This window comes from Dermacentor variabilis, chromosome 6, assembly GCF_050947875.1.
Source record: "Dermacentor variabilis isolate Ectoservices chromosome 6, ASM5094787v1, whole genome shotgun sequence".
In the NCBI taxonomy this organism is placed as follows: Eukaryota; Metazoa; Arthropoda; class Arachnida; order Ixodida; family Ixodidae; genus Dermacentor; species Dermacentor variabilis.
In genome coordinates, this window is record NC_134573.1 from 2,459,927 (window position 1) to 2,532,015 (window position 72,089).

At 43.4% G+C, this 72,089-nt stretch overlaps 1 protein-coding gene and 1 pseudogene across 1 annotated transcript; both read right to left on the minus strand.

Annotated features, from left to right (window-relative positions):
- Nucleotides 1-15,025: 15,025 nt before the first annotated feature.
- LOC142584576 (MOB kinase activator 1A pseudogene) lies at nt 15,026-17,181 on the minus strand (annotated as a pseudogene).
- A 1,154-nt stretch (nt 17,182-18,335) lies between these two features.
- Nucleotides 18,336-52,330, minus strand: Rab39 (RAS oncogene family member Rab39). Its single transcript, XM_075694683.1, has 3 exons — nt 51,774-52,330; nt 45,106-45,247; nt 18,336-18,629 (listed from the first exon to the last, which is right to left on the minus strand). Exons 1-3 carry the CDS (start codon nt 51,989-51,991, stop codon nt 18,336-18,338), a joined length of 654 nt encoding a protein of 217 aa, XP_075550798.1. The 5' UTR covers nt 51,992-52,330.
- Between the last annotated feature and the right edge of the window lie 19,759 nt (nt 52,331-72,089).

The following is a 72,089-nucleotide window of genomic DNA, read 5'->3' on the forward strand; positions in this document are numbered from 1 at the left end:
CAACACGCGTAGTGAATGACTCGGCCAACATTTTAGATCTCATATTAAAGGGACACTAAAGGTTACCAGAAACTCAAGTTAAAGTGGTAGAGCAATGTTCTAGAACGTCTAAGACGTCAATATAATAGCGAACAGAGCTTTAGTAACCGAGAAATTGAGGTAAATGCATGACACGATTTGAGACCTCACAGCGAAATTCCGGTACTAGCCCGATGACGAAAGGACTCCTCATAATTTGTGTTACTAATACTCAACTACTCGTATTAAAAATATCATTTCATTCGATTATAAGACGGAAAAAAATGCTACTTGTCTACGTCTATTCGATTCTAAGAAAAAATAACATTTTGACGTTACCCTGCAGTAATATGGGTGTTCGAAAGGTTTCGTTTTCGCTCGACTCTGCGCGCTCGACTCTGCGCCGCGCACGCTTTGGAGTTTCAGTAGTTTCGTTATCGCGTCGTGCTGTGAGGGTTCTGCTGGCTCGCGAACCTTTCATTTGGAACAAGCAGCGAGAATGCCACGTCCATGTGATGTCGTGGGAAGCCCTCGTTGCTTTCCCGCTCCGGAGAGCCGGTGTCGAGGCCGCCGTCGTAGTACGCAACGACGCCGGCAGTGCGAGCCCTCAGCAGCAGGTCGCGCTCGTCGGTGCTCAAATCGCTGAAGTTGAGCCCACCATCGCGAGCCAATCTGTCGGTGTCAGGGTCCATTGCGACGAGCGTCGAAGTTAGCGTCATAGAATGAAGTACCAGCTTATGGGCGTCTTGCGCTGGAGTTTAAGGTATAGTAGCGGCGCCTGGTGGCGGTGCGGGAAACGACATCTGGGTCGTGCCAGCTTGGGTCGTATTGAGCCCTGGCTGTGGCGAAGCACGTTTCTAGGCCGAGTTTTGCGTAGATTCGCACATTTTTATGCCCTGTTGCGAGTGCGAAAAGGCTCGTCGCTTCTCATAGACCACGCCGACCACGCTGCGAGCTCGCCGCAGCCTATAGTTTAACGAAAACGGACTCTCCGTGTGCCGTGGGACTTAATGTGGGACGTAATTCGCTTATCCTTCCGCTAGCCACCATACTCCCGCTTTCGCTCTGCTGTCGGCTCTGTCTTCGCTCTGTTTCTGGCCGCGCGTTCGCGTTTTGCGCAGAAAAGCCGTAGCGCCGTCTGCGGACGCCGTTCTACTCACCGATGGCGCAACGTCACTATGAGACCATGATGTCAGTACTCCTCGATCGGAGGGCGGGCGATTTGAACTGCGCTAGAGGTACGCGGACGCTTCAGAACGCATTTTCTCTTAAAATAAGTCTCTCCTTGGCACGAAACAAGCGTTTCGAGGTTTCTGTGATGGTATTTCAACAGTCCACGTTGACTTAATAGTAACCTTTAGTGTCCCTTTAACTAACAATCCGTCTAGCCTATCTTCGATATCTTATCTCCCGGCAATTAGTGACCATAAAGTAATCCACAGTCTTTAACTTTACCTTTCCAAAACGAGAATTATGGAATAAAATAATACGCCTATATGACAAAGGCAACTACGAAGCCATTAACAACGAACTTGTGTCCTTCTACCCCACTTTCAGTGATGAATTCCACAACCGCACACTTCAGGCAAATTGGTCGATCTTCCAACAAAAAATCACCAACCTTGCTAATAACCACATTCCAGTTGTTTCAGTACCGACTAACAGCAATAAACCTTGGTTCACAAAAAAATTATCAACATTAGAAAACGGGAAAAAAACGATTTTTTCGGTCGGCAAAGCAAACCAATTGTGCTGTGGCCTGGGACAAATATTTCCAGGCAGAGAAAGTTTATCTCTCAACTATACACCGCGAAAAACACTCCTTTTTCCATGACACGTTGCCTTGTGTACTAAGCACTAACCCCCAGAAATTCTGGCAATTTCTAAACCCCAAGCCACCGGATGCTATCACTATCGCCGACCATAACGATATAGTAATCCCCGAAGAAGAGTGTGCTGATGCATTTAACTGCCATCAGTATTCACCACTGAACCTGATGCTCTGTTACCTTTACCACTGTCACCTGTGCAATCTGTTATGTCACCCATCAAATTCACTGAACATGGCATAACGGCAATAATTGAAAAGCTAAAACTCTCATTGTCATCGGGGGCGGATGACATCAACTCTAAACTGTTAAAAAATACCAAGCTCATCTGCGTGTTGTACTTTAGATTAATCTTCTCAGTCTTTATCCTCCTGTAACATCCCCGTCACCTGGAAAAAAGGGCAGGTAGTTCCAATCTACAAATCAGGTAATAAAAATTCACCTCTTAACTACAGACCGATTTCCCTAACCAGCGTACCCTGCAAGATAATGGAGCACGTCATTTTCACTCAAATTATGCACTTCCTTGACATTAACAACTTCGTTCTCCAATCCCAACATGGTTTTCATAAGGGTCTCTCGTGCGAAACGCAACTTGCTATGTTCGTCCATGACTTACACGTTAATCTCGATGCTAACACCCAAATCGATGCCATTTTTCTGGATTATGCTAAAGCATTTGATAAGTTACCTCACCAACGCCTAATACTCAAGCTCTCCCAGCTGAACCTGCACCCTGACATCTTAAATTGGGTTATTGAATTTCTCACTAACCAATCACAGTCAGTACATGTTAACAATCGCACCTCCGCACCCCTCCCTGTAACATCTGGCGTCCCACAAGGTAGTGTTCTAGGCCCCCTACTTTTTCTTATTTATATTAACGACCTTCCCCTTAATGTTTCCTCTCAAATCCATATGTTCGCTGAAGATTGTATCATCTACCGCACAATTACTAACGACTATGACTACAGTATTTTGCAAAATGACCTTAACAAAGTCCAAGACTGGTGCAATGACTGGTTAATGACCCTTAACGCCAATAAATGTAAAGTAATGTGCTTCACTCGCCGCCATCAGCCCTTATACTCACCATATAATATTACTAATACTACCTTAGAAAAAGTGGACACATTTAAATACCTCGGCGTCACCCTTTCATACGACTTAGACTGGTCTGCTCATGTAACGCGCACTACTGCCTCCGCTAACCAAACACTGGGATTCCTAAAACGCCATCTGCGTCATGCACCGCAACACGTCAACTACTAGCATTCAAGACGCTCATACGTCTGAAAATTGACTACACATCCCCAATCTGGTCACCACATCAAACTTACCTTATCAATGCACTTGAAAGAATTCAGAATCGTGCGGCAAGATTAATTCATTCTTCGTATTCTTACAACACTAGTGTGTCCCTACTAAAAGCACAGTCCGCCTTAAACACACTATCATCCCGGCGTCGCATTGATTCGTTAATCCTCTTTTACAAGTTTTATTACAGTTCGCTCCATCATGCACCATATGTGTTGGCCCCACCCCCTCGCCATTCCCTGTGTACAGGGAATTCCTTGCAAGTAACCTGTCCACGCAGCCGAACTACAACCTTCTCTGCATCTTTCTTTTGCCGATCATCAACCGACTGGAACGGCCTGCCCAGTCACATATCCGAAATCACCTGTTCAACGATGTTTTACTGATGAGCTTAATACTAATATTCTTCATTGAACTCATGTGGCCACTAATTAAAATGAACATTTGTAAACCCCACCGCTTATGTAATACTCTCATTGAGGGGTCTTCAAGGAAATAAAAGTGAAGTGAAGGGTAGGTTGAAATCGTCCGCCATGATAATTTTCCGGTGTTTCAGCACAGTCATGTAGTCAGGGGGTGAGGACAAAAACTCGGGAGGGGATGATGGTGGCCTATAAACTGTGGATAGCACTACTACATGTCCCCAACAATTAACTTTCAAAAACAGACTCTCATGGTTTTCGATCTGAGGAAGTATTTCTGCGGAAAACGTGCTTTTTAGAATAATTTCAATACCTCCTGCCCTCGATCCATGGTCCCGACGGTAAATGTTACGTGATGGTGATACCAGTATTTCGTTGCTAACACCATCATACAGCCAGGTTTCCGTGACAATTGCAATATGGTGGTCGTATCTGAAGAGGAGGCATTCAAGCTGTTCCACCTTATTTATTATACTTCTGGCATTTAAATTTAGCACTCGCAGGGTTTTAGAAATGACGCATGTGTTCTGTCATGCATTACTATAGGTTTTGTTTTCGAGGCTCACGACAACTCGTTGAGATATACTGTCCTCCCAAGCATAAATGCAGCCATCAAATTTCAGTTTGTTATTGATAAAAAAAGCATGTTTTCCATTGTCGACATCCTGTTTGACAATTTCACAAAGAAGTTTTCATTTTCTCAGAGTTTCTTTGCTGTAATCATTCTGGATAGATATATCACTACCCTTAAGGTTACGCACGTTGCAGAAAACAGCCTCTTTTTTCGAAAAGTCCTGGAAATATACGATAACAGGTCGTTTTCCTGGCTATCTTCCAAGACGATGAATATGCGTGATAGATTTATTTATATTTATTTCACAATACTGCAGGCCATGACAAGCCCAAGCAGGAGTGGGAAATCAAAACATAATTAGTATAAATCGGGATAACAAATGGATAACGCCATTAACAATGAAACAGGGTTACATCACTACACATATAATACGTACTTGGTAACAAAGAAAAACTAGAACAACAATTTTTCCAGTGCCGTTTGAAAATCAGCGTCCTCAAAAATGGTTTTAGGAAGAGCGTTCCAGTCTGAAATTGTCTGGGGAAAGAAACTGTGTTTAAATGCATTGGTCTTGGCAAATATCGGTTTCAGTGCATGGTCATGATTGTGTCGAGTCTTTCTGGTGTCTAAGGATTTTACATATGAAGGTATGGACATGTAAAATTTACCTTTCAACAGGTTATGCAAGAACACTATCCGAGCATATTTTCAATGTACTTGTATTGTTGTAATCCATGTTCTTGCATAAGTTTAGTAGAGGAGTCACACCTTTTATATTTACCAAATATGAATCGGATTGCTTTTCTTTGCAACATCTCAAGTTTATATATATCCTGCTTAGTTTCGAGATCCCAAATTACGGAAGCGTATTCTAATTTCAACCTTATGTTAGTATTGTACACTAGTAACTTTAACTTTGCTGGAGCTTTGTTTAGTTTCCTTCTTAAGAAACACAACTTTTTAAATGCTGATGCATATATATCTGAAATGTGACCTGACCAGGATAACTTAGAAGTAAGTGTAACGCCTAAATACTTATAGCTTGTGACCCTTGCTACTTCTTGGCTACAGAGACTATAGGAATAATAACTAGGCTGTAATTTACGTGTAAGTGTTAATAAGACTGTTTTTTGCACATTAATTTCCATATCCCAAGTTCGACACCACTGCTCAATCCATAACAATTGGTCCTGCAATACAACGTGATCACTCTCACACAATATCTCCTTGTATACAGTACAGTCATCAGCGAATAATTTTATACACACTGTATCAGATAAACATTCAATGAGATCATTTACATAAGCCAAGAAAAGCAAGGGTCAGAGTACACTGCCCTGAGGCACACCAGAAGAAACAGGGAGCATATCAGACACACACTCATCCACTACAACAAATTGTTTTCTGTTGTGTAAGTATGCTTCAACCCAATTCACTAAGTAGATGGGAAGGCCAGTTAATCTCAACTTATGTATTAGTTTCGTATGCGACACCTTGTCAAACGCCTTGCTAAAGTCTATAAAGGATGCATCCATTTGCCCCGAGTGGTCCAACACCATTATAAAATCATGTACAGTGGTGACTAACTGAGTCATAGTAGATCTTCCCTTGGTAAATCCATGTTGATAAGGAGACAAAACTTTATTCTTAGACAAGACCTTATATATCGAGCTATGACATGTTCCATAAGTTTCGAACAAGTAGATATAATCGACACAGGCCTATAATTTGTTACGTTAAGCTTGTCCCCCTTCTTAAAAATTGGCACAATGTGTGCTATCTACCAGTCATCAGGAAGCTCACTAGTGGTTAAAGAAAGCTGAAAAGATTTGCCAAGTAGTCTGCAATCTGCGCTGCAAAGCGTTTCATGAACGCAGTAGGGATGCCATCCTTACCCGCGCTTTTTTTCTAGTTCATTTTTTTTTTAAATATGGGGTTTTACGTGCCAAAACCACTTTCTGATTATGAGGCACGCCGTAGTGGAGGACTCCGGAAATTTCGACCACCTGGGGTTCTTTAACGTGCACCTAAATCTAAGCACACGGGTGTTTTCGCATTTCGCCCCCATCGAAATGCGGCCGCCGTGGCCGGGATTCGATCCCGCGACCTCGTGCTCAGCGGCCCAACACCATAGCCACTGAGCAACCACGGCGGGTCAGTTCAATTTACAAAGCATAGATAGAACACCCTCGCTTGTTATCACTGGTACGTCTGTCTTCGAGAGCTCCTTATGCATGTAGTTGTCATTAGGGGAAAAAAAACTGAAAATATAGATTGAATGCGTGAGCTATATCAGCTGCGTTTTTGACAAGGTGATCATTTACTGAAATCTTTTGAATATATTCATTTGTCTTGCTGAGGTAACGCCAAAATTTTGATGGATCACTTCCAAGAAATTCTGGAAGTGAAAAAGTGAAGTAATTATGCTTTGCTTGCTGCACCTTAATTGCCAATTTATTTCCCAGTTCCATGAGGGTCTTCTTACACATATTTTGTTTCTTCCTTAATCGTTTTAGCTTACGTTTAATGTGGATGATTTCACGACTAACCCACGGATTCTTGCGATTTTTAGTAGCCTTTCTCATAGGTACAAAGTTTTTAGCACAGAATGACACTACTTGTTTAAAATGACACCATAGGTCATGAACATTCCAAGAATGAGCATCAATAACTAATGTTTTTTCTAAATAATCAGTTATTGAGGTATCATCGCTTCGTTCAAAACCTCTATGATTTGTCGCACTAGACCAACTGTATCTAGCGTCCCTGGGGCACGACCAGGTGAAAAACAATCATTTATGGTCTGAAATACCAGGCTCAATAGCAATGTACAGTTAGGGAAGGATTCACTGACAAAAAAAAGGTCCAGGAGTGCTTGCTCTCTAGTAAAATCACATACAATTTGTTCAACATTCGAAGCAAGCGTTATATCAAGAATAGTATCCATATGATTGCTGCAGTTTTTTGCATGATTGCTGCAGTTTTCTTGAAAAAAATGTCATCAATGACTGCTTTTCGTAATGTTTAATCATATTCGTCTTGCTCTTTGACACTGAAAACAACTGAGTTTGATTGGTGACTGCAGTCTTCGAGGTCAGTTAGTTTTCTTGTTTTGTTTCATAACCACTTGATCGAAAGCCCGAATTTTGTCTTCTAGTGTTTGAATTAGGAGGTTTTTTTGCTAATGTCTAGCAACAGCTTATCGATTGCATTCAATCGTGTTTTAAGAGTGGCAATGGCTTGTTCATTCAATGTAAGACACTCCCGAATACCAGTTAGCTCAGTAAATATGCTTGCTTGCCCTGACTGAAGGCTCTCAAAGATTTCTTCAGCTGTAGGGCCTGGGTTTTCTCAATGTCTCCACAGACAAGCAATGCACACATACACTCCGGTGAACGCCGCCGCAGGCATGGTATCACGTGGGAGCTGATATTTTTCAGTATGGTGGGAAACACTACCAGAGTGCTTATGATGCGATGTCCAATTTTCCAGGTGCGGACCAGCTGTGTGACCTGTCAACAACATCCACCATCGCTAAACTTAGAGCCATGTGTGCAAGATACGGCATCCCGTCACATGTATGCACCGACAGCGTCCCACAGTTTTCAAGCCAAGAATTCACCCAGTTCACTACACGGTACGACTTTGAGCACATGACGTCAAGTCCATGATCATCATCATCAGCCTGGTTACGCCCACTGCAGGGCAAAGGCCTCTCCCATACTTCTCCAACAACCCCGGTCATGTACTAATTGTGGCCATGCCGTCCCTGCAAACTTCTTAATCTCATCCGCCCACCTAACTTTCTGCCACCCCCTGCTACGCTTCCCTTCCCTTGGGATCCAGTCCGTAACCCTTAATGGCCATCGGTTATCTTCCCTCCTCATTACATGTTCTGCCCATTCCCATTTCTTTTTCGTGATTTCAACTAAGATGTCATTAACTCGCATTTGTTCCTTCACCCAATCTGCTCTTTTCTTATCCCTTAACGTTACACCTATCATTCTTCTTTCCATAGCTCGTTGTGTCGTCCTCAATTTGAGTAGAACCCTTTTCGTAAGCCTCCAGGTTTCTGCCCCGTAGGTGAGTACTGGTAAGACACAGCTATTATATACTTTTCTCTTGAGGGATAACGGCAACCTACTGTTCATGATTTGGGAATGCCTGCCAAACGCACTCCAACCCATTCTTATTCTTCTGATTATTTCCGTCTCATGATCCGGATCCGCCGTCACTACCTGCCCTAAGTAGATGTATTCCCTTACGACTTCCAGTGCCTCGCTGCCTATTGTAAATTGCTGTTCTCTCCCGAGACTGTTAAGCATTACTTTAGTTTTCTGCATATTAATTTTTAGACCCACTCTTCTGCTTTGCCTCTCCAGGTCAGTGAGCATGCATTGCAATTGGTCCCCTGAGTTACTAAGCAAGGCAATATCATCAGCGAATCGCAAGTTACTAAGGTATTCTCCATTAACTTTTATCCCCAATTCTTCCCAATCCAGGTCTCTGAATACCTCCTGTAAACACGCTGTGAATAGCATTGGAGATATCGTATCTCCCTGCCTGACGTCTTTCTTTATTGGGATTTTGTTGCTTGCTTTATGGAGGACTACGGTGGCTGTGGAGCCGCTATAGATATCTTCCAGTATTTTTACATATGGCTCATCTACACCCTGATTGCGTAATGCCTCCATGACTGCTGAGGTTTCGACTGAATCAAACGCTTTCTCGTAATCAATGAAAGTTATATACAACGGTTGCTTATATTCTGCACATTTCTCTATCACTTGATTGATAGTGTGAATATGGTCTATTGTTGAGTAGCCTTTACGGAATCCTGCCTGGTCCTTTGGTTGACAGAAGTCTAAGGTGTTCCTGATTCTATTTGCAATTACCTTAGTAAATACTTTGTAGGCAACGGACAGTAAGCTGATCGGTCTATAATTTTTCAAGTCTTTGGCGTCCCCTTTCTTATGGATTAGGATTATGTTAGCGTTCTTCCAAGATTCCGGTACGCTCGAGGTCATGAGGCATTGCGTATACAGGGTGGCCAGTTTCTCTAGAACAATCTGTCCACCATCCTTCAACAAATCTGCTGTTACCTGATCCTCCCCAGCTGCCTTCCCCCTTTGCATATCTCCTAAGGCTTTCTTTACTTCTTCCGGCGTTACCTTCGGGATTTCGAATTCCTCTAGACTATGTTCTCTTCCATTATCGTCGTGGGTGCCACTGGTACTGTATAAATCTCTATAGAACTCCTCAGCCACTTGAACTATCTCATCCATATTAGTAATGATATTGCCGGCTTTGTCTACCTGTGCTCAAACGGATTAGCTGAGGAGGGCGTGCGAATTGCAAAAAGGATCCTTAAAAAGACCACAGAAGCAAGATTTTTGGCTAGGTCTGTTGAATTATAGAGCAAGTCCTGGCGCGTTCACGCCAGTCTCCTGGCGTGTTCCATGTTCCTTTCGTCTCCTCTTTGTCCGCTTCAAGAGTCTCGCCTCTAGTTCTCGATTCCGCGTCACAACAACAGTAACAAAAATCAATTGCCTCTATAGCTACCATCTCGCATAATCATACTCCATCATAATAAGCTAATAAGGACAATAACTCATATTAACCTGTCAATGTTAAAGAAAAAACAGTATATCTACAATACGCATTGTCCAGAAACATGGTCTCTTCCCACACAACAATCATTGCTTGTAATCTATAACTCACACACTCCCCTGCTTATTTAAGAAGTTTTCGGAGAACAGTACTGACCTCATCCAACTACCACGGAAAAGATTAGATGGCATCTTCCTCTTATGGAATAAAGTTGACTGATAATTTCATTAGAGTTTTAAATGTTATAGTATTACCTTCTTCTGTTAATGTGCTTGATTTTGTCTGCATTTCATTGAGCTTAGAAAATGCCCTTTATGTAACTTTTTTTTCTTCTAGAAGTGGCCGGTTATCTTGTATCTTGATTCCTTGATGTGCCTTCTGTTGGTGCTAATACAGACACAGTCGCCTAGTCAAGTTGTTTGTAAAAGTATGTTTTAGCAGCTGCGTCATATTTTCTTTTATTTATAAACAAAAAAATTAATTATTTGGGTTTCTTTTTTGCTTTCGTGAGCAAGGCAGCTATGGAAAAGCAGCTGTCCCAAAGGAATATGTATGAACCAGCTGCACTGCATCGGGGCGCATTCTTTGTGTACACTGTTACGGATGACTCCACATGTTAAACTGAAATGCCATGTTTACCATATCACTTCTACTCACATATCAATGGTCCATAATGCCAGTGAAGGCAGAAAGTTGTGCTAATTGATAACGAGCATAATAAGACATCATTATTAACATAAGAAGACAGGGACTAAAGAAAGAACATGGGACCACGCCAGACTCTAACTGCATTACTTGCACAAGCATAAAGCATCCGCTCAACGCACGGGCACTCGAATCACGTATCACAGTACACATTAATCAAGACCATGTGCCGGTCTACTCTTTCGCAGATAACCAAGTTCCTTGTCTGAAAGTGTCAAAGAAGGACTGCTAACGCAAGCTTCTTTTACAATTATTAAAGCTTTAAAGATTTCCTTCTTGCGTTGTGAAACCATGAAGCATACTGGTCTTCGCATAGTAAGGACGACAAAGGCATCTCCTACAATGGTCCGCGAGTGCCCACTCCCCGCTATCACCTGTACCACCGCGCGATGCTGAAGCATCTTATATTTATGAACCAGCCAGTTTGGACCACATGACAAGAGAATCTTGTAAACCACTGCAGTTTTGCACTCAACAAAACACGTAGTGTGGTTCTACCTTCAATGCCAAGGTTGTACACATTCTCGCTGAACACTCGTTTAGTAACCTCTGAAGTGCAGGCATTGTACAGCCTGTGTGTCACATCATATAAATCTGCAACACGCATTATGCGGTCTATCCATATGGAACATCATCATCAAGAGCACTTCCTTCACAAGTGTCTACCAGTGCTTTCTGCTTCTTTTGTTGTCGGGAACCAGGACAGTGCGCATGTGTTTCGAGCTCTCCTGCGTGAGGCATCATCTGTGATCGAATTCCTGTGGGCGAAGCATTTTCCGACTTTGCGTCTATGGAGGAAATCCAGGAAGAAGGATTCAGCACCAACACCACAGGTAACATAAGCTGGACAGGCCATGGCGCATCGAAAGGTGGACGCTGTTCTGTGGTGTGGACTGAAGTTTTGCATGGATCCTAATGAGAGCCCTGTAACCCTTCTGTCAATGGTTAGGAAAGTTGCCCCTCGGGCATAACAAAATGAAAGTAGTATGCTTATATTGGAGGGTGTTGATTGTCTTAACAGTAAGAGGCCTAGGTCTAACCCAGGCTTGACGGTTAAGGAAGTTATAGAATGTTTAAAGCAGAGCAATCAAGCGCTGTTAGTCTCAGACAAGTAAGTTGGTTTCGTCATGTTACCCAACAGCCTTTATGGTAAAAAAGCACAGGAAGGTCTAAGAACTTCTTTGCTGTAAAGACCTCTGTAACAGATGTAAAGAAAAAGGCGTTAATGTTCTGTGAAGATATGAACCTCCCCACCCTTAGGAAAAATCTCATGGCTGTCAAAAAGAACAGTCCAAATCTGTTCTTTACAGCAAAGACACACATGTCTCACAACCATCTCCTTGTGCAAGATTATCTTCCCTAGGTATCCGCCCCAAGATTATTAAATGGATGGAAAGTTTTTTAACAGGACACATTCAGTTTACCTATGCTAACAATTTTCAGTCAACCCTTACCAGTGTAACTTCCGGTGTTCCCCAAGGTGCAGGTTTATCTCTATTGTTTTTCATTTACATACATGACCTTCCCACTAACATATCAACGAAGCTGTGGCTTTTTGCAGACAATTGTTTTCTTTATAACCCCCTTCATACGTTTAATGACACAATCGCCCTACAACACGACCTTAACACTACTGCTTCTTGGTGCAAAAAATGCCCCTCCCCCCATATGCCTCTAAACCTCACTAAATGCAAAGTAATATCCTTCACACGCAAACACACCACTATATGCCACACTTATTGCATTAGCTATGTTCCTATTGACCACACGTGTACTTACAGATATCTAGGAGTTCATATGATGCCATCACTTTCATGGGTGAAACATATTCAAACAATTCGCTGTGAAGCTTCACGCACACTAGGGTATTTGCGACGTAACTTAAAATCTGCATCGTCCGAAATAAAAAAACTAGCATATTTAACATATGTGCGACCCAAACTTGAGTACACATCATCCATCTGGCATCCTTCGCAAGCTTATCTCACCGATGACTTAGAAGGCGTACAAAACCGCACTTCTCACTTCATTACATCATAATATTCAAGACATATCAGCGTAACCGCCTTAAAACAAACTTTGTCTCTTCCATTGCATGCTTCACGGCACGTAACTTTTCGTCTTTGCCTTCTTCACACTTCCTTTTACTTCACTTAGTCAGGACAAGCCCTCTTAAAATGCCCATTCAGAACATCATTCCCTTTATCTCATACTCGCCCCTTGGAGGCGATAAAGTGCCAGACGACGGCGATGAGCAGCTCATTTTTCCCCCATGCTGTAACACTTTAAAACGCACTCCCAGATAATATTGTTTCGTGCAGCGACTGCAAAACATTTTGCAAAAGACTAAATGATTTTGATAATATCAACGTAACCGCCTAAATACCACACTTGTCTTATTAATATTTATTTATTGCCTCGTTGGTACTGTTTATATGTTCCTTTTTCTTGTTCTTTTTTCTATTTCTTGTACCTATTACAATCAATGTGCACTGAAAGGTTGAATAAATGAAATGAAATAAAGGGGGTATGCCATTGCAGGCAATTATCACTGAAAAAGGCTCGTGGCAAGTTTTTTCAAAGTTCCTTCAGAGGCAGCTAGCTTTAATCAAGGTGGATGATCCATATACAATACGGAACTCGGGAGACATCATTGAGGCGATTTTTTGGGTTTTCCATAGATGTAGAGAACCTTTTATTATTCAATTCCAATGAGTGGACTGTTTTGCACTGTTAGGCATAATTTTGATAATTTAGGCCCTGTGGAATTTATGAATGCGGCTGGTGTACCGGTCAGCAACTTCTTAGGATTGCTTTGGTTATATCTTTCATCTACAGTGGCGACCATTGACAATAGCAGCTTTGTGAGAAAGGATGGCCTTTGCATTGGTTCTTGTATAGCAACGATATTAAGCGATATATTTTAGCCTATGTTGACAATCGTATAGCATCTTCTACTGACACTGCTATTGTTGCAAAGATGTTTAGATATGTTGATGATTACCTTTTTTTACTAAGAAATGTGCCACAAGGGCGGTTACAGCAACAAATGATGTCCTGTATTTATTTGAAACTTGTGGTGATGGTCTCAAGTTCATGTCTGAGGTGCCAAGTGAGGGTCGCTTGCAGTTTTTGGATCTACATATATCTAATGATCAAATTTGCTGGCAATATTGAGCTCACTAGAAGAAACCAATACTTAGCTATAATTCAGTTCATTAAATAAACTGTAAAAAGAGGGCAGTTGCATTTTCTAAGTCGTGCGAGCACCTGGTAGGAAACAGTGTGCAAAGTCAAGTAGAATGCGTGAACGCCGCAGGATATCCTGAAGTTACGGGTGTGTCCCTAACTGAAGAGAGCCTTATAAAGGAAGGCAGGTGGGCATGCAGTCACACGCGAGGATGGACGGCACGCAACAGACACATCCTGTACCTGTCCCTTACGTACACCAGCCTAAAGGAGGTGGCGGGAAAGTGCAGTGTTTCTGTCGTTTTTATGTCACCCGACAAACTTGCACACATGTGTGGCACAGTAAATCAGCATAGTAAAGGTAAGGCATGCAATATAAACCACACCACGGGTTTTGCTGAGTGCAAAACTGCAGTGGTTTACAGGATTCCGCTGTCATGTGAGCGGTGCCATGCAGTACAGGCTATATGGGGGAGTGAGCACCTCGTGGACTATTGTAGGAGGTGCCCTTGTCACCCTTACTACGATAAGACCAGTGTGTTATGCAATTTCGCAATGCAAGGAGAGAAATCTTAAAAGCTGTAACACTTGTAAAAGAAGCAGACGCCTGCATTAGCAGTCCTTCTTCAGCACTCTCAAGGTAATTGATTACTTGCAAGACAGAGTAAACTCACATATGGTCTTAAGGTGTACAGTGATAATGTGACTTGAGTGCACATGCGTTGAGCGGATGCTTTATGTATATATACGGCTGCTTGTGCAGGTAATAAATTCGGGTGAAGTGTAGAGTGGTCCTGTGTTCATTCATTAGTCCCTGTCTAGTTAAGCTAGTAATCATGTCTTATTATGCCATAATACCAGTCTGTTTTCAAATGCAAGCAAGTGCCATTCAAGACTGTACTCATGTGAAAGTAATGGGGATAGATACATAGTATCACCAGAAAATAACAGCTTTTTCCTGTTGTGCTCCACACATGTGAGCATCCTAATCAGTCATGTCAGCAGTACTCGTGGAATGGCACAGTGAACCTAGAATGTAGAGAACAGGCAATTAAATGTTAATGTTGCAGAATGCTGTGGTTTGAAGTCGGCCACCAGCATGGTCTTTCAACACATTAAAACGTGTTCTCAGCTACTTTCATCAGACATATTTGGTCAGAGGTACTTATAGCTGTATAAGTACTAAACACAAACACCTCAAGTTTGAACTTTTGTGCCAGTGCTCCGTTATGGGTCAATTTTAGGGACTATTGTTTGAGAAAGAAAAATAAAATATAGCAAAGCCATACATCTCAGTGACACTGAAGCCGTCAACTGCAGTTGCTGTGTGCATTTATGTGTGTGAATGTATATGCAGGAAAGCAAGTGGAATGAAGTGTTTATTCAGAAATGTGAGCATTGCTAAAGGTTTTCAGATAGGAGGAATATGACACAGCTTAAGAACAGTGTAGTGCTAACAGTTGCCTTATGGGGACAGTGATTGCACAGTGCAGAACAGGTGAGTGCTTCTGTGCAAACCACTGTCACTGCAGTAACAAGGTCTGAACTTAGAACATAGGACCTAAAGGCACTGCAGAGACATGTGAAATACAAGTTCAGGCAGAAGGCTTGTAAGCGGAATGTTACTTATCATGCATGCCTTGATAAAAAGCTGTGATATCCATTCTTGTGAGCAACCATTACTTTTAAAATACCCTCCTTGTCAGGCATCCTTCTTACTGATTGTCGGGCAACATTGTCACGTTTTTAAGCGTGTCACAACTCTGGTGTCCAGAACAACATATTTCGCATGTTAGCAGACTGACAAATCCTTTACAGCCTGCCTTATTCCTGGGCACCAAGCTTCAATTCGGAACAGTCATTTTCAGTAAATTGCTTTCTTCCTGCTGAGCGACAAGCAAATTACATATTACGCCTGTGAAAATAAATACAGACGATGGACAGTAATAAAAGCAGCAGCAGTGCCAATGTTGCACGTCCATGCAAGTGCTCACCACAGATGAGTGTATCAAGCACACTCACATGAGCTTTAGGTAGCCAAATAAGGCCTTTGGACAACCAAAATCTGAGCAGGGCTATTGAGAAGCAAGCTTAAACGGCACCCAGCAGAAGGATCCTTGTACCAGTCTTGCTACAATTCCCCAGACATTCTTCCCAATGGCTGAGCCATACAGCTACAATAACAGGGCAATGCAAGAGCAGCCCGACTAGCCAACTGTTTCACACCATTACTTTCAGCGCAGTGTTCCTTGTCTGTCCATATCTGCTTTTCACATGCAATTATGTTACTTTACCAACTCGGCCCAATAGACATCCTGATAATCTCACCATCCACTACCACACATTAAACCAAACAATAAGAGAGAGTCACGACTAACTTCAAAGTTGTGTAACTGCACCAAAGCATCATTGGTGCCATCAGCAGCATCATAACTAAGTATCTTTAGTTCAGAACTCCAACTTGGGGCCACCCAACCAGTGCCAGCAATGTGAAACACTTGGGGAACATGTTGGCCTAAGCTAATTCAGGGCCTATCGCTATTTCTTGGCTTTATGTGGGTGAACCTTAGCTTTCACATTCGAAATTTATTGCAGTTACAAAAACTGGAACTTGAAGCATTGCACCAATCCTACAGCCAAGATGCAAGCAACAATCCATTTTCTCAACCTTCCACCTGTCCAAGAGTGATGGCATACTCTTCAAACAATGAATTTTAAGAACATCCTCCACTCAAATGTGTACAGAAAATACCAGACAAGAGTTATGTGGAAAGGAAAATTGTCATCCACCCAAATGTAGCATCATGATGACAATTTTCTCTTTCATGAACCTTTCCCTACCTTGCAAGATTCTGCTGAACTGATTTGCTATGAAAGAGTCACATTGAATGGGTCAAGAAACTAATGCCAGGCCAGTGAGCTTTACAATAAGCTCCCACAAAGGAGCCAATTCATCGTGTTCAATAAGCTCGAACTCCAGCACAAACAAGAGGAAGTGCTTGAAACTGGTGTTGAGGTGTGCCTCTTCTTTCATCCACAGCACCTCATGGAAGTGATGGTGGTAGATGTGTGCATACACTCGGAACAACCGTCGCAGAATTGTTTTGACGACAGGCATGAAGTTGCAAGGAAAGGGGATCCCAACCCTGGAGGGGAAGAGTGCTTCATCGTCCAAATGGTTCCGGGCCCACTTAATAAAGCAGTCAATGTACTCAGGGGCAGAGCATCTGATGGGCCTCTTGAACGTGCGGCCATCAGCCCAGCGATACTCGTACCTGGGACCAGCCGACATCACAGCACAGCTACTCTCGGTGCAGAGTTTTGCAACAGTGCCGTAGACCATGCTGACCTGGTTGAAGAAGTCCACTGTGTTGACAGCTACCCACTCATTGAAGTCTACACCTTCAGGCAGCCTAATGGCCTCGTGTAAGTTGCCACTGCCCAGTGTAGCTGCTGCTGCTGGCTTCAGTAGCAGGTGTAGCTTGCACACCTTTGAACAGCTCATGTTCTTTTGCATTCAAGAATGTTCCAGTTAGGAGCAACACCTGACCCAAATTAAAAGTTACACTGCAACAATAGAGGGCCCCACAACATGTGCTACAGTACATCTAATGCAACTGAAAGAATCAAGGTCAGGTGTCACTGAAAGGCCCAACAGGCTGTGACAAATCACAACAAATAATGTACACCACACATATCGCACAGCTTCCAAGCGTCCAAATTCAGTGAGCACACTTCACTTGCTTCACACAGTACAATTTGGTAAGGAAGAGACATGGAGCGATGCAACTAAAATATGAACAAGAATAAAACGGCGAACATTTGTAAAGTTCTGTAGGAGCAACCAGTTCATGTCAATCTTACTTGCTGTCAACTCAAGTTTACACATGTAATGCTCCCACCATTAAACCCCACAGCACTGACAAATATTAATGCAGCCTTCATTCTGTTGTGGCTAGCACGCAGTACTGTCTCCTGTTTTGCTTTACACTAGTGCACAAAATTTCTGTCAACTTTTGGATCTGTCCCTCATTCCTCCCAATTGTAACAAATGTTCGTCTTTAGCCATAGATATTCAAGCTTTTAGTAAAATGATTTGCACACATAATGGCAAGAAAGAGCAACTGTCACTGGTGTTTTGATGCTCAGTTGTGGCAAGTTAAATAAATGAAGGTAATCGGACCTAGTTTGAATACAGAAGTGAGGCAGAGACATCAAAGAAAATGAAAAGCTTTGTAAAAATTCTGTTTGTTCAGTTATCCTCCAGAAATGCAGGGCGCATGGCCATGTAGCTATCTCAAGACAGCACAAGCTAGCGGAAAGGCTGCAATTTAGCACAGACACATTTCCACATTCCAGAACATGGTGAGAGCTTGTAATGTGCACAGCAGGGGACACACCAGTTAGCCCTTTGAAGGCTGATAAATGCTTAAGCCACTACTAACAGTACAGCATGTGTCATATACCAAGAAGAGACACTTGATTGGCCCTTGGCCATGTTCCAGCTTTTTCTAAGAAGCTGCTCATTGTAGACACCACCTGAGCATCTATGCCAAGTGCTTAGCACACACATCTCACTAGATTCAACAGCCACTTCACCAGAGTTTGCACACATTACACTCTATAATCACTATGATAGTAAAATACACTGGACGGTAACAGCCCACTGGTCTAGCAGCAGCTTGGGGATTCTGGTTTGGCTTCTAGCAAGTCAATGTAGCATCCAGGCAGTCCAGGCCGTAAAAAGCCCATTTTGACACCATCCCAGCCATCCTCAAGCTGAAACTCGCCCGACTCCACCTTGGCATAGATGTCGCGTGCAATTGTCTCAAAAGCTCGCTCCACGTTGAGGCCCGTCTTGGACGATGTTTCAATAAACTTGGCTCCATAGAACTCGGCAAAGGCTTGGCCTTCCTCAGTGCTCACCTCCCGTGATACCTCCATGTCTGCCTTGCATGCTACCACCTGATAAGAGAATAAGTGCTCTGTACATACTTACAAAAACCTCTGCCATATTGAGTTCCATTTGTGCTCACGGTAGTTCATCCATTAGCTCATTTGTTGTGACAACAGTTTTGCTTATTGGGGCAAAAATGGAGCTCGAGATGGCATAGGGTAAAACAAGATAAGAGAATAAGTGCTCTGTGCGTACATACACAAACCTCTGCCATAGTGAGTTCCATTTGTGTTCACAGTAGTTCATCCATTAGCTCATATCTTGTGACAACAGTCTTGCTTATTGAGGCAAAAATGGAGCTCAAATGACATAGGGTAAAACAAGGTGCAAGAATGCCAAAACATGTTGCTGCTACAGCAATTTCAGCAGGTTGAGGCTGTGCCAGCACAGATCAAATTCTGATGGCCAAAATTTTGCAATACGTGTTGCCACATTACAAGACTTGTCTAAATTTTTCTAATTATTTGTACTGCTGGGTGCCATGTTTTTCATTTCACTCTTAGCAATAAACCTTCAAACAGAATTGTACACTGGCATGGCACCACAATTACTATACTACTAAACGTTTTCCTCACTGCAGCTGCTTCCCTCTTTTCATCAGTCTGTCTTTTGCTTATTGACTCCTGCAATGAAGGCAGAAAATGCAACCATGCAAGTATCTTGTGAGACCTCCCTTGTGGCTTCATACGTTGCAGCAGCCCTGCAATTTCACCTAGGCACTGCAAGCAGCTGAATTTACTCAATAGCACACACAGAGCTTCCTCTTCTGACCATCAATGCTATGGTTGGGATATGGTTTTACTTATGGTGTAAAACTGGTGCTGTCATTATTCACTTTTCTTTACTGCAACAATGCTTAGTGTAATAATTGCACCGATCTAGATAGTTGCTGCCCATGTGCAGCTCTAGATGCAAATGTGTATCTGTGTACTGCTTTCTTTGTGATGTCAAGGAAGTATATCAGCTTGTTAAAACAGCTTACAGCCAACTTATCCTCTAAATGTTCATAATAGTTACTGTGTGGGTAAATATATGCATATTGTCGAAGGGTTAATTCACAACCATAATAGCTTCTGAAAGGTAATGCACTAACAGCTAGCAACACGAGCTCTCAGGCAATCACGGTCGTCGTGTTCTCCAACATGCCATTGAAACCACAGATGCACATCTGGTTCATTATGATGGCCCCAGAAGTGAGGAGTAGCCATTGTGCTGACTCAGTTGCACAGACAAGTAAGGACATCATAATATGGCTTCAGGCAGCTAAGATGCCACTGTTATGCGCCCACAATAACACAAGCCGAGCAATATAATTTACAGGTGAGGTGGCATCAATGATACAGTACAGACCATGATACTTATATTTGAAAGGCAGCACAAGACATGGATGTGACAGAAAAGAGGGAGCTTGGAATTGCTAAAGACACACAAAGCTGACATACACTCCAGTGCAATTATCATAGAAAGGGACAAATGGCAAGTCAAAGTAACAGGTTTCTTAGAGTCACATGCCTGTGTTAACACCGTAGACCATTTTTGTGTTGTAAACTCAGATGAACTGGTCTGATATTTAAAAATGACCCAGAAAACTGCCATACGTTCAGTATGGACATTGAGAACTTATGTGATGTTCCAGTGAAGAAGAAGACTGAAGAGACAAGAACAGGAGGGGGAAGAAAAGAAAGAAGTGGTCAACATGGACCCCTGTAAATAAATTAGTGTATTTTAACTCGTACTCTATATTTAGCGCAGCCGACCATGTGGCTTGAAGTAACGTTGGTAAGAAGAACAGATGAGCAGGCGATCGTGAAGACCTACCAGCTTGATGGCAAAAACCCAGTGCTTCTTCAGGAATCAGTGACTTCATCAGAACTGCTTCGCATCCTCATTGAGAAGAGTCAAATGAACGAAGCGGGCCTCGTTGAGAAAGGTGCGGTACGAATCAATGCTTCTATATCTGAATTTGAGATTATGTTGTTATTATTATGTTATTATTGAGATTATGTTGTTTAAATTAGCGTATTTTAACTCGTACTTTATATTTGGCACGGCCGACCATGTGGCTTTAAGTAACGTTCGTAAGAAGAACAGATGGGCAGGCGACTGTGAAGACCTACCAGCTTGATGGCGAAGATCCAGTGCTTCTTCGGGAATCAGCGACTTCATCGGAACTGCTTCACATCATCACTGAGAAGAGTCAACCGAATGAAGCGGCCCTCGTTGAGAAAGGCGCGGTACAAATCGATGCTTCTATGTCTGAATTTGAGATTATGTTTCCGGGACATTCAAAGATAGATTCCAAGAACGAGACTGAGCAAACGAATAACGCCTTGTTGCAAGCGCTGGTGTGGCAGCAGACCACGCAGTATGAGCAACAGCGACTGATTCTCAAAGCAGTTTGCGACTCACTAAGAGCACAGAAACCACATAGAGAAGAGATTAAGCCTGATAGTTTCGATGAGGCGTCCAAAGCCGCCACTTTGTGGTTTAGATTTTATGAACGCGTATGTGTGCAAAACCACTGGACTTCATTGGACGACAAAGTGTGTAACATGCACCGTTTTTTATCTGGCAATGCCAGAAAATGGTGGGACATGCGAATCACAAGTCAATGCCACGATTCATGACACAAATGGATAGATAGTTTTCTTTCCGCTTTTGAGCGAAATCGGTTGACAGATAGGACAACGCAACAGCTTTCAGACACAGAGAAGGGACAGTAATGGATTATTTTTTCGAGAAGAGGCATTTACTCTACATTGCCGACCCTAATCTACCAGACTCTGCAATCCTTCTGCTGATAATTCAATGCATGACTAACGAATCGCAAAGAGAGGTTCGTGTACACCATCGAACCTCCACGGATGACTTACTTGCTTGCCTTAAATATGTGTCCAGCAATTGTCTGATTATGGTAATGGTCCCATCAAAAGGCATAGTACTCTACCACTGAGCATTGACGCACATGGCAAAACGGTAGATTATTTTAATACCGAATCCGACCATTGTGAAACGATGAAAAATGTATACAGTTGAACCTCTATGTAACGAATTCCTGGATTTTACGAAATTTTTCAATTCCCCAACACATCCCCCATTGAAGCCCATGTATAGGCGACCTCCATGTAACGAACGCGTTGCGGCGGTTGACCTTGATGTAACGAATTCGCGGCGCAGATCATCGAGGTGTGTGTTTACGGTGTCGGTTCGTTGCGATGAGTTCCGCTGTGAAGAAACGCAAAGTTTTGTCGCTTGAAGATAAGTTCTCGATTTTGAATGCTGTTACCGCCGGCGAAAAAAAGAAGGATGTCGCTGCCCGCTTCAACATACCAGCCAGCTCCCTGTCAACCATTCTTGCTGCAGAACAAAGCATCCGCACTGCAATGGAGTAGGGCACAAGTGCCAAGAAGAAAAAAATGAAGATGTCGACCTATGCTGATGTGGACAACGCCGTGTTTGCATGGTTTTTGGACAGACGAGCACAAAACGTGCCCATAAGTGGCGCGATTTTGCAGCAGAAAGCCATAGGTTTTGCTTGCATCCTGGGCCACGACGACTTCAAAGCGAGTAACGGCTGGCTACAAGGATTTAAAAGCCGGCACGGTGTCGTCGGAAAGGTGATATGTGGTGAGTCTGCTTCCGCAGACAGCGATGCTGCTGCCTCGTGGGTGGCCGAGAAGCTTCCCGGCATTTTCAGCTGCTATGAAGCTGCCGACATTTATAATGCTGATGAGACGGCCCTGTTTTATCAAATGTTACCGAGCCGCACGTTGTCACTAAAGGGAGAAGACTGCCGCGGTGGAAAGCAAAGTAAACTCCGTGTGACGGTTTTGCTTTGCGCCAACACTGATGGCAGCGACAAGCGAATCCCATTGGTTATTGGCCGCAATGCCCAGCCCAGATGTTTTAAAGGAACAAGGCGGATGCCAGTAAAATATGTGGCAAACTCTAAAGCGTGGATGTCGCGGGCAATTTTTTCCGACTGGCTGAAGGAGCTCAACCAAGATGTCAAACGACAAGGCCGCAGCATTTGTTTGCTGCTTGACAACTGCACCGCACACCATGTGGAAGGCCTACAGCTTTCGAACGTCGAGCTGCAGTATTTGCCACCTAACTGCACTTCTCTCATGCAACCTTTAGACAAAGGGATTATTAACAGCTTTAAATGCTGCTACCACCGTCGATTGATACAAAAGATGCTCCTGGACATCCACCTTGAATGGCCGACGAAAGTGGATATCAGCCAAGCAATCCAAATGCTTGCTGCATCGTGGCAAGAGATCGGATCACAAGTGATCGCCAATTGCTTTGCCAAGGCTCAAGTAAATCAGGCCATTCAAGCTACAGTCCCTGAAGACGAACCTTCAAGTTCACCCGAGGTCGCAGAAGCGTGGGATGAACTACGCATGAACGGTGGGGTGCCCGATGGTGCCGAACTGTGCGATTTTTTGTTTGTGGCCAACAGCGCCGTGTCTACGGAAGAGATGACTGATGTGGCACTTGTGGAAACAGTTAAAGATAGCCTTGAAGGTGACGGTTCGTCAGAGCCTGACACGTCTTGTGTGGTGCCTACCGCGAGGGAACTGATGGACGCGGTGGACGTTCTGCGCCGTTTCGTCGGCTCGCAGGATGATGAAGCAGCCCTGGATGCCTTAGTTTCTTTGGAGCACCAAGTAGTGGCTTCGATCGGGCAAAAACAGCAAGCAAAAATTACGCAGTTTTTCTCTATTAAATAAATTCTTTGAATGGCAAGTTCACTTCAATTGATATCTGTCGCATTTTTATTTCATTTTGGCATGATCCTTACCAGTCTTAACCCGAAACTGCATGTAACGAAAACCTGAATATAACGAAAAATTACGAACTTCTTTCATTTTTGTTATATCCAGGTTTGACTGTACCTTTTGAAATCAAATCTCTTATTTGTTAAAATGATAGTAAATGAAAAAAGTGTGGACTCTGTGGTTGATACTGGAGCATCCGTAAGCCTGCTAAATCAGGAACTCGTCCAACCAAGCAAGGTGTATGAAGGAAGAATAGTTAGTGTTCAAAGCTATAATGGAAAAACTAGAACGTTGCAACACTGGACAGAAGCAGAAGTTGGATTTGGTGGACATCACCTGAAAGTAGATGCCCTTGTCATGCAGAATGTTGACTTTGTGTTTATTTTATCTAGACCCGATATGAAATGATTGAAGTTTAATATTTCTTGGTGAGACGAAGTAACCATTGATGGATCATTTAAGGCTAATTTGTGTGGGATTGAAAATTCACATCAAATAGTTAGAAATGCTGATGAGATGCTGACAAATTTTCCCGAAATTATTTGTGTTGAGACATACCCGCCAGCAGCAGTTGTCCTCGAAGTACCTTTTAAGCTTCGTGACGTCACAGTAGCGGGTAAAAAGCCATACAGTCTCTCCCATGAGAAAAAGATCCGACTAAAGGCCGAACTACAGCAAATGCTAAATGCTGGTATTATAAGGCCTTCAACATCCACTTTTGTGTCACCAATGGCCATAGTACCGAAAGACGATGGCTCATTTCGCCTCTGCACATCATCATCATCATCATCAGCCTGGTTACGCCCACTGCAGGGCAAAGGCCTCTCCCATACTTCTCCAACAACCCCGGTCATGTACTAATTGTGGCCATGCCGTCCCTTAAACTTCTTAATCTCATCCGCCCACCTAACTTTCTGCCGCCCCCTGCTACGCTTCCCTTCCCTTGGGATCCAGTCCGTAACCCTTAATGACCATCGGTTATCTTCCCTCCTCATTACATGTCCTGCCCATGCCCATTTCTTTTTCTTGATTTCAACTAAGATGTCATTAACTCGCGTTTATTCCCTCACCCAATCTGCTCTTTTCTTATCTCTTAACGTTACACCTATCATTCTTCTTTCCATAGCTCGTTGTGTCGTCCTCAATTTGAGTAGAACCCTTTTCGTAAGCCTCCAGGTTTCTGCCCCGTAGGTGAGTACTGGTAAGACACAGCTATTATATACTTTTCTCTTGAGGGATAACGGCAACCTGCTGTTCATGATTTCGGAATGCCTGCCAAACGCACTCCAGCCCATTCTTATTCTTCTGATTATTTCCGTCTCATGATCCGGATCCGCCGTCACTACCTGCCCTAAGTAGATGTATTCCCTTACGACTTCCAGTGCCTCGCTGCCTATTGTAAATTGCTGTTCTCTCCCGAGACTGTTAAGCATTACTTTAGTTTTCTTCATATTAATTTTTAGACCCACTCTTCTGCTTTGCCTCTCCAGGTCAGTGAGCATGCATTGCAATTGGTCCCCTGAGTTACTAAGCAAGGCAATATCATCAGCGAATCGCAAGTTACTAAGGTATTCTCCATTAACTTTTATCCCCAATTCTTCCCAATCCAGGTCTCTGAATACCTCCTGTAAACACGTTGTGAATAGCATTGGAGATATCGTATCTCCCTGCCTGACGCCTTTCTTTATTGAGATTTTGTTGCTTGCTTTATGGAGGACTACGGTGGCTGTGGAGCCGCTATAGATATCTTCCAGTATTTTTATATATGGCTCATCTACACCCTGATTCCGTAATGCCTCCATGACTGCTGAGGTTTCGACTGAATCAAACGCTTTCTCGTAATCAATGAAAGCTATATATAAGGGTTGGTTATATTCTGCACATTTCTCTATCACTTGATTGATAGTGTGAATATGGTCTATTGTTGAGTAGCCTTTACGGAATCCTGCCTGGTCCTTTGGTTGACAGAAGTCTAAGGTGTTCCTGATTCTATTTGCAATTACCTTAGTAAATACTTTGCAGGCAACGGACAGTAAGCTGATCGGTCTATAATTTTTCAAGTCTTTGGCGTCCCCTTTCTTATGGATTAGGATTATGTTAGCGTTCTTCCAAGATTCCGGTACGCTCGAGGTTATGAGGCATTGCGTATACAGGGTGGCCAGTTTCTCTAGAACAATCTGTCCACCATCCTTCAACAAATCTGCTGTTACCTGATCCTCCCCAGCTGCCTTCCCCCTCTGCATATCTCCTAAGGCTTTCTTTACTTCTTTCGGCGTTACCTTCGGGATTTCGAATTCCTCTAGACTATTTTCTCTTCCATTATCGTCGTGGGTGCCACTGGTACTGTATAAATCTCTATAGAACTCCTCAGCCACTTGAACTATCTCATCCATATTAGTAATGATATTGCCGGCTTTGTCTCTTAACGCATACATCTGATTCTTGCCAATTCCTAGTTTCTTCTTCACTGTTTTTAGGCTTCCTCCGCTCCTGAGAGCATGTTCAATTCTATCCATATTATACTTCCTTATGTCAGCTGTCTTACGCTTGTTGATTAACTTCGAAAGTTCTGCCAGTTCTATTCTAGCTGTAGGGGTAGATGCTTTCATACATTGGCGTTTATTGATCAGATCTTTCGTCTCCTGCGATAGTTTGCTGGTATTCTGCCTAACGGAGTTACCACCGACTTCCATTGCACACTCCTTAATGATGCCCACAAGATTGTCGTTCATTGCTTCAACACTAAGGTCCTCTTCCTGAGTTAAAGCTGAATACCTGTTCTGTAGCTTGATCTGGAATTCCTCTATTTTCCCTCTTACCGCTAACTTATTGATCGGCTTCTTATGTACCAGTTTCAGTGGCGTAGAGGTAGAACACCCGCCTCGCGTGCAAGAGGTCCGTGGTTCGAATCCCGGTGCCGGCAATTTTCCACCGGATTGAAAAAAAAAAAAAATCCGCGTGTTGATAAAATTGCACAAAGAGGCCTGGAGTGTGGCCTGATCCCGGTGACCAGAACCGGTAACGCACTCCCTCACCAGAGCAGGATTGGCCACCCTGGTGCAGTACTTGGCCACAACCTCCTATGAACACAACAATCAAACCCCGGCCCTCAGTCCCCAGCAGTTGCTGCGAAGCAACTGACCACGGTGGCAGTGAGACCTGTGACGCAGCAGAGGGTGCTAAGAATCACTGGCTCCGGACAGGCCGCCATTGGAATATGAACCTGGCAACGTTTAACGCTAGAACGTTATCTAGTGAGGCGAGTCTAGCAGTGCTATTGGAGGAATTAGAGGGCAGTAAATGGGATATAATAGGGCTCAGTGAAGTTAGGAGGCCGAAAGAAGCATATACAGTGCTAAATAGCGGGTACGTCCTGTGCTACCGGGGCTTAGCGGATAGAAGAGAACTAGGAGTCGGATTCCTGATTAATAAGAATATAGCTGGTAACATCCAGGAATTCTATAGCATTAACGAGAGGGTGGCAGGTCTTGTTGTGAAACTTAATAAGAGGTACAAAATGAAGATTGTACAGGTCTACGCCCCTACATCCAGTCATGATGACCAGGAAGTCGAAAGCTTCTATGAAGACGTGGAATCGGCGGTGGGGAGAGTGAAAACTAAATACACTATACTAATGGGCGACTTTAATGCCAAGGTAGGCAAGAAGCAGGCTGGAGACAAGGCAGTGGAGGAATATGGCATAGGCACTAGGAATAGCAGGGGAGAGTTATTAGTAGAGTTTGCAGAACAGAATAATATGAGGATAATGAATACCTTCTTCCGCAAGCGGGATAGCCGAAAGTGGACGTGGAGGAGCCCGAACGGCGAGACTAGAAATGAAATAGACTTCATACTCTGCGCTAACCCTGGCATCATACAAGATGTGGACGTGCTCGGCAAGGTGCGCTGCAGTGACCACAGGATGGTAAGAACTCGAATTAGCCTCTGCACAGATTACCAGCAAATAAACAGCCAGACTGATTTGCTTCCTTTTCCCACGCCCCGAATAGACGAGATCATCAATGAAACTGGTGGATCAGATTTTTCCTCTCGGATCGACCTCTGTAAAGGATACTCTGGCAGGTGCCCCTACAAGAAGATTACAAGCAGTACACTGCTTTTGTAACACCTTTCGATGAGTACGAGTACAACTGCTTACCATTCGTTTGGAAGAATTCTGGAGCTTGGTTTCAGAAAATGATGAATGGCATTCTTGATGAGTTCCTGGGAACGTTTTCTAACATAGACATTGACGACATCATCATATACTCACATACAAGAGAAGAAAATGAAAAACACCTTTCATGCGTGTTAGAAGCCCTCAGCAAGTCAAAGTTAAAGATTAACAAGAACAAGAGTGAATTTTTTCAGACGAATGTTGTTTTCTAGGAAGAGTTTTTGACGGCAAAACTAAAACAACAAAAGAGGAGTCTCTACAAAGGATGAAGAAGCTTGTCAAGCCATATGACCTACACTCATTCAGTGTTTTCCTTGGACTCGCCAGTCATTTTCATGTGTTCCTCACAGATTACGCTGCGAAGACACGATGTCTCACCAAGCTGGCACAGAAGGATGTGCCATTTAAGTGGAGTGAAGAGTGCGAGAAAGTGTACAAGTACCTTGTTGAAGCTATGTCGTCGGATCCTGTACTTCCACAAGCCATTCAAGCTATGCTTCACAATACGGTACAGGGGCCATTCTATATCGAGACACAAAGCTAGGACGGCCACTCAAAGTGATTGGCTATTATTCTACGTCCTGAAAAGCTCGAGAACATTGTACTGTAACAAGCATGTGGCGCCCCCTCGGGCATAATATTCGTTGGCCCGCAGGCTTGGTAGGCAACAATGGTCACTGCACTGCAATGAACACCGACGAGCACAGCTGCTCGGCGGTCAGTCATCGTTCATTACCACCACGCTGTGGAGCGTCCGTCTAACGGAGGGTGCCTGGAGCCCTCCCTTGTTCACGAACCCGGGCGGATCGTGACACTGGCAACGAGTACCCATGGTTCGCTGCTGCGAGTGGCAAAACACTGCCCCCCGTTGCTGCCGCCATGCCGCTGTACAAAAGGCTCGAGCTGTTCGAGGGAGATGGGTCCTCCTGGCCAATTTATGAGGAACAAGTCCACGTGTTCTTCCGGGCAAACACCACACTCGAGGCCAAACAGCGCGACATTTCCCTGGCCAGCTGCGGGACCTGCGTCTTCAGTCTCCTGCCTGACCTTCACAAGCCAGCCACGCCGCATGTTAAGACGCTGAGTGAGCTGCTAGCCATACTGCGCTCACATTTAAACCCAGCACCGTCCACACTAATGAAGCGTTTCCGCTTCAACAACCGGAGCCGCCGGGAAGGAGAGACCCTCGGGCAGTTTGTTGCTGCACTATGAGGGTTAGCGAGTGCCTGCGTTTTCGGGGACCAGCTGGACTCGCTGCTCCGGGACCGTTCCATCTGCGGTATCAAAAACCCTGCCATGCAGACGAGATTGCTGGAGCTTCCCGACCCGTCGCTGGATGACACCATGAAGGTAGCGCTGGCAATGGAAGCTGTCGCCAAGGACACCGGCGAGATTTCCCGTGCGACTGGCTCACCGTCGTCGAAAGCGACGGTCAACAAGTTGGCGACAAAGGGCAGTATCTGCAGTCGCTGTGGTTATGCCCATTCCCCCTCACAGTGCCAGTCCTCTCAAGCACAATGCTTCTCATGCGGGAAAACTGGGCACCTGGCACGTGTATGCCGAAGGGGGAGGGCGAACAGCAAACAGCAGCAGCAGCCTGGTTCAAGCTCAGGTACCACACAAGCCCGCAGCCAGGGTAGCCGTCGCAAGGGTACGCGGCGGGGGTGTGCTGCAGCAGGCTCAAGTTCTTCCGCGGCCAGGCTCTACGTCGTGGCCGAGGACCCCTCAATTTTCGATCTTTCAGTTCTTGCAACGCTCACAACGATGAGGACAAAGAAGTGCACTGGACATGAACTGCCCAGTGCACATCTCTTTGGCCCTGTCTTTGCGAGCACTGCAAGAACCGAATTATTATGGTATCAGAAACTTGGCCAACTGATGACAGACTTTAACTACCATATTTTCCGGTCTATATGTCGCACCTTCCTCAAAACGGCAGTTTTCCTAAAGGAATGTATACAAGTCGCACCGGTGTTTAAGACGCACCTGTTCATTCGATGATTTAAAATGAATACAGTGATGTTTCCCTTAGTGAATGCAGGTCACGCGCAAGCAATGATATGGACACTCCAGACACATTTCTGCTGTCATGGTGGCCATGATGTTCTGTATAAAGTCCAAGGGTGATAACGTCCCGGCGCACCGTATGCTGTATGTGCGAGTGAAAGCATGTGACAGTGAACCAAATTGCACACAAGGAAAAAAAGCGGGCGGGAAGGCAACGCACGAAGAAATGACTCTGGTAGCAACTGCAATCTTGTAAGTAATCTTGAAAACAATCTGCAGATACAACTTCAGGGGCGCTCAACTTGCAGTTGGCCAGCTGCCGCTCGCGTTGCTGCTCCATCCTTCTCGCATGGCGTATGGCAACTCTAACATGAGAAGAACCCAGTACCACCACAGCGTGCACACAACAGTAGCAACTGCCAGAGGACCTCAACTCAGTGTGCTTCATGTGACCATAGCATCTAAACCAATTTTGATGGCAGTTTTTTGCGAAAAAAGAAAGGTATACAGTCGACGACCGATAATTCGGACTCCGTGGGGAATGTATCCAAAAACATTAGTTTTATTTACGTTTCAAGGTGGCCCCTGTGCAACGAATAAGAGGTCGATTCATTGCTGCATGCACTTCCACTTACGTGCAACCAAGTACACCTGTATTTCTGCCACTTTCATGCTGTCACTGTATGCCAATGCAAGAACTGCAATGGCTCGAGTCCTCATTTGAAGGCTTCAGAGCCTATGGGACATCATCATCATCATCCAAGTTATGGTTGCTGTTTAACAGTGGGAGAACATGCTCAAATATATCGCCATCGTTCAGTTCGGCACACGACAACACCACACTATCGACATCTACAAGGTCTTCAAATGTAATGGCGGCAAAAATCAGCAACCCGCAGCCATCAATGACGTTCGCATTTGAGCACATTATGGTAAGTGGTGGGTTCAGGCTCTTCAGTTGTGGAGTCATTTGGACTGCGACTCGAGACTCATTCCGAGTCAGACTGTGAGGGCACTGTTGGTGCCATTTGACGCAGCCTGTCAATTATTTCATGAGAAAGACTCCTTGGAGCCAGCAGAGCGCAGTCTGGAATGCAAACTAAACAAACAAGAACAGAATAGTGGAACGGTGTCCGAAAGGCAAGCTCGACAAACAGAACGTTGAGAGCAGGAAATGTGCAGGGTTGACAGAACAGGATGTGATGATTGCGATGTTGACACAACCTATAATTCAGGCAAAGCCCTCAAGATCGGCATCTGCAATTAAATCTCTGAGGCATAGTGCTGCGATCAAGGCAAGGCCCCAGGGATTACAGTCTAACATGTAATCTCTGAGGCCATACTTGATATCTTGTTGGGGTTTCCAAAGGAGATAATGTCGGCAGAGTCAGCGTACACTACAGCCACAGACAGAGTCTAGATATCGAATGTGGAGCTGACGGCTGTCCAGAATATTGGTTGTCTTTACACATAACCGTAAGTTCCCCACGAAACATAATGCTATTATCCTTAGTGTTAGCTGGACAATGTTTTTTTGTTGGAAAAAGATGCGGACAGGGCAAATATTTTGCCTCGCCTACAAGAAATACTTCTTTCCAAACTTGAAATGCAAAGCAAAAAAAAAAAAAGGTAAGCATGGATATCATGTGGGCTTCATGCATGGATAAAAAAAAGAAGCAGCTGAATCAATTATTTGTGGACTCTAGAGATCTTTCAATCCTCGAGCTGTTCAGGCAATACAGAAATAAATTAAACACTGATCTACAAAATGATAAAGGCAATATTATGAAATGTACTTTGAGACCGCATTCGTCCACCCTGACAAAATTTGGAGCAAGCTTTGGTCTCTTGATAGCTACAGCCCCGCCAGAAACCTAGACAAAATTATTATTGGTGATGAATACAAGGATAGTCATCTGGCTGATGAGTTTAGTAAGTTTATCACACACAAACTGACTCCTACTGCTAGTATACCTGACATAAAAACCAATAGGTGTCCTTCTTTGTTTTTATAGCCTCTCACCGCATTCCAAGTTGTTTCAGTACTTCTAGAGCTGAAGAATAGCACCTCATGCGATGCAGACAAAATACAGGTACGTCCTCTTAAGCATGTCATTTATGCAATTTTGACACCCCTCAATATATTTATGAATGTATGCACAGCAACAGCCATTCTTTCTACCAAAAATACAAATTGCAAGAGTTGTGGTTATTCATAAAAAAAAGATAAGAAGTGTGTTTTAGGTAATTAAACGCCACTATGCTGAAAACTTTTCAAAAAGTTCATTCTAAAACGATTTGAATAGTTTTTTAGACAAACACAGTGCTATTACCAACTCTCAGTATGGCTCCCAGAAGAACCAATCAACAGAACTGGCACTGCTACACCAAAATATATATATATATATATATATATATATATATATATATATATATATATATATATATATATATATATATATATATAGTCATATCATAAGAAGCCAACAAACACTGACATCAAGGACAACATAGGGGAAATTACTTGTGCTTAATAAAAGAAATAATGAAACGATAAATTAATGGAAATTAAAGTGGATGAAAAAACAACTTGCCGCAGGTGGGAACCGAACCCATAACCTTCGCATTTCGCGTGCGATGCTCTATCAATTGAGCTACCGCGGCGCTGTTTCCCCATCCACTTTCCTGGGTATTTATGTGTCCTAGTAGAACCTTGGGAGTGTGTGTGTGTGTGTGTGTATATATATATATATATATATATATATATATATATATATATATATATATATATATATATATGTATACTGCCAACTTTAGCCTCATTCTTTTCGTCAATGGGCAACCTTGTGCTCCTCCGAACTCGCTCGGCAACGGGTATCACTATCAAAATAAGGTTTAGTTGTTTTGTTCACCTCAAACAAAGCAGTCGGTTCTTTTTGATCTATCATAATTTCCTCAACATTTGGTGCTAAAACCCGGGAGAAATGATCGAACTTCCCATTGAGGCAACGAGGTCAACAGACGTCGACACCACAACGAGCTCGGGGAAAACCAGCAACGATTCTCGGGCAGAAAACGGTCGACGAGGCGCGCCTTCAACAACAAGGCCTAGAGACGCCACACCCTACCGAAACCGACACCACGACTCAAGCCCCATCGCGGTAAGCGAACTGTAAACATAGATGCCACGATGGAACGGTTCAAACTGAAAAGAAGTGCATTGAGAACTCAAGTGACTAAACTGATTTCTGAAGCAGACTTATTCTTGGAGAGTCATGCAGACGAAGGAGCTCTTAATGTATTGTCTGCGAGGCTTAGCGCCCTCCAAATACAGCTAAACGAGGTGGACGCAGCCATCGAGCCCTTAGTGCAAGACCAAGACGCAGAGCAAAATTATGTGCGGACCATAGAATACAACAACCGTATCGTCGCACACATGGCAAAACTCCGCCAAGAAGCAGAAAAAGACCTGCTAACAAAACAAGCAGAAATGGGGGCGACACAGGCGCAGACCGACGACCCTCCGGTGGGGGCAAAGTGCATAGTGAAACTGCCGAAGCTCGAGTTACAACGATTTAGCGGCACCGCCACGGAGTGGCAGTCCTTCTGGCAGCAGTTCGAGCAAGCAGTGCACGGAAACGATGGCCTCTTCAACGCAGAGAAGTTTCTGTACTTGCGATCGGTGCTTTTGGGAAAAGCCACAGCGGCCATTGCCGGCATTCAAGCGACTAGGGCAAATTACACCACTGTCATCGAACTTCTCAAAGAGCGCTTCGGTCGATGAGACGTGCTGATTCAAGAACACCTGACTCAGTTACTCGACTTGCCAACGATACAGAACGCAGAGCACATCGGCCTACGTCGACTCTATGACCACCTGCAACGCAATATCGCTGGTCTCATGGCGCTCGAAGTCAAAAGAGACAGTTACGGCGCCCTGCTCTCTGCACTCCTGCAAATGCTGCCAACCGATTTTGTTTTCGGATACCACAAATGACTTTCCGCTGCAAGCAAAGATGACAGGATCCGCATCAAGAGTTTGCGAGCGTTTCTTAAAACAGAAGTAGAGAGCAGGGAAAAGGCACTGCAACCTGGTAATCTCACAGCCAGAGAATCAAAACATTGAGACAAAGAAAAGAGCAAACCTCAAAAAGGGCCAGCAGCTTCTCTTTTTTTCTGCGGGTGCTTCGAAGCAGTCCAATCCATGTGCATTCTGTGCTGCAAAAGATCATGCCACTCACAATTGTCTGGCGAAGATCTCATTGGATGAAAAGAAGAAAAGGCTCACTGCAGCTGGTCGGTGCTTCCGATGCTGCATAAAAGGGCACACTTAAAGGGAATGCCGCAACAAAAGAATAAAATGCAAGGAATGTGGCAGAAGACATCTGACTAAGATGTGTGACCCGACATGGAAGCCACCCGAGAACAAAGCCACAGAGTTGCACTCTTGCACAGAAAAAAAAATCTGAAAAGGTACCAACTGTGCTGCTCCAAACCGCTCAAGTATGGGCAGAGGGACGAAGAAGAGCGCTCACTCGCCTGCTCTTTGCAAGGGTAGCCAACGAAGCTTTGTCACTAAAAGGCTTTCACGTGAACTGTAACTAGAGGTCGTAGGTGAAGAGGACATCACAATCTACCCATTCGGAGGAGCAGGAAACATTATGAAAGAACGCGCAGAAGAGTAAAAATTTGGCTAAGAAGTCAATACGACCCTAAAGAGCACTTTATCGAAGCTCTGGAAATACCGGAGATCTGCTCTGATCGGCTTCACGTTCCTGAGGACATCCTAAAAGAGGTGCAAGCGGACATGGATGAACTGGCAGACATGACTGCTGTGCCAGCCCATTTGATGGAAAGCGGGATCTACATTCTTATTGGTGCCGATTATTACTGGATTTTGATGTGTGGTGAAGTCATGAAGCTGCAAGGCGCACTAGTCGCGGTAAAGACCGAATTTGGCTGGACTCTACAAGGAGCGATTCCCAGCAGTAGCTCAGCTGCCTACTGCTTAACCGTGGCAGTGTTTCGTGCCAGAGTTTTCGCCGACACAGCCAGCTTGTCCAAGGAGCTTAAATCGTTCTGGGAACTTGAGAGCATTGGAATTATCGACTCTTGTGCCCAAATGAACGAAGAAAGCAAAGAAGTCATGAGCACATTTTCGGCATTGGTAGAGAAAATGGACAATCGCTATGAGGTAGCACTGCCCTGGAAACCCTTGAACATGCAACTCGCCGATAATAAAGCTGTTGCAAAGAAGCGCTTGACTAATCTCACGAAGAAGTTAATGAAGTGAGATGATACTGATCAAGTATGACAAAGCTATCCGTCAGTGCCTGGAACAAGGGTTCGCAGAACGACTTCCATGCCAAGAAAGCAACAATGATGAAAGCAGATTATACTACATGCTTCATCGTGCAGTTTTTAGACCTAACAGTCTTTCGACCAAGATTAGAGTCGTCTTTGACGCATCTTCTCACGATGCAGGTTGTATATCTCTGAGCGAAGCCCTAGAACCAAGACCGAACTTGAATCCAGATTTATTTAAGGTTTTCCTGAACTTCAGAATTCATTGTATTGGATTAAGTGCAGACACTGAAAAGGCATTTCTGCAAATTTCGGTGCAACCGGCGGATCGCGATGCCCTCCGATTTTTTTGGTATGCACATCTTCCAATGAAGGAAGACCCAGAGCCTCCTATTTAGGTCTGGAGAATGACACACGTCCCTTTTGGCATGACAAGTAGTCCATTCCTCCTCGCAGCCACCGTGCGCCACCTTCTCTCCATGACAGGAGATTATCCAGAAATAAGAAAAACCATCAGTGAGAGCCTTTACGTGGATGACCTCATAACAGGAGCGAACACAGTGGAGAAGGCTACAGTTTTCTACCGAGGGGCACTAGATATCATGAATCGAGCAAGCATGACACTGCATAAGTGGAAATCCAATTCCAAGAAGCTGCAACAGCTGTTCAACGATGAAGGAACCGGATGCGCCCTTGGCTACGTGGAATGTCTAACAACAAGTGTCTCACGGGTCCTCGGACTTGTATGGGATAAGGACAGAGATCACCTAGCATTTTCCACCTAGCATCTTAGATTTCCTAGACCGAAACAGCAACACCAAACGATTAATTCTTCAAGCATCGGCTCGTATATATGACCCACTTGGTCTCATTTCTCTGGTCACAGTTACAACCAAGTTGATGTTTCAAGCACTGTGGGAATTGGGTATTGAGCGGTACTCCCCTCTGCCTGAAGAAGTCAAAGCAACTTGGACGCAGTGGCACACCCAGTTACACCATTTAACGGACATAGCAGTGCCAAGACGATATGGTAGCTTACCCAACGATAGCTGGAAGGAAGTACACGTCTTCACAGATGGCAGCCCCAAAGCTTACGGCGCAGTTGTATATTTGCGCATCTGCAGGGTCAAGGAAGCAAAGGTTACTTTGGTCCTCTCAAAGTCCCGAGTAGCACCAATTAAGAGAATTTATCTTCCAAGACTGGAATTGATGGGCATGGTGATAGGTGCTCGACTGAGGGAATATTTGGAGCGGTCACTGAGCCTTCCAATAGCCAAATGGTATCTGTGGGCTGATTCATCTATTGCGCTGCAATAGGTGCGAGGTCCCGCACAACAATGGAAACCCTTTGTCGCCCACAGAGTGTTGGAAATTCAGCAGCGATCGGATACGGACATCTGGAATCACTGTTCTGGGATCGAAAATCCCGCAGACCTTTTGACAAGGGGAGTCACAGCTCAGGCACTCAAGTAGAACACACTTTGGTGGAATGGACCTGCTTGGCTATCGAAGCCATCTACTTGCTGGCCAAGGCATGAAGGCACCGCTGACATGATCATCGCAGAGGAGGAAAGAAGAACCCTTTGCGTTCACAACGTGACTGTAAAGGAATCTATCTTGCCTCTGCAGAAATATAGCTCTCTCTCTAGACTGGTCAGTGTGACAGCCTGGGTTTTGCGATTTTTCCACAACACCAAGCACCCCGGCCATAAATATGAAGGACCTATTACGACAGAGGAAGTTCAAAAGGCACATACTTGTTTGATTCTTCAAGTACAATTCGAGGCCTTCCAAGAGGAACTCCAGTGTCTTCGCCGCTCGACACACATGCCAAGCGATTCTCCGATACGTGATCTCAGCGTCATCTACGACGACGATGGAGTGCTGAGAGTGGGAGGAAGGCTCAGTGCAGTTGAGTTGTCCCACAACGTGAAGCATTCTGTTATCCTACCGTCAAGACATCCCTTCTCAGAGCTAACGATCAGCGCAACCCACCGCCGTCTCCTGCATGCAGGCGCACTGGAGACTCTTACCGAATTGAGGGAAATGTACTGGATCATGCGGGGAAGGCAAATGGTGAAAAAGGTGCTTAAGAAATGTGCGACTTGCAACCGTTTCAACAGCCAAGCTGCTACTGAACCAGTCGCAGCTTGGCTCCTCTGCCTCGTGAGAGGGTGACACAAGCTCCACCCTTTGATGTTACCGGTGTAGATTTTGCTGGCCCACTGAACATAAAGAATCAAGGAAATAACCGGAAGTCTTACATCGTTATTTTCAAGTGTGCAGTGACTCGGGCAATACACCTTGAATTGGTTACCAACATGTCCACCTCAAACTTCCTGATGGCATTCCGAAGATTTATCTCGAGAAGAGGAGTTTGTCGAGTGATCTTTTCTGACAACGCCACGACATTCCAGCGCACTTCTAAGGATCTAAAACAACTATGGACAACAATAAGAGGAGAAGAAATTCATAAGTTCTTCACAAGCCACCAGATCCGCTGGAAATTTATAGCTGAGAAAGCTGCTTGGTGGGGAGGATTCTGGGAAAGAATGGTTCAGTCCGTGAAAACATTGTTGAAGAAGGTCTTCAGAAACAGCTACTGCAACTTCAAGGAGCTCACAACAATCCTAACTGAAATCGAAGCTGTCATCAACTCTAGACCCTTGACCTACGTCTACACGGAGGCGAGCGAACCTGAACCTCTAGCACCATCCCACTTTCTAGTGGGAAAGCGACTGACCACTCTTTCTGACAGTGGTTCCGCTACAGAGGTGGCTCAGCTTCCTGGTCAACTCACTCGTTGTTGGCACTACCACCAAAGGATGGTCGACTAATTTTGGCGTCGCTGGCAAAATGAGTACCTGACGAGTCTCCGATCAGCACATTTTGCTGTGCCTAATTCGTCAAGTGCACTGAAAAAAGGAACTCTCGTTTTAGTCCACAAACACCATCTACCGAGGCAACTTTGGAAAACTGGACAAGTGTCAGAAGTTCTTCTCGGACGAGATGGAAGAATCAGAGCTTGCATGGTGCGCATGCGTAATGGAACCACATTGAGAAGACTGATTAAACTGTTGTACCCCATGGAATACATGGACGAATGACCTGAAGCTCATTCCGGGGGGAGTATGACGAAACTGCCAACTTTAGCCTCATTCTTTTCGTCAACGGGCAACCTTGTGCTCCTCCGAACTCGCTCGGCAACGAGCATCACAATCAAAATAAAGTTTAGTTGTTTTGTTCGCCTCAAACGAAGCAGTCGGTTCTTTTTGACCTGTCATAATTTCAACAATATATATATATATATATATATATATATAACTAATTTGGAGCGCGGGAACATAATACTATGGATATTTCTAGATTTTATGAAAGCATTTGATTGCCTAAATCATAATAGTCTGTTCATAAAGCTTAAGTATTACAGAATACTAAGCAAATCATTACTTTTAATGAAGTCCTACTTGTCACGGATGCAGCAATATGTACAATTAAATAAACACAAGTCAGCAATGCGAAATTTTCCCTGTGGCGTACATCAAGGCAGCATTCTATGCCTGCTATTGTTCCCAGTACACATTCATGGCATTGCTAACATGAACTCTTTAATTCTAGTTTTATAATTTATGCAGACGATACACCTTTCTCGAGATTCTCGCAGTGATCTAACAATTAAGGCAAACATTTTGCTAGGACAGCTGGAAGTTTGGTCATGTGAAAATGGACTCAAAGTTAATGTCGATAAATCTAAGGAAATACTTTCTTGCCCCAAAAATATGAAGTGCAGTGAACTTGGCTCTTTATTTTATGTCACAATAAATTTAATGCATAAAATCATTTAGATCACTCAGGGTAGTATTCTCAGAAAATATGATGGCACAACTACAGAAACCATCGATTTCTAAAGCCATGGGTCTCATTTCACGTTATAGAGGTATTCTGCCACAGTCTACTCGCATATTAATTACATTACTAGTATGGGGGCCTACTACATGAACTAACCATAAAAAACTAGTCGTCCTTGAGAAACATGTTCTTCCAATTTTTTTTAAGTTCACCTTGTTTTTAATTCACCTTGGAGACACTTGACAAAACAAATAATTAGACAAGGAATTATAACTGCATTTAACTCGTATATGTAAATACTAATTATGCAAATTATGCACATGTAGAAATGAGCAAAAGAGGCACTTGGAAAATATTTATCTCCAGTGGTATTTTATGAATACCTCCCATACCCATGCAAATTACACTGGTTGTTGTTGTTAGCAGTCAGAACTATGGATGCCAAACATTAGGATATCGTTTACCACTAGCATTAAATTATCTGACGTACCCATTAATATAAACGTCAGTAACTTAGCCCTGCATAATTTTTTTATTTTTATAAGGTTAGCCACCTTAGCACCACTTTGTTAAATATAATCAGTCCAAAATGTTATTAATATCCCTTATAAAGAATGCTCTGTTTGTCAGCTACAAGCTAGCAATATGTCTTCCTAGACTTCTTTCTTTTCATGAACTGTTCAAGCCGATATGCAGTCTATCATTATTATTGTGTACTGTGCAAATTCAATGGAATTTCATTTGTTATCCACAGCGAGAGTGTCAACTGTTTCCTGCCTCTGCCTGCTGCAAAGGGGGTGGAAACCTCGTCAAGCCCTTCCACTTTTTTTCCCACCTCCTCTATCTTACTGGATTAGTGGGAATCTGTTGTATTGTTTAGGCTGCAATGATCGATTGTGCCAGACACGATATGTTTAATGGTCCAGGTTGATTAAATTTCCCCATTTTATGTTGTTCCTGCCATGCACTCCATTGCTGCTGCCAAAATGATGGATTGTGTTTATATTTCGTGAGTGTCTCAAACTGAAGCAACACATTCTATTGCAAGTGCTGTTGGCAATGTCTATTTGTGCACCTACCATTTTGCATTGCAACCAGCGAAAATAACCTAGTCTTGATGTCCTCCAAATGTTTTTTTTTTTTCATATTGGAATGTGCTTTGGCGTAAGAAGGTCAAACAAGAAGCTGTTAATAAAAACGATGTGTGAGACATGTCGAGGCATTGGAAGCAAAGGTGCTGGTTCTGCCCAGGGTCAGGGAACAGTGTCAGACCCACACTGAGGCTGGCATAGATAAATAAGAAGCTTAGCTTGCTTTTGGGCTTCCCAAGTAATATGAACAGAATTTAGCAATCGATCCAAATGCTGTCTGACCAATTTGATAAAATTAATAAAGCCTTCATTTCCATGAAAAAGATATCAACAATGTGAAGTGCAAGGTGGAAAAGTCTGGTGTTCCTCAAGACCTTAGTCAGCATCGAGATGACATTGACGTGCTTAAGTGGTGTAGTAGACACTGATATAGACTTAGACATAAAACTAGTTCCAGAGACTGAGGATGGAAACTTGCCGAGTTAGGAGAATGAAATTGCACAACAGCTTGGCAGTTGGTGCTTGTTGGACTAAAACCTAGCTATCCAAGGCTACCAGCCAAGTCGTGAAGGAAGCTCGGTATTATCATGTGTTTCGCTCATCAAGATCTGCACAATGCTTGGCTTGATAAGAAGTGCTCACTCGGGGATAGTTTGGCAAAGCTCTCATCACCAAGAGTATGACAACTCAATACAGAAAGCTTCTGGCTCCTGTGAAAGAATGGGCAAAGCATTCTGGGAACATCTATGCAGGCATGCAAATGGTAAAGTGCAAAGAAAACGGAGCCTCAGCAGTAGTTGAAAATGAGGATCAGCTTCGTAATATGACTTAGTAGCTTTTGTTACCTCTTTGCCATTTTCTGCTATTATTTTCCAACAGATCCACAACTCACTTAGGGTTACTCTCTAAACAGAAATTATTTGCCCCCCCCTAAGAATAAGCAAAAGAGCTGCGTTCATGTGAATGCCCAATCTGTTAATAGAAAAACATAACTTGAAAGCTTTTTAGTAGCGATCAATAAGCTCTGCAACATTGTAATGATAAGTGAAACCTGGTAAACAATCAATAACGATGCCTGTCAGCTCCCTCACAAGGAAACATTTATCTGAATAGGTCATCACACGAGGGAGGTGTGTCCTCATTAATATCTGAGCACATATCTTGTGATATACTAGCTAACTATTCCCATTTAACGGCAGATTACGAAGTGCAGTGTGTTAAAGGGGCCCTATAGAGAAAAACGATTTTAACTGTTTTGGTAAATTGCTGTTCCCCATCAGCAGCAAGACACAAGAATGAAAGACTGGCGGCAACACAGCCCTGAATTTCCTGCAGCAGTTTGCTGTGACATCAGATTTTGATGCCACCTGCTCTGGCCTAGTTAAATTTTTTATCTGCAGAAATGGACTACATTAAGTTATAAAAGAGCCAAGAAATGGAATTAAGAAGTTTCAACAACTGTTACTGAACTACGAAAGCTGAAACGCAAAAAAATAGTTTGAAACCCGTGACGTTACACTGACATGCCAGCCCTGGGGTGCAAAATTTAAAAATGATGCTTTGACAGCTGTTTTCCTCTAAGAATCAACTTATTACTTACTCCGTGTTCGCTTTGCGCTACAAGCCAAGATCATATTACTTACAAGCCAAGGGACGTAGAATTCTTCAAGATTACTTTATCCATCTAAACAGATTCAGTGTTTCTCTCAATGTCCCAGTAAGTCCTCTTCTTGCTTGCTACAGCCCCCTGCTCTTTGCCCATTTCTAGATTTTTTTATGATCTGCTATCGTTCACTAATGAAAACAGCCTGAATTAAATACTTGATAGAGACTTTATTTTATTTATCTACAAATACTGCTGCCTCCATACGAGACATCGCAGGGGGTGGGTCAATATAAAACTTGGACGATACAAGAACATGTTTGCAGAATATAACAGGTTAAATGGTCACACAAAAGAGGCAGAACAGGTTTACAAAACGCAGATCAGAGTTAAGAATCCTAACAAATACTAACACGATATATATTTTATCACTTCTGCAGAAAACTGCAGTCGTCTAAAGGATCCATCAAGCTAATGTTAATATGACCTCCAATACTCCACATAGGTTTGACATAAAGAGAGTATTTGTCCAAAAAGGGGGCATCAGCACAATTCACCTAGTGCCAGATTAAAAACTACTGAAAGCATTATTGATTTGCTTATAACGAATTACTCTCTGCTGTGTATTTTAGGTATTGTTTTGAGTATTGCTATAAGTGACCATATGCGTGTTTTTGTGTTAGTTCAAGCTACAGAAGAGGGAGCCTTGCATGGAAATGTTCCTTCCAGAACATACCTTGGCATCATTCCAAATAGCATTGAAGCAAATTAACTGGGATGATATTTTCTAACGAGATAATCCTGAATTAGCATTTAATTCATGCTGAATTAGATGCAAACGGTGCTGCACATTCTAGAACACACCAGCGATTATGCGGGAATCTTCAAGTCGTGCATAAATAGCTGATGTGCTTGACAAATGTGCTCATGACTATCGTTCTGCCCGAGTGTAGCTTGTTTTCGTGGGCATAGGCTCACTTAATAAAAAGTTAGTTTTGTGACTTGCCATTGTGCCACGGTCTAATTCTTCACCGTCACAATGTGACAGTATAATGAATCTTTTCGGGTGACAAATTAATAAAGCAGAAATAATGAATGCAAAAATATTTTGGAATAGAGAGCCTGCTGATTCATATTTTTACTTATTACTTGAAAAGATGGCTTTGTTAGTATATAGGCATGCCTGCCTGCCATGTGAATATCATAGTATTATTTAAGTGTTTGAGAAAAGGACCAGTTTTATCAGCAAACACCACTGGAAGAAACAAAAGAATGTTTGATGTGCCTATGTCATTGTAACCTTAACCTTAGAATATTCATCCTGTGACATAGTAACAGTGTTTAACGGGACTGTTTTTTCACTGTGGCACCATTATCAGCCAAGCGCATCAGCACCATGAAAGCAGCTTGCATCTTAATTTTTGGCCTCTTGATGGCACTCAGCAACAGTATTTGGCTAGGACTCAAAAATGGCAGCACAGGAAGCTACCAAGAGCATTTCAATCTTCCGACTCTCACCATGTTTAATATGGTAAGCAGCCTATATACTCAACTTATATGTGTCAACACCCTGCACCTGTCTGATCTAATATCATTGCCTGCATTTTCCTTTGTTTTAAGTTGGTGTAATACTAACCTATTATCTATTAATGCCACCAAGACTAAATTTGTTGTAGTTTCTTCACATCAACAACATTCAGCATCCTCCCCTTCTTTAACTTTTGGCTCACACTCTATCTCTCCCAGTCCATGCTCATCTATTCTTTGGATTTCTCTTGACTGCAGCTTGAAATATAAAGATCACATTTCTCACATAAATAAGAAAATAGCATCTGGTATTCGCATCCTAATTAAAACTCATCCCTACTTTACACATAATATATTAATCTCGCTATACCACTCATTCATTCACTCTCATATTAACTACAGCATAATATGCTGGGGTAAGACTTATAACACTCACTTGGCATCCTTCCAGGTAATCCAGAACCAATCCATAAGAATTATTACAAGCAGTTCACGCTTTGCAAATGGAAAATCACTACTACATGAAAACAACATCCTAACCACTTCAGAACTCACCAAATATATTATAGGGATTTTATTCTACAAATATATGACTAAGGAACTACCATCGATGTGCTTCTCACCTTGTGACCTGACAGCTCAGAGTCACACTAGATTTGCACTAAATAATAATTTCTGTCTACCTAAAGTGCGAACTATGGTAAAGAGACTGCGGAATTTTCCTCACTATCGTTTCGGAATACTCTACCACCTATATTCAAAAATGCAAAAAATTTATACTAACTTAAAATAGAACTAAAAGCATACATAATAAATACTTACTGATATTGTCCTTTTTGTTCTAGTTTTGTTCTGTTTTTTTATATTGTCATGCTGTAACAAGTGTTCTTATTACTCATATGCCATAAGCATGTTTTGATATTACTCTTAGCTCTCATCTGTACTACTGTTACTTTAAACATTGTATACCATCATAAGTGTCTTTAACAGCAGGTCCCGACACAGTCTTTAACTATGGGACCTCCTTATGTATACTACGCACATGTATTTTTCTGTATTTTTACGAATAAATAAATAAATTGAAATTGCCACCTATCACTTCACAGAAACAAAATAAAGGAGTACTAACTGACTGGTGCATGGTTATACTTGAAACGACACAGGGATTGGAGACGCTATCATGAGAAACTGTTTGCAGTGAGTTTGGTATGCCTCATGCAAATGTCAGAAATAATAGTTTACATTCTGTGGCCCTCTTGTCTACCTTCAGAAACTCTACACATTGATTATGCATAGTGTTTATTGGCACAAGGGACAGATATGGCCAAACAGTGCCATACCTTCGGGAATTGAGACAACCCTGCTCTTTCCCACCACATGGTTTCATAAAAGGGCCCAGGCCAGCCTTCCTGGAGGCACCCAAGGTGGCTGACTGACAGGGCACCATGTTGAGCATTGCAGTTACACATATATTTCTGTGTATCTTGATTACTTCTCTGTTTCCTTTTAAATAATATTAATAATCACATCCCCTTTTCACTTATGTCCTGTTATTTTTATTGCATGTGCTTTATTGTGGCTCCCCCATATTTTCTCTGAGCCTGCATCTTTCCCCACAGCCGCTGGACAGTTCAGGTGTCCACGGGGAAGTGAAACAATTACGATGCCCATGGCCAATCATTTCCTTTCTCCTGTTTGTTCTTGATAAAAAAATATTCTGGGATTTTATGAGCCAAAACCACAATAACACCACAAGGCCCATTGTAGTGGGGGGCTCCAATTAATTTTGACCATCAGGGGCTCTTTATTGTACACCAAAATCTAAGTACACAGGCATTTTTGCTTTTTTGCCCCATCGAAATGTGGCCACCGCATCGGGCATCGAACCTGCAACTTTGAGCTTAGCAGCACACCGCCCCATATCCCTTCCTTAATACAATAAACTACTACTTGGTAGAGAATTGTGTAGAGACTGGGATCTCACTCGTGGCAAGTTGTTTGTAGCTCTCTTCCCATTAATATGGATGCACTCTGACTAAACAAAACAGCTCTCCTTGACCTGTAGATTGCAAATCAAAGTGTTATTTGAATAAGCATGTGATGCTGGTCTAAAATTGAAATGGCAACGTGTAACAAACAGACCTGGTAGATGACCTTGTGCGGCTCAATGTGCCGCTTGACTTCAAACAGCCAGTCGACCAAGTGTTCAAAGCTGGCTCTCCTGGTTATATCATATAGAAGAAGGGCACCCACAGAGTTGCGGTAGTAGGAGCGCGTGATGGAACTGAAAGGCAGTCACGAGACGAGTTGGCACAACAGTGATGACAACCGGGGCTACACAACAATGTTGGGAATGACAAATCCACGGCCATCCAAAGACAGATTTCACATGACACAAGCACAGTGCAGAAAGGCATCAGATTAGGAGTGTGCAAATATTCAAATACAAATCAAATCGTCTCTGCTACTCAATTTGTATTCGATTCAAGAACCTACTACTCGAAATTACTGAATATTCATTTCTAAATATAAAACTTATTGCAGCCCCGAAGGAGAGAGAACGATGGAAGGACTGTTCTGAATGATTCTGCTGCAAGACAGTTGCTGCGCCAATACTTGGATCAAATGCATGGGTAAATCATGACAAATAATTTCTAGTACTGAAAAAGAATGGCCTGCTTTTAGGCAGCTTATATACAAATATGCTGTCTCTATTGTTTGACCAATCTCACCATGTAATCATTTCTTTGGAACAGGTAGCTACAGTTAAATGGGGCCCAACTATGGATATGCTGTAGTATCAAACATGTTCCCAGGAATTCAACAAACCGCACGTGTATCTTGTGACATGCTGTCCCCTTGTTTAATTAGTACTGCCATTATCATGGTGCCAACTGAACGCAGGTGTTTGTCACTCAGAAGCTCTTGAGTTGTTCAGACACTCCATTGCAAACAGCATGAGATATAAATGCCAAATAATGTACATAAGCCTCATTCTTTTTTACTGAACAAATTCCAGCAAAGTTCATATTTCAGTTTATTTATGAACTAGAAATAAGAAGGCATTCAATTAGATACTCTGAGGCCATCTTTTGCAATATTGATACTCAATCAAAGGAGAAATTTTCACTATTTGAACAGCCCTACTTATAATCTACATGGTACAAGTGCACCATTCTCGCAGTATGATTACATAAGCATACAAAACATGACCATGTAATGAGAAGTACAATATAAACGCCAACTATCAACCTAAAAGTCGCACAGTAACAGATACAAAGAAAGACAAAAGCTCATGGGAAGGCAACACCAACCTGTCAGTCAAGGAAACATACATACATTTTTGATAGATGTCAGCTATCACATGACAATGTCTCCTTATGCAATATAATCAAAGGCGTAAAGGAGTCCAGAAATGTGCCAGAGAAAGCTTGTTGGCCACTTCTCTGTGCCCTTTTAGCTGCACAGAAGGTTTTGTAGCCATCAAAATGATGGTATCAACACATTGAGCATGTTGCATGCTAACTTCCACCATGTGAAAGCTATTGTAAGAACAGAAACAAGCCATCAACAAGCTGAGCAGGCTTGGCAAACATAGCACGTGAACTTCTACTTCAGAGCATCAATGCCTTGCTGCTATTGGGCACCAGTTTTACATCATGGGAGAGTGAAATGTGGCGTCCAGAGCCACAAAAATTTCAGTTGAGGGTAACTCTCATTTTGCTTGTATTTTGAAGCTACTACAACTTATAGTTTTGACTTGTGTGCTTTAATTATTATAATTCCCTCTGCTCTTCACGGCATAGTGTGATGCCATTGCAATGGTACTATTCCTCTAGAGGAACGTTGAAGCCGCTTTTGATCTGGTGCGCGCTCTCGACCATAAGGTTCAGTGCTTGACTGCCTTGTAATTATATTGTGAATACGTTTTTTTTGTTGCCTTCATGTAACATATTGGTGGAACTTCTGGGGGTCCGACACAAGATGGGGATCTGCAACAGCCACCTAGTCACCATTCTAGGCATTTGCATTCTACCAGCGGTGAAATTGCGTCAGTGGCGGCAACAAACTAAGCCATGCCATCCAGCATCCCGGCTCCACCCCATGGTCCTGGGGCCTTTTCTGGCACTGATGGCAACCCCATCGACTGGATTCGACTCTATTTGTAATGTAAGCATACATTACAAGTGGGACCTGACCTCGATGCTGGAAAGCGTATTTTATCTAAAGGGAACTGCGAAGACCTGGCTTGATAACAATGAAGAGGAGCTCACAAGATGGAGCGTATATAAGACGAAACTTTGCAAGTTGTTTGGCCAACTTGCAGGCTGCCTGTGTGTCACCAAGAAAGAACTTGCCTCGCATGTGCAGACATCTACTGAGTCGAACCTGACGCGCATTCAAGATGTGCTGGCCCTTTGCTGAAAAACTAACGGCAAGATGACAGAATCCGGTAAGGCTGCGCATATACTCAACGGTATGGTGGACGATGAGTTTAACCTGATCCTATTTAAAGAATTTACGACAGCCAATAAGCTTATTACTGAATGTAGATGCTTCGAAGCTGATAAAAGCCGATGCATCAACCAATACTTTGCCCACCTTCTGAACACGGCAGCAACATCAACGTACGAGGATGGTCGAATGGCTACTCAGCCTTCAACGCTGGAGGCTATCACCAGAATTTGACGTAGTAGTTCTGCGGAAACCCGCAAGGTGGAGAGAAGTAATTAATAAAGGGAAAATCAGACATCCACCCGTTCGTAGCAATTGCTACAAAGGAAACCTATATGGGTTCCTTGAAAGAAAAGCCTCAGAGTTGAAGAAAAATTCGTCCTGGTCCGGGACGGGTGGATGTCTGATTTTCCCTTTATTAATTATCACCAGAATTGTTTGATGCGAAATTAAAACCGCATCGCATGGAGATTTAATGCGAGGGGAACCCAGTTATCCCCAACTGACCATATCACTTATACAATCTGTTGTTTGTCAAGAAGTGGCAAACGTGGGCCTTCAAACCATCAGGTCTGTGAACCGTCCTGACGTTTACCCTTCGGCCACCTTCAACCCACTCCAACGCCATTGTCCTACTCACACTTATTGCGATCCGTATGCGTGGAGGATGCCTGATGACAAGCAAATTTGCTTCTGATGTAGACGTGTCATACCCCTGTCACACGGAAAATCTAACGTCATTTCCAGCGAATGACACTTGTTGCAGTTAATGTCACATCACCGCGCGTTGTCACACAGCGAAAACTAGTGTCATTTGAAAATTATGAGAACTGAGGTTAAACAGCACGAATAAAACAAGGACATGAGGAAACATACCACAAACAAGCACTGACGCTGCCAACTGGAAGTTTATTTGAAATTCTCCAGCCATTTTATACTTTATTCAGCATAGGCATGCTTGCACCAGTCGCAAAAACATCTGCAAATCAGCAACATCATAATCTTTCATCCAAAAAGGCTATCTATTTTCTCGACAAGGCAAGAGAGGGAGTGCTTACACATTTATCTCCTTCCTTTCTAATGTAATAAGCCTCTATTGTTTCCCTTTTCCTCTTACCTTTTGCTTTCCCTAAGAATTATGTTTTTTCAAATATGGGAGTGCAGTGACACTTGTTACAATGTCCTGCTAAATGACTTCCATAGCCATTCTTTAAGTTACTGCTGTGCTGACGAGCTCTTTCATTGAAACGCTGTCCCGTTTGACCTATATAAGTTTTTCCATGGCTCAGCCGTATCTGATGGATAACATTGCACCTGCAGTCAGTGAAACGGGATTTATGATTTGTGGTGCACAGGGCCCTTTCGTGCATTTTCATACGATTACATATCGAGAACAGCTTACACGGGGCACTGAAAAGCAAATTAATATTATGTCTATTGGAAACTTTCTTTAGATTGTATGACAATGTGTGCAAGTATGACACCCCGTGCGCTTGTCTTTTGTCTTTATTCTTTTCTGTTTGTGATGTTTCGAAACTTATTCTTTTCTCTTTCTGCAAGATGGTCTCGCATACTGAAATGATCACAGAACTTGGAAAGCCTGCATTCTGTAATTGCGCTATCTCATTTAAATAACTTTTACAAATTTTAAAGTCAGCAAGCTCCTGGTGTTGAGGATACACATTCAGTTCCAAAACAAATGCGAATGAGTTTGGCCAACCCATTCATTTGGAAATGTCATTTTCAATGAATGTCGTTGCATCTTACCGTGTGGAAGCAAAAAACTGGCATTATAAACAAATTTCATTCCTTGTAACTTATTTTAGATTTGCCATGTGACAGGGGCGCGAGACACATTTTACGATATTGCTGAAGTCCTTGGTCCTCGCATTCTCGAACAAGCTTCTCCAGCTTCCACTATGCACCTCGAAGTTAGCACCAGGTACCAACCCAAGCTGAACCAGAAACATCTGCTGAGAACACTACGACCCAGTAAAGCTGCTTGTCCCCACCACAACGCCGACCTTGTCATTCACCTCCCCCATGCCACCTCAATCGCCACCCTACTCCTGGTGTTTTCCTTCAAGACACTGACAGCTGCAGCTCCTGGAGGTGACGCTGCTATTACGACCTGCCCTCAAATTCCTCTGTTAACACTCCCAACCAATCAGAACCTGATCAATGTTGAAGTGGATGGCCTACCTGTTTCAGCTTCGTTCAACACCAAACCGGCACTCATTTTCGTAATGCGTTCTCAACGCCGTCAGCAGTTGAAGAAAGTTAGGACCCCTGCCCATCACGTGTTGTACATGTGGCCAACATTGGTATGTCTCCTGTAGCTGGCCTCTGTACCGCACGTCAGTGTTGCCAGCCGCCAAACTTCTGTTTTGTTCGCCGTCCTCCCCCACTGTTCCTATGACGTCATCCTCGGTCTTGACTCCATCTGCTTCCACTAACAATATCTAAATTAAAAATGCTGCCCTCAAACAAAGTACTATTGCAGGGCACCTTTAACTACGTGCTATTGCTTCTAGTGGCATGTCTTGTCTACCAGCACTTCTTCCTAAGTTTGAATAAAACTTCACTATCTTCTTATTTAGTAGTATGATTGCAATTGTGACAGTGCATTGAAAGGTTAGATGGCATTCCGCCTGTAAAGAACCATTTGAGCACGAATAATTACCAATGAATGCAACAACCCGTCTGCCCAACATAAAGGCAACAAGAGCTAAAAGGAAGAGAATAAACTACTCCTATACGACAGTCTATGAACTTGTTCATGTAATTTACGTAACACCGGTCTGATCTTTTTCGTTCAACTGATGTTTCTTCCTCTACATGGCAGCAGTCTTTTCTAGCTTATTACGTTGGCTTTCCTGGACAGTCATGCATGTTGGCAGTAATGCCCGAGATATTCTCACAAATGTAAAACTTGGACACGAGAGAAGGGATGAAACATGGTACTGACTTTCAACAGGTTTATTCTTTCCAAAGAATACTTTTTGTGTCGTTAGCATAACTATTGAGACACTAACTTCTTTATCTTTCTTCAGGCACCATTTTTCACCAGCGAACAAATGTTAAATGCTACAGCTGGGCGAAGGACACACCTGCATGTATCAGAGGTTGCTGAAATGTTATCGATAGTTCTATCCATTGGCTGCTGTCACCAAGGCATTTGTAATCTGACTGCATGTGCGATGCAAATTGTGTAGTACTTTTTGGAAGCCACGCGGGCACCAGCAATTACCTTAGAACCTGTGATTAGTCATGTATAAAAACCGATGCGCGTGACCTGCTGATCAGATTTTCGACGACTTTGCTTGCCGCTGTCATTGTGCCTGAATTTTACTTGTTTTGCTAGGCACAAGTTCGCTCAATAAAGAGCTAGCTTCGTCATTCACAGTTTTTCTACCGTGTTTTTGACCGTCACTACAACATGACAATATGTTGAAACAACTAGCCCAAACTTGCACCCTGCAAGATCGTCTCCGAGATCATTCACACCCTTGTTGAACTTTCTCTCCAAGCATTTTAGAGCTGCCAAAAAGAAAAAATTAGAAAAAATCCACATTGTGTGTCCATCAACAGAAGGTGGTCATTCACTTCAGCAGGCAAATCTAATCAAAGCAGGCTTTGCTCTTGTTTCCATGGCCACCATGTCAGCATGCTTCAACATATACATTAGGTACATCCCTTTACATGGCTGCAGAAAGCATAGATGGCAAGAGGAGGAGCATCAAGTGATACCCTACATTCACTACCTGTTAAATAGAACTAAAAAGTAGGTATTCGATATGAGGTCAACATTGTATTTACTGCTGGCAATAAGTTAGAAAAGCCATGCGCCACCACGCAGATACATAAAAAGCAGTTGAACAGAAAAAGAAAACAGATGTTAAGTAGTTAAAGCATACAAGTTTCTAGAATGCCATACAAGAGCACTCTATAAAGTTCCTTGTAGCTTCCTTTTAGATCGTTATATCAATCAGAGATTTAGCATGAATGATCTTTAATCGGTTGTTTTGATGTGCTCTTATGATTGCAAGAGCGTTCGCAAATTTGCAATTTCTTTGGGACATAAGGATGAGCGTCTCAATGTCCACGCGTGGCATATAAGCGGTCCCTCGGTAAATCCGAAGCACTGTGGAAAGCGCGTTTCATGATTTACGGACTGTCAATTCCTTCCTGTATGCGTATGCGCAGTCTTTTCGTTGCTCTTGTGCGCCTACCTTCCCATGGATCCGCTCGGCGTTCCGTCGTTTTAAGCGCCTCCCATTCTGCGCAATAACAGGCACGGCCGCAATCAAAAAAGCGTCCCGCTAACCTTCCTAATCCAAGCAAGCACATATTACCGAAATCGCTCCTGTCCAGCGGTGTCCCACAGTTGAAGTTTCACTCTGACATCCTTCTTCACCTCGATAAGCCTTGCGAAGAAGTCGACGCCGACAGTCGGATCGCAGACGTCGTGAAACTTGCCGTCAGTGAACGCTTTGAGCAGCGTGCTCTTTCCGACAGTACTGTCGCCGATCAGTATTAGCCGGAACTGATAGTCAAAGATGGGCTCAACCATTTTGGCTCCATCGAAATCACGGTCGGTTGCTCAAAGCACGACACGGCAGCGCCGATAAAGTTCGCGGCTGAGACGCGATGCAGACACAAAACAACAAATATTACGGAGCACAAACAACTATGCGCACTGCTGGCAATGTACGTACAATCAGATATATTAACATCGTAGCATACATAGAATACAAGGTCTGTAGGGTCCCCACCTCAATCTATGACCCTAGCACTCCCCTAACCAGCAGCGTGCGTCTATTTGTCGTACAAAAATCCCTCACGTGACCTGATCATAGGTGCCTAGGGTAGGGTGGCTAGAATTGGGAGGTGTGAAGACCGCGGCGCCGCCGCCATTGCCTAGGTAGGCCCCGTTACGCGTTCCTCCCACTGGGGTAAAATTTGGCGCTTCCATCGGGGGCGCGGGTAGGGTGGCTAGCGCGGGGGCGCCGTGAGCTTGTCGGTCTCGTAGGCCACGGTGCAGTGCAAAGTAACTCTCGTGGTCGGTATAGTGCAGCTGTATTTTTCTCGTGTTTCCTATATTTCGATCGCTTCACAACACAGCGAATCTGAGTGGCACAGAATGTGATGACTTGAAGGTCAGAGTGCGTGAGTGCTTCAGGTCTTGGGGCAAGCTTCGAGCGCACGAGGAGCGTGGGGAGATTAAAATTGTCTCCGACGCTATCCTCCTGCTCTGGAGGCCACTGTCCGGCGGGCCTGGTGTTGCTTCGGCTCTGGCCTCACTCTGAAAGGAACTTCGGATTCTCCTGCAGCGACGCTGGGACGACTTGAGGGCCACAGCCTGAGCAGAGCTCAGGCTGTGGCCTGGAAATGGAAGTGTGGTGCAGCAGAAACATCCTACGTAAGCATCTTTCAAGGAAGAACACAACTCTCTTTTCCCTAATATATCCAGGTGATGGTAGCATAGGCGACTCACCAGGTGGAGTTCATGCACTGGCGAGGCAGTTTTACATAACCTTGTGTGCCTCTCCGGTTGCCTCTCCAGCTGTCTTTCCGTTTGCTTCACGAGCTGAGCCGCCACAAGCGTGCGACTCAGCCATAGATGAGGACGAGCTATTTTCGGCCTTCAAGTCTATGAAGCGTAATCTCAGTCCAGGATCCGATGGTCTGACAGTCGAATGTTATGTTAAATTTTGGACACTGTTAGTGAAGCCGTTCACATCACTGGTGAACAGGCTACTCGGTGAAGGGACTTTGTCAGCGTCTCAACGAGAGGGGCTAATCACTCTCCTTTGTAAGGAAGAGTCGAGGAGCTCCGATCTGAGAGCATGGCGTCGAATCACGCTTCTGAACTGCGATTATAAGCTCATAGCAAAGTGCCTGTGTGCGCGACTCACACCAGTGCTCAGCACTGTTTTGGGTCCATACCAGGCATGTAGTGTCCAGGGGCGCTCTATTCAGCTTCACGGTTTAGCAGTGAAGGACCTTCTCCTGGAGGGAAATACCAGGAAACTTCCCGGTATTCTTTGCTCCTTCGATCAGGAGAAGGCTTTCGACATCATGAGCCATAGGTACCTTTTCCGTGTTCTGGAAAAGGCTGGTTTTAGTGTGGGTTTTCGGCAGATGGTCCAAGCTTTGTATTCTCGACCGACTTCTGCTGCTGAAATACGGGACCGCGTCTCGGAGGGGGGGGGGGGGGGGGGGGGGGCTTCTGTATCCCTCAGCATGTCTATACAACCTCATTCAGACACTCGAGGACAGGTTCACTCGTGCATTTAGCACTACGCGACTGCACGCAAAAGTTCTCAAGAATTTCTCACTTCTAGCAGCCAATGTGCCACAGATTGGCTGCAGGAGGCATTCCGCTGGTCTAACAGGATCGGTGTCTAGGTTTTATTTTATAGCACGTATTCACTTTTTCCTCAAAAGCTTAAATCAGTACGTGCGTCATCCACAACAAAGCCAAGAAGGTTAACCCTGCGTTTTGTAAAAATGTGATGTTATGCAATAACTGTGTTATTTCCAATAAACATGTATTAAGTCGGAAGCGTTTCGTACTTTCTAGAATTTCTTGACCACAATGCTGATATATTGCATGAACTTCCTCCATTTAAAGTAATGTTACAATCCCAAAAATGTGACTTATGTGCGGGCGACACATTCAAGGTTATTCCAATGCGCTGGCCTTGCGCGGCAATTCCTATGAACTATATTTTCGGTAAGGCATAAGCGCGCTAATCTCGGCAAGAGGTGGTCGCAAAAACCGTTGCTTTGTCGGCTGCGTAGTCGGTGCTCGCTGTTTCCATGTGAAATGAGAGCAGCGAAACATCATTACATTCCCTCAGCATCTACCATGTAGAAAAAAAGTCTGGTCAGATTTTAACGCATTCAAACGCAAAAACTAAGCGCTACCAAATCATTTTCCCGCGCGGAGGTATGCAGACGTCCCGAGAAACTACGGCGCCCTTAACGGCGCCCCGGCCGGCAGCGCCGTCACGTGGCAGGAACGCGTTTTGGGGCCAGCTTCCGGAGGCCGATCTTCACACCTCCCCATTCTAGCCACCCTACCTAGGGACAACATCGTTTAGAGCATAGAGTTTCCTACAGAATAATTTTGTAGGAAACTCTATGGTTTAGAGCATAGAGTTTCTCACTACATTACCTAGAGGGAAATCTGGCGCTGCTGCGCTGTGGTATGCATGGGAATGCCCATAGAGTTTCTCACTAGAAACTCTATGGGAATGCCGGTATATTGTGGATTCGGATTGGCATCGTTCTCGTAGAGACAGGACACCTTGAAGACGCGCTTGGCAAGTACCGTTCCGTCTGTCACAATGATTCATTTTCTACTAGAACAGCACATGGAAAGCTGTTTTAGCTTTATTATTACGCGAAAACATGTTTTGTTTAACTATGAGAACTTGTTATTGTGTTTACGACTACATGTTACGTAAAAAGTATCAGCGGGCCGCTAAAGTTGGAGGACAGACGACAACGTTCGTGCTCGCTTTGAAACAGTTGGTCGTCTGTTCTTGCTTTTCTTCGCTTGGTCATGCATCGCGGGTGAGTAAAGATGTAATATGCGTGAATGGAAACATTTTATGAAGATTTTACTTTGAGAACGCGTTATTTGCGTAGCCATATCCTCGTTTTAGACGAAGCCTCTTACAACACCAGCCAACACGAGCCTCGCAGACACATATACCGGCATTCCCATGACGGCACGGTGCCCCCTTAAGAAACTCCCATAGACGGTGGCGCCAGATTACCCTCTAGGTGTTATAGTGAGAAACTCTATGGTTTAGAGATTTTTGAGAAGGCGCGATAAATGGATGCATGTTATGAGCGTCCCCTTTGAAACGGGGCGGTGGCTTGCGCCACCAAGCTCTTGCTACTATGCTGCCTAATATCCTACCTAGGTTAACCAATGAGAAACAAAAAAAAAAAAAGACACTATGAACTACCACGTCCAAATTTTCTGATACCCTATTGCGAACTGTGCTTTTGTACGTCTCCGTCTTTTGTCGTTTCCCTACTTTTCTTCCACCAATCCTCCAATCGCCTCTTACTGATGTCTATTGCGGACCTGTTTGCTTTACCCACGACCTACTGTATAAAGAGCGACCTGCGCATCCCGTGGTCGCCTATGGCAGCGCGCGGCCGAAGAAATACCACGTGATCATTGAGTAGGGACCAAGCGTGCCGGTAGAGGCCGCTAGTGCTCACCCTCACAGCAACGCCCGAAACGCTCCAGCCCTGCCTTCAGGAGTACTGCGATGACGGTAAAAATTCGTAGAGGAGCTGCAGTAAACTCGGCATTTCACGTTATAGACAGGGTGCGGCTAGAAAAATGCGCAGCGGTACATGTGATACATGCCCCAGATATTTGGTATCTTCGCTGTGCAGTGCAATGAAACTACTTTGAAGGCGCGGCTGCTAGGATTGACATAGTGTAATCCCTCAGAGATTTTTTCTCCCCTCATTGCCTGCTAAAATGTTGGTTAGTGCTGTGGTGCCAATAAGGTCTGGTGCGCACTTTCCGCGCTAGCCGAGGCCTGAGCGCGCCCGCAGTTCATTCTCCCGTAGGTTTCGCTAGTCCCGAGCCAGACGCAATGAACGCACTACGTACCGCTTTTCAGGGCCCACGCGTTCCTTTGCTGCATTCGGCACGTTCACTGAAGTAATGTGCCGTTGAGAGCGCGGCAGAACGCGAGTAGGTTAATTGCAGTGCATGCCACAATCGTAAAAATGTGCTGTTATTGACGTATTTATTTACACGCCGCTTTACCAAATGATAGCGAAAGTCTAGCTTGAAAAATTCCAAGGGCGCTTTGTTGTGCCATCACACAGACAGTCACTACACTTTAAGCACTTTTCTGGAGTTGGGCTTTTGAAGCGAAAAGCTTCACTACGCTAGTCAACACCGCGCTTCGCGCGAGCCGGCTATGTCGGGATTGGCTCCGTAAGCGTGTTTGGAGTCGACGCAGTTGGCCACTGCCGCGCCGCTTTACCAAATGATAACAAAAGTCTAGCTTGAAAAATTCGAAGGACGATTTGTTGTGCCATCACACAGACAATCACTACACTTTAAGCACTTTTCTGGAGCTGGGCTTTTCAAGCGAAAAGCTTCGCTACGCTGGTCAACGCCGCGCTTCGCGCGAGCCGGCGTATGTCTGAATTGGCTCGGCGTATGTCTGAAATGTCTGAATTCGGAGTCGACGCATGTGGCCACTGCCGCGCGCTATGCGTCATCGTTTGACGTTCGCCGCAAGCGCGTGTTTCCGACTATATAACCGCTTGCCAGTGAATAGGCGTGCGCATTCAACATGGAAGGAGAGGTATACTACCGATACAGAGAGCTGTGTTTATGGCTGTACAGAAATCGCAAGACAATGTGCCCAACAATGATGAATAAAGAAGTTTAATAATCATGCATAACTTATGGTATATATCATTGATAAGCAATTTGCATAACTACACAAGGCACACGTATAGCATAACCATAAGCTCCCGGCTAAACCGTAAGCATATCCATAAGTGAAACCGTAAGCATAACCATAGGCTAAATCACAAACCTAAACCCTAAACATACCCATAACTTAATTACACCATAAGCATATCCATAAGTTAAACCGTAAGCGTAACCATAGGCTAAATCGTAAAGCATAACCATAAGCTAAACCATAAGCATCACCGAACCTTTTCGCTTCGAGATATCCAGGCTTAACCTTAGCTAAGCCCCAGCTTTTTTTTGTACAGAATTGTTCAGGTTTCAAGCATTGGTTCCTAATATCGGTCACGGGGAACTCATGAAATGAAATTCCTCTTGATGCTCGGCCGCTTGACTTGCACAACGGCACGCAGCAGTAAACCATCGTGCTTGAAGTTGGCGCAAACGCGAAAGCCGGCGCCCACGGGGCTGAGAATCGCAGTGTCGCTGAAATAGAATCTGGTAATCAAGATCTAGCAACACCAACAGATCACCAAGCACTCAGCTAATCGACTGTCTCGCGCACGTGCGTTTGCGTCCTTCCGTGCTCTCGCTGAAATGCTTGCTGTCCGTGCGTGCGGCCGGCTACGGGGTGGGAGTACGTGGGGGTGAGCACTAGCGCCACTGTTCGTGGCGGCGGTTTGGAAAACTAAAAAAAAGCCACACAAGCAAAAGCAAATCGGCGGCGCTGGCGCAGCGCCGCACGCGCAGGTCGCCCCTTATACGGTAGGTCGTGGCTTTACCATTGCTCCCGCTGAACCCAAGGTAAGCCTACCCAAGGGCTTCAAGGAGCCGCTGGATAGACGTCTTCACATTCTAATAAAATATGCTCCGTCGTTTCCCTAGCTTTACCGCAGCAAGCACATGCTTCTTCTTCATTCTTATATCTCTCTTTATAGGTGCGTGTTCTAAGGCATCCCGATCTCGCTTCGAAAAGTAATGAGCTTCCCTTTGAGTTATCATAAATGGTTTCTTTCCTAATTTCGTTTTTTCCCCTTAAGTAGTTACTCATGGCAGGTTTCTTTTCCATTGCCGCCACCCATGAGATTAATTCAGCCTCTCTGACTTTCCGCTTGACCTTCTTTGTTGCTGTGTTGCCCACCCCACAGGCCGCATACTTGCTGGTAAGCTTCCTAGTTCTTTTCCTCCACTGTGAATCAATGTTTTGCCTGTACAGATACCTGAACACTCTCCCAGCCCATTTACTTTCCTCCATATTCCTCAGCCGTTCTTCATACTCAATTTTACTGCGAGCTTCCCTCACTTCAAAACTAGTCCAGCCCATATCCCCTTGCACAGCTTCATTTGTAGTCTTCCCGTGAGCGCCCAATGCGAGGCGACCCACTGACCTTTGGTTCCCGTCGAGTCCTGATTGTACCCCTGATTTAAAGCAAACAACCGCATTTCCAAAAGTAAGTCCTGGAACCATTACCCCTTTCCACATACCTCGGAGGACCTCGTACCTATTGTATCCCCATAGCGCTCTGTGCTTCATTATGGCTGCATTTCTCTTCCCCTTGACTGTTATGGTTTTTTCCTGTGTTTCCATATATCCGTTGCCTTCGTTTATCCATATACCAAGGTATTTATATGCTGTTACCCGAGGTATTTCTTGGCCCTGTATCTCCACTGTCTGTTCACTGTTTTCATTGAATACAATAACACCTGATTTTCTAACACTAAATTTCACACCTAAATTGTTGGCTTCCTGTCCACAGATATTAGCCAGACGTTGCAAATCACTTTGCTTGTTCGCGAGCAACACAATGTCGTCCGCATAAAATAAACCTGGGAGTTGCTGCTCTATTACTGTACCTGCCTGTTTGTATGATAGATTAAACCCGATATTACTTCCTTCTAGCGCCCTCTCCATCCTCACCATGTACATCATAAACAGCAGCGGGGATAAAGGGCACCCCTGCCTCAGTCCCTTGTTGATATGAAGTTTCTCCGCGCTCCTCATCCCTTCCCATTCAACGCAAACAGTATTTTCTAGGTAAATCTCTCTCAAAAGCTGTATACAATCGTTTTCTAAGCCTTCCCCTTTCAGAATATCCCACAAAATGCTGCGGTCTACGTTGTCGTATGCTCCTGTAATGTCCAAAAAGGCCACATACAACGGTCTGCTTTCTGCTTTTGATATTTCAATACACTGAGTAAGAACAAACAAGTTATCATCCAAACGCCTACCTATTCTAAAGCCATTCTGAAGCTCTCCCAAAATGCCATTATTTTCTGCCCATGCTTGAAGCTTTAATTTGATTGCCTGCATTGCTAGCCTGTATATTACCGATGTAATGGTCAACGGTCTATACGAGTGAATTCTGTCTTTCTCCCCCTTATCTTTATAAATTAAATTCATTCTACTTTGTCGCCAACTGTCTGGTATTCGTCTATCTTTTAAAGTTTTTTCAACTGCTTTCACGAGAGCTTCCTTACTTTTTGGTCCCAGTTCATTTATCAGCCTAACGGGAACCTCGTCTAGCCCTGTGGCTGTGCGCTTAGGAATTTTCTCTTCCGCTTTCTTCCAGTTTAAAACGCCACGGCGTCGCTCGGCGATGCTGGCGCCGAGCGACGCCGTGGCGTGTTCGTCCTCGGCGTGATCGTTCTCTGCACCGCGCGTTGTTCAACATTGCTCATGTGATTGCGCGTGCGTAGCTTGTGTGTTGGTTGTAGGTTCTGTGTTACTTGGCGGAAAGCCGTGAGTAGCGGCGGTGCGGCAGCGCGGCTTTGGCCTCGGTGAGCTCTGGCAGTACAGAATCTGCGTTGTGTGACCCGCGCTTTGTTGAGAACCCGGCGGTGGTGAGTGGCCTAGCGCCTCGGCAGCGAAGTTCTGCGAACCGCGATGTGGCGTCGCCGTGTCCGACTTTGCTTAACGGACATCGAGGGATGTGCTGCTCGCTGCAAGTCATGTAAATGCGACTGCGTCGACCGCCCACTGTTCAGCGCTGAGTGTGTGTTTGGTGTGCCGTGCTTGAAACGAGTGGTGAAGCCGTGCAGCTGGAGTGGCGGAGGAGCAGAGTGGCTTCGTTTGCGCGTTCACAGACATGTGCTCCCGTCTTGGTCTCAGCGGCTATCGCGGGATTGTGCTGTGCTAGCTCCTTGCCTAGTATGAAGTCTACGACGCTAACACACAGCATGTTCACTTTTTTTTTTATTGCGATAAAGACTTGCCCTTAAGGCATAATTCTTGGTGCGTATATGTGTATTATATGTGTGCTGTGAGGCCTGTGTTGTGTATGAATTGAAGCAGTGTTTTGTGGAATCTGTTGTCATGTATCCAGCGGTCATAGCTGATTGGGAACATCGCCTAAGTTGATGCCTATATATAGTAAAAAGATGTAGCACGACCAGACAATAAGAAGGGGGTGGGCTGCAGCAATACTAAGTGTTAAATGGTGCTTTATCCTTTCCCTTGAGTTTTCTGTTTTTGTGCTTTTTATGGATCCTCCGCAGTCACCACGCGAGTGCTGAACTTGAGCTTGTTGGTCTCAAGTCTCATGGTTGTTACTAACAGAACAGTGTAATAAACGAACAAGGGCTTGGAGGCATCCGTTCACCTTGCTTGCCTCATGGTGCTGCTTCATAAGCACCGTGAGCATCAAGGCCAACTAGGAAGGGAGGTTTGTTGCAATCGCTTCTGAACTGTATTGCCACCAAACCAACAGTGCTCTCAATGACAGCTTTTGGACAGTAGAATGCTTGCACCCAGCAAAGTTATAAGAAGGAAGCATTCAGGATGTGCAAAGTGGGCTTTTGAAGCTGGCAGCATTACTAAAGGGGCTTTGCCTGTCTGCCCTCGTTACGGATACACAAAGATGATTTCCTCTTTTAGAGGGATTGTTTCAGATGTCGTTACATGGCAACAATGCTGGGTGTACACTAGCAGAGAAGCTTGTCTTTGCCCACTGGCAATAATATGTTCCTTTTCCAGTGCCCCTGTGGAAGTGCCTACTTTTTGGACACAATGTGCTCTCCATGCATGCATGCATTTTTAGCTTGTGAAGATGTGGTTACTGTGGACAGGCTACCCCTTGCCTCAAGCTGGTCCTTGTTGGTGTCACCCAAGAAGGCATTGGAGAGTATGGCGATGCAGACTTACAAAACACTGTTGATATCAGTGAAATCAAATCAAATCAAATCAGTTTATTTTTCATCTCAAGGATGAGGGCAGGCTCGGGATAAAAGTGACATCAGTCACTTGAGGGGAACCCGAGCCTCCCTGATACATGGAATGCATTGAGGACAGACGAACAAAATTCGTTCATTGCAAGAAGGGGTTAATATTTACAACTCGTAATACACATAGATTCATCATGAACTGAAAATATAGATATACAGATTCCTTTACGGTTAAATTATACAGTATAATACATGAAGACAAATTCCAATATACACTGAAAGTTTAGTTAGTGATAAACAATATTGCATTGATTTCATGATAAAAGGGCTTCCCTAATAACACGTATGCCACATTCTTCAATTATTATATATTTTTTAATTAATTTGTTTAATAAAACAGGAACAGTGAAGCGGAGCATTTGTCGGCCAAAGTGTGTTCTGCACAATGGAATGATCCAGTGTTGTTGGTGACGAGTAGGGTATGGGATAGTGTACGGTTCAAGTTGAAAAATATCCAAAAAAGCTCGATTGCTATTGAGCACGGATTTTTTATATCTTATTGCTAGGTAATACTCGTAAAGCTGATGAATTGGGATAATGTTCAACTGCTTAAATAATTCACCCGTATGTGCATAGTAGTCAACATTAGCAATGTGCCTAATCACTTTTTTCTGTAGTTTGTATAGTCTATTAATGTTCGTTGCTGTTGTACTTCCCCCATACCAAAAAACAATAACTGACATGCGATAAAAACAAGCTGTTATAAAGTGTTATCTTAACGGAAACTGGAAGCAAGGAACGCAGTCGTGCAAGTATACCTACACATTTGGAAATATTAGTTATTAGTTTATTAATTTGTGGTTCCCATGACATTATACAATTAAAAAACACTCCTAAAGTTTTAACCGTCTCTACAATTTCAATCGTCGCGCTACCTAAGCGTAAGGCATCGTGTGGAGAAGTAAGCTGCATCCGCGAGCGAAAAATAACTGCTTTTGTTTTTGATGCGTTAATGACTAATGAATTTTGCTCACTCCATGCATACAGGTTCTCTAATGTAGTGTTAAGTGAAGTCAATGCACTCATATCATTACCGGTGAAGAAAATGCTAGTGTCATCGGCATAGATTATATATTTAGGTTTGTCATTAATTTTTACAATGTCGTTGATGTATAGGTTAAAAAGCAGCGGCCCTAAAATGCTACCTTGTGGTACCCCAGTGATTATCGGCTGAAGAGAAGAGCAGTAATTGTTAATTTTTACACATTGCGATCGGCACTTAAGATATGATTTCAAGAGTGAAAGTGGGATGCCACGAATACCATACATTTCTAGTTTTTCAATTAAAGTGTAGTGACAGAGACGATCAAAGGCCTTGGAAAAATCTATAAAGATCCCAATGCAGAGTTGCCTATCTTCAAAAGATTTTAGAATTTCTTTTTGGGCTAGTAAAGCAGTCTCAGTCGAGCTGCCCTTCGTGAAACCGTATTGCGATTTTGTTATTATGTGAAATTTGGTGCAAAAGTTTATAACTCTTTTAAAAATAATTTTTTCAAAGCCTTTTGAAGATATCGGTAATATGGAGATGGGTCGGTAGTTCCCAAGGTCATTTTTGTCTCCTTTTTTATGTAGCACAGTGACAACAGACGTTTGCATTTGTTTTGGAAAACAGCCTGTCGATAAAGACAGGTTATAAATGTGAGTGAGCACAGGAGATATAATAGGGATTACATGCTTGATCGGAGATATCTGAAAACAGTCTATGTCACGTGCGCTGGTGTTCTTTAGTGTAGAGAACGTTAACACTATTTCTTGATCGTCAGTTGGTGCGAAAAAGATGCTGTTCGTTTCTGTAGTCTGTGCACGAGTCACCGTTGGCTGTAATTGTTGCTTTGGCTGTCCAACGTTTATGAGAAAGTGGTTAAATTTTTCAGCAAGCTCTAGATCTTTAACAATGCGGCCATCTATTTCTATTTCCGTAATTCCTGGGCAAATAGGGGTCCTGTGAAGTAACGTATTAAGCTTCCTCCAGATGTTTGCGCTCCCATTGCAGAAGTCTGGATCGAATGGTTGACTTAAATAATTTCTTTTTTCTTTCCTAATAAACGCATTTACTTTATTTCGGAATTCTTTAAATATTTTAAGGTCTGATATGTCTCTAGTTCTTAAAAACCTACTAAAGAGTTTCGTTTTCCTTTTGATCATTTTTAAACATTCATAATTTATCCATGGTTTTCGATTCTTACGGCATTCTTTTACAACCTTTTCTTTGAAATGCTTCAAATAAATTTGTTTAAGGATAGCTATGAATGTCTCGTAGGCTGAATCTGCAGTTAATGAAAGGTAGACTGTACTCCAATCTGTTTGGGAAAGACTTGTGCTAAAAGCAGCCAAGGTAAGAGGCGTGATGTCTTGAACTGTTCTAGTCTGTAACTCCGTCGGCTTTTTGGTAGTACTGTCTGTCATAAAATAAAGTGCTAGGTGGTCGCTTATATCGCAGTACAATACACCTGACTCCACGTTATCTTTGTTTATGTTGGTAATAAAAACATCAATTAAAGTTGCTGAATTTGGTGTGATACGTGTGGGGGTCTCTGTTACTATCTCGTAACCATTTGACACAACCATAGCCACAAACTCAGTTACGAGGGGAGAAGACTCTAGTACGTTGATGTTGATGTCGCCACCAAGAATTAGTCTTAAATTGTTGTCGTTTACGTAATTGAATAATTGTTCAAGAACACTGGTGAAATTATTTACAGATGAATCAGGTGGTCTGTATATGACAGAGTAAACGTAATTTCGTGAAGTTAGAGTTAAGCATTCAATGTCGGAATTAATAAAAGAAAATTCTGATACTATTCGAGAGAGTGTGTCGTTCTTTACTAAAACAGCAAGTCCACCCCCTTTTTTATTCGTACGGTTGAGGAAGTAAGTGTTATAGTTATCGTGCCTGTAAACCTGGTCTTCTAGAGTATACCAAGTTTCCGTAATCATTATGATGTAAAAAGTAAAAGAAAAGGTGTTAAGAAAAGCAGATAGTTCATCTTCCTTGTGTCGTGCTGAACGAATGTTTAGGTGAAAGCAGCACAGTTTGTCGCGAAAGCGACTCGCTACAAGATTATTTACGTCACGAGATGATATCGCCATGGCGAAAGAAAAGATGCACCACAACAGCGCACAGCGATTCTAAGCAATCTTTTCAATGTCACATGCTTCACGAATGTGCAGAACACGCGAGTTTTCATCTTTCCGTGCAAGAATGCGCCCATCATTCGTCCACAAAAACTTCCAGTTTGCTGTTTTCTTTTTAGCTATTGCCATGCCAAGAAGTTGCTTTAAAACTGGGCATAAGTGTTCATTGATGAACACAGGCGTGTTAGAGGAGTGGCCAAGATCCTTTGTCGAAATGCGCGTTTTCTTTGCTTTTTGAAGCACCGAATCGCGTTTGTAGCGACTCTTGAATTGGACTACTATGTTCGGGTTTGAAGTGGAATTTTTTGCAGGTACACGGTGACTTTTTTCAACATCATCTTTCGAGATGGGAACATTTAACAGTGCGCCAATCTCATGAAGGGTACTAGGAAGGTCCTCATTAGCAAGTTTGGGTATTCCCTTAATTTCAAGATTACATTTGCGAGAATATTGTTCTGAGGCAGTGATCCTCTGATCCTGTTGAGACATTTGTTTCCTCAAAGCTTCGCACTCAGTTGTTAGCTTTTCATTGATGCTCCTTAGAGACTTGTTGTCCCTATCAGGATCAACATTTCCTCTCTTTAATTTTTCGACATCCTCATTCAAAAAGCTCACACTGTTGTTTAGGTCTCTTATTTCCTTCCGTAGTTCTCTCTCAATTGCAGATTTGAATTCAAGCATTTCTTTTATCATCTCTTCTCGAAACTTTGCTAATTCGCTCATATTCACAACACCAAATTATCACTTTGGTGATAATTTCAGATTAATAGAGCTGCCGTTTTTTTTTTGTCCACTCCATCTTCATCAGTTACAATGAGCAGTTCTTTGTCCAAACAGAAGGCATATCTAGTTGGTCATGCATAGCCTGCGCACTAAGACTTGTTGGCATGTTACAAGAAACCTGCCTGAGAACCTTATCACAGCGTCTATGTGATAAAACCTTCTGATGTGTTGATGACTTCCTTTTCTTTATTACACTTTGCCTGATGAAGCCAGCAACTTGGTCAATTAGATGTTCAACAGGCTTCCCAATAGTTTTCCCAGCGTCTCCTTTGCCAGGGTGCTGCTCATAGATATGTTTTCTTGACCTTGCGCTGTACTTCAACCATGGCTACACCTGCTGAAACTATAGTATGCAATCAGAAAAGTGCTATACATCACGTTGTTCCAAACTCACGACATGTGCTGCAAGGCCTTGAGGAACACCCTCATTAATTTCCACCCTCATCATACTGTATGAAGCTTCGCATGACAAGTGCAACAATTAACATATGCTGGTTTTTCAGTGCTATTCCTGTCCAGCTTGCTGAAAGTTATCCCGAGTGTTTCAAATGCAAGACTGCTGCCGGACAAGAAGTGCATAAAGCAAGGGTCGCTATAACCATATATGTCACACTAAATGAAGAAGGCCACTGAGTATACAGGCGGTTTACTTCATATCCAACAAGCTTGGTTCTCCCTTTGCAAGTGAGTAAACTCAACTTGCCCCGAAGACACGGCCTGTGACAAACTATTTGCGAGATGCTGTGTCCCCTGCAAAGCTGAAGATGCGTACAATATCCCGACACCCGCAGTGGCTTTTACACTGGGCAAACAGGCTACTATAAGAACGACTGCCTCTACTAATATGCTAATAACATGAAAACGGGCAGAAATTTGGCTATTCATTGGGCCCAACTGCAGGTGCAAGCCACTCTTCCACCAGATGTGTGTTGTTCACAGGAACTGGAGCTATACAAGTGCAGATAAAAGATAAAAAGATGTTTGAAAGTAGAGTTGAACTATATTCTGCACACACAGTGCTACTTGCAGCGCTGGTACCTTATAGCTACAATTCATGGCTGCCCCACCATGCAAAGGCACTATTCTTGAATTAACTTCTATTTATATTTATGGTGGCCATATATTGCAACTACGTATCATCCACATTGTGTGCAATATGGTTAAATGATGTCACCATGATAGCCATTCCTAATCTGAGATGCAACAAAAGAACTAATATAAGCAACAAATTGTAATTAAAAAAGACAACCAGTGGACAGGATAAGTGACAGACTTCCTTTTATTGAACAAAAGTTACATGTCTCACATGTCACCAGCAGTGGGTAGCAAACTTGCAAGCTTGGGTTACAGAGGCAAAACTTGGTGAAATGCTACACTCATACTCAAATGTAAAACGGCCTACGACACAAAAAAACGACATTATATTGTACCGAATGAAAGGGCAAGACTCCATCCAAGAACACTATGGCACCACACACTTGACATGGTGTAAAAGATGTTATCATGCCCTCCCCATAAAAAAAAAAAATAAAACACTGAAAATATGCCTTAAAGGCAATGTGCAGAGTCTCAAAGCAAGAAAAAACCCAAAAAAAGGTTTCACTGTCTTTCAATGACTAAAATTGTCAAACTGTCTTGTCACTTCTTAATGAATCTGCACAGCGGAAAAAGGAAGGAAAGAAAGCCCAATAGCAGGGCCACAGAAAATGTCACCAAATAAATAAACCTTGCTTACCAAGGATACCTCTGGTTTAGTTCCATTCCATTCCTTTATTTCAGCATTCAACTTTAAATGTACAAATGCTAGGACAGGAGCAAAAAGCAGCTATTTTAAGCGGCTTGACAAAGGCCCCTGCCCCTACGGTATTTGGCGGCAGACAGTTTGTGAACACTTTTCACGCAACAATACACGGGTACATAAAATATATCTTGAGAAACATGTCTAAGGGAATGATAACATGCGTTTTTGAAAACACACTATAACCAACATTTTTTTTTTACCAGCAATACATTTTAGCAGGGAAGAAGTTTGGGCGTGTTGGTGGGATGCATTCAGACCGGGATACATAGCGCAAAAATTACACAGGGACAAGCAGAACACAGGACGAGCGCTAACTTTCAACATTTGATTTATTGCAGCTGGTGAGTATATATATACTCACTGGGACGCCACTACAATAGAACACACTGAAGGGAAGGGCGAAAAGACAGTCATGTGACTATTATGCCCAAAAATTCAAGCTCTTTCCTTGATAAAAATATAGACGGCGTGCTAACGCACTCGTCACCTGCTCTGGCTATCTCAGCTGCTTCCACAATTTCCCTCGTAATCTTATTCTTGTGGCGATAGACAACAACAGTTCGTTCTAATAGCGGGAAGCATGGAGCCTTCGCGTCACATTTTCTACAATGGGCAGCCAGATGCCCATCTATTGCGATGCTCTCCACTTTGTTACTATGCTCCGCCAGACGCACGTTTAAACATCTGCCCGTCTGGCCCACGTAGTACTTCCCACACGAGAGTGGGATCTTATACACAACATTGCGAGTGCATGCAACAAAACGATCTTTGTGCGCGGTAGTGCAACCAGGCTTTGGTTTCCTCATGGGACAGCTCATCACACTCAACCTCAAGAGTTTGTTAGGTGCTGTAAACACAACGTTTACACCAGAAAAGTGGCGGCAATTCCCTACCTTCATAAGGTTTCCCACAACCTAAAAAAGGTCGGGCAACGTTCTGGTGTAAACGTTGTGTTTACAGCACCTAACAGACTCTTGAGGTTGAGTGTGATGAGCTGTCCCATGAGGAAACCAAAGCCTGGTTGCACTACCGCGCACAAAGATCGTTTTGTTGCATGCACTCGCAATGTTGTGTATAAGATCCCACTCTCGTGTGGGAAGTACTACGTGGGCCTGACGGGCAGATGTTTAAACGTGCGTCTGGCGGAACATAGTAACAAAGTGGAGAGCATCGCAATAGATGGGCATCTGGCTGCCCATTGTAGAAAATGTGACGCGAAGGCTCCATGCTTCCCGCTATTAGAACGAACTGTTGTTGTCTATCGCCACAAGAATAAGATTACGAGGGAAATTGTGGAAGCAGCTGAGATAGCCAGAGCAGGTGACGAGTGCGTTAGCACGTCGTCTATATTTTTATCAAGGAAAGAGCTTGAATTTTTGGGCATAATAGTCACATGACTGTCTTTTCCCCCTTCCCTTCAGTGTGTTCTATTGTAGTGGCGTCCCAGTGAGTATATATATACTCACCAGCTGCAATAAATCAAATGTTGAAAGTTAGCGCTCGTCCTGTGTTCTGCTTGTCCCTGTGTAATTTTTGCGCTATGTATCCCGGTCTGACAGCAATACATGCCTTCTCTTAACAGAAAAATACAGATTTATGTAACGTGGTGAAACAATACATTTTTCCAATTACATAACAATATATAAAAGCACTTTCACATACAAGACAAATACAAAAATAATTCTATGCTTAAGTTACAACCAAGAAAAGGAAATGCAAATACAACATACTCTAATCACATGCAGTCGCACGGCTAATGAAATATTCCTTCAAAATTCGACGTGAAACAGTTCTAAGATCCATGTTTTCTTTTTCAAGACTGTTCAGTAATACCGATATGCGGTACGGTAGTCTGTCCTTACCATGATTAGTTCGCGAAAAAGGCACGGCCCAAGTTTCTCGCTCCCGAATGTCGTAGTTGAGATGATGAGGTTTGCTTAGATTGCAAAGACCAGTAAATCCCGTGTGGCCTCGTTTTACGCTTTCTTTATATTTCATAGCAAGATTAAACTGATAATTGTAATGAAATGGAAGAACATGAAACTTCGAAAAAAGTGTACTTGTATGACTGCTGTAAGAAATACAAGCAACGTGGCGCAATGCTTTTTTTTGTAAAACAGATAATGTCTGAATATTTTTTGTGACGTTGTCCCCCATACAAGACTACAATAATTTACATGAGAAATAAATATGGTGTTATACAGCAATAGCCGTAGTTTTAATGGAAGAACATCTCGAAGCCTACAAAGTGCACCGCACGCTTTTGCTATACTTGTTGCCACGCGTTCTACGTGTTTGTCCCAACTTAAATGCTGATCAAAAATCACTCCCAGTGTTTTCACGTCCGCTGTGATGTCAATTCGTTCTGATCGATAGAATATGCTTAGATTACGATTTACATTTTTTTGGGCGGGTGCAAAAAGAACAGCTTTGGTTTTTTTAGAGTTAATCTGTAAAGAATTTGCCTTGCTCCACCAATATAGTTTATCAAGGACGGTGTTTGCTAGTCGTGATAAGTTATCAGCATTGCATGATTGGAAGAAAAGACTGGTGTCATCTGCGTATAATATATAGTGTGGTAGGTTACTGATGTTTGTTAAATCATTTATATATATGTTAAACAATATAGGTCCTAATATGCTCCCTTTGGGAACACCAGCTTCTAAATTGAAAGGGTCTGAGTATTCTCCTGAGATGTAAACGCATTGTTTCCTATGGGTTAAGTATGACTTTAGAATGTCCAGGGGTAATCCACGGAATCCGTAATGTTCGAGTTTTTTTAGTAGAGTAATATGATTGATCCTGTCAAAGGCTTTGGAAAAATCTATAAATACGCCTAATGTTAATTTTTTTTTCTTCATAGCCGTTCAAGATTAATCCTTCTGTGTTAACAGAGCTAATTCAGTCGATCGGCCCTTACGAAACCCAAATTGATGCGGAGATAACTGATATTTTTCACAAAACGACATAACCCTTTTATAGATAACCTTCTATAAGCCTTTTGATATGACAGGGAGCACTGACACCGGCCGATAATTTGACATGTCATTTCTGTTCCCTGATTTGAACAGAGCAGTAACCTTTGCCTGTTGCATTTTTCTAGGGAAAACACCAGTAGACAAGCAAACATTGAATACATGGGTGAAAGCGGGCACTAACAAGTCTATTGCAAATTTAATTGGTTTAATCTGGAGACCATCGATGTCACGTGCCTTACTGTTCTTTAAGGATATAAAAACTGAGTAAACCTCGTCCGGTGTCGTAGGCTCAAAAAACGCTGTATTTACACTAGGCGCACTCAAAAAATTGAGAGCATCTATATTGTGAGTGCTAATAACTAAATTTGTAAAGTGTTCATTGAGACGATTTGCTAATTCTATACCCTTTAGCTGCTTCCCATTCTCTGTAATCTCGAGCTCTTTATAACGACTTCTGTCGCGATTTAGGAGCTTATTAAGCGCATGCCAAACTAGGTCGCCTTTGGTATCAGCATCACTAAATAGCTTTTCCAGATACTCTTTTTTTGTATCTCGAAGAAACTTAGTTACGTGGTTTCTGTATTTCTTAAATGCAAAAAGATCATCAGGGCTTCTAGACTGCACAAAGTGAGAGTACAATTCGTTTTTTTTACGAATTAGCTTTAAACACTCATTTGTTAACCAAGGTTTCCGTATCTTCCTAGATGTTTTCATCTTTTTTAACTTAAAACAACCAGTGTACGCATTTTTAATGATATGCATGAGCGTATCATAGGCCGTATCAGCATCGTTACACTCGAATACTGGTGCCCAGTTTGCACTTCGAAGTTGGTTTCGAAAGTCAGTCATTGTTTTTGGATTTATTTCCTGCATGACGAAAGATTTACATTGGTTTCGGCTCGCTTTAAGTGTGCTATTTCATTTAGAAAACATGTATATCGGCAAGTGATCACCTAGATCGGCGGCAATGATACCAGCATTGATATCTAGCATTGGGCTGTTCGTAATAAATAAGTTGATAAGGGATTCAGACAGGCACGTGACTCGAGTGGGTGTTTTTATCACGTTCGCACAACCAAAAGAATCAAGGAGTAAGATCACATTGCGGGAAACTATATTAGATTGCAGTAAGTTTATGTTACAGTCACCGCCTATGTTTATGCACAGTCTATTCTGGTAAGCATAACACAGTAATTGTTCTAAAAAGACAAGAAATCTTTCACTATTACCATCAGGTGGTCGATACAAAACAGCGAAGATATAGGATCCACATTGTACCGTAAGCGCTTCGTAATCTGGTGTGGTTTTTGTGAGATCTGCAATCAAGTCGCATGACAGCCTTTCTGACACCATCTGCATCACACCTCGCCTCGGCGGTTTGGTCTATTCAGAAAGAAGCTTTGGTATCCGGGCAAGGAAATGACATCATCTTCCGAGTTGTACCATGTCTCACTTATCATTATTATGTCAAACCGGAACGTGAATTCGTTAAGAAATGCTTCTATCTGATCGTGTTTATTATGGGCAGACTGAACATTAAAATGCAAAAAGGTAAGAGAGTCGGCGTAACCAGGACGAACAAGGTTGCGTGGCACGATCATAGCAAAATAAGGTACAAAAAGTGTTCGTTGCCAATTGCCACTAGCAGATTTTAGTTAGGTCTGCCTCGCATGTGACTTTAACAACACTAGACTCTTCCGTTTTTCGCGCGAATACCTTTCCGTCCCTCACCCATACAAAGCGCCATTTCATTTCCTCTTTCTTTGCCACAGCCATGCCAAGCAGTTGCTTTAGTTGAGGGCACAAATGCTCGTTCACGAAGACAGACTGCTTGGAAGCAAAACCGATGTCTTCTGCGGTGATCCTTGCTTTTCGCGCTTTTTTGATCACAGCATCACGTTTCGACCGACGATTGAAAGACTAAATAATGACTAAATGTTCTTATGACTAAATAAGACTAAATGTTCTTATAAGTATCAGAATTTCGCACAGGAACGCGATGGCAAGCATCAATATCTTGCTCAGTTATCAGCACGCCAAGCACTTCCCCGACCTTCTGCAGAACGTTCCCAAGGTTCTCATTCTGCAAACAAGGAACACCTTTCACCTCAATGTTCCTATTTCTCGAATATTGATCCTGTGTTACTATCTTTAGCGAGTTCTGACACACTTGCTTTCTCAGCTTCTCAACTTCTTGCAGAAGAGGTACTTGTGCTGCTTTTAGGTTGACATTTTCCTTTCTAAGTGCTTCACATTCTAGTTTCAGAGACTCATACTGTCC

Bases quoted from the DNA above. Each gene is read 5' to 3' on its own strand.
- Rab39 (XM_075694683.1), bottom strand. From the start codon at position 51,991: ATGGTTGAGCCCATCTTTGACTATCAGTTCCGGCTAATACTGATCGGC. The intron at 45,248-51,773 runs GTAATATGTGCT...ACTGCCTTTCAG, and splicing joins GCTGGACAGGAGCGATTTCG to TTCCATCACGCGCTCCTACT. The intron at 18,630-45,105 runs GTCTGTTTGTTA...TTCTCTTATCAG, and splicing joins CGCACAAGGTCATCTACCAG to GTGGTAGCATGCAAGGCAGA.